Here is a 71,699-nt window from a genome sequence, read left to right on the forward strand (position 1 = left end):
TGCTTCTTTTCATCGGTATCTACGTGATGTGCAGCATATTGTGCAAGATGATTGAAAATATTGGCATATTCCATCACTGATTTGTTCTCTTGTTTCAGGTTTAGAAACTCCTCCACTTTCACTTTTATGAATCCTTCTGGAATATAATGTGCCTTAAAAATCTCTCCAAACTCTAACCAGGGAATCTGTCTCTCTGTTGGTTGCATAGCTAAATGACTAGCCCACCATATCTTTGCCGGGCCTCTCAGCTGTTGCGCTGCAAAGGCAGTCTTGTCCACTTCTGTGCAATTTAGAATGCCAAACTTGTCCTCCATGGTGCGAATCCAAGCATCTGCCTCAAGAGGATCTTCGGCCTTGTGGAACAGAGGTGGTTGAGTAGCAAGAAAACCGACGTAGTCAGTTTCTGCTGGTGGTGCTTGTCGACCTCTGCCAGCATTGCTTTACACCAGTTGCCTCAACAATTCGGTCTGCTCATTGCGGTCAGCGATAAGAGTCGCAATAGCCTGAGTCAAGGATGGAGACGGTGGTGGCTGTGCTCCTTGACCCTCATTTCCACGATTAACAGTGTTGTTATTGCCCATCTGCAAAAGCACCATCCCTTGGTTAGCCATTCCGCTATCGGGACTAATCCATGCAAATAAAGAATGTGCATAATTAATATGAACAAACAGCAGGAATCGTTCCCTTCGCGATATGGTTCACCAAGAGAACAAAATGGTTTGCTTCAGTTGAAACCACATCTAATTGGGTTGAACAGCAGGTTGGTAACTCGTCTAGCTGTAACGTTGCAGTCTTAAGGTGGCACAACTATTTACTACGAAGCGACCAACCAACTCGAAAATGCAAGATGCATGCTCGTTCTATCGTTCTCACCCAAACAATTACCAATTATGGTATACGAAGACGACTAGTGGCACAATTACGTACTCTCCCTATATATACTAGTCGTTCCTACGATCAAGGATTCATAACGTGCTTACGTAGTTAGTGTTCCTGCAAACAAACCAAGACAACAAGAGATAGATATAAATATCCATTTCTGGACCCTTCGTGCCAGCACACACGAACGGCCCCCATGTGTCCTACGCCACACGGGTAACGCATATGCAGTTTCCCACATATTCACACATACATTACCATCCACTATAGAGATGGCACCCAAACGTTTGACGCTGAATGGGCAGCGCTGCATACATTACCGAAGCAACGTATTCACTTCCCGTACAAATCGCCTTACGGGACACCCAAGGGTACACGTGTCCCAAGGTACACGGTTATGACCAACTGCATAACGAGTCTTCACCTCGTAACATTGCCTTACGAGATGGCCGTGATCACAATCACACGGTAAGAAATCCGCACTCCATATCAGGCGGCAGATAGCGATAGACTCGTTTGAATTGAGCCTTATCACCTCCTCGTATGCTCAACATACGGGACCCGCGCACGTATGAAACACGTGGGCTATTCTAAGGACTATCAGAATACTCACCTTGCTTACCTCAGCGTAGGTGTGTCGTTACAGAATAGTAGTTGTGCATAAAAATAAGGTTTAACGAGAAGTAACTGCTGGAAGTGCTGGAATAAAAATAGATACTTAGATGCCACCTAACTTATAGAACATAATTAGGGCATACGAACTATCTACTCTATTCCTTAGCGCATCAAGCGTCAACTTTTCGAAAACCCGAAATTTTTGCAAACAAAGTTTACTTAACATAGTTAAGTACACCAGTAATCACCCCCCAGTGCAATTAGCTCTGATGCCAGCTGTCACAGGACAGTCCAAATAATACCGATCAAGTGCACTATTAACCATTTAACTTAAACCTCCGCTACTGCACTTCACCAGTACACTCAGACTGCCTGCTTTAACCAGGATCGATTACACAGGAACTCTCGCCAAAAGACGAACACAGATGATTACCGGCAACAAAAACATTTAAAGCCATTTACAAATCGAGTTTAACAGAAGCACCAACTTAAACTACAACAAGTGTTTACAAGTCAGTTTTACAATTCAAATCTCAGAGTTCAAAAGCAGCGAAAAGCAATTTAGAGTTAAAAACAAGCTTTAAAACAAAACGATAGATAACGTCGACGACAGAAGACGAGCTTCACATCTTGCCCACTGATGTGAGGCTCACCTGCCTTCACTTCACGGAGAAGACGGGACCCACTCGACCATCCAACCTGGAGGAAGAGGCTGACCACTCCAGGACACACTAATTTCCTCGAAGACTTCCGGAATACAACCTGCTCAAAAGATATGGCAACAACAAGCCTGAGTATTCTAATACTCAGCAAGACTTACCCGACCATGGGTATACTTAGCCCATTAACTAGACATGAAAGGCTTTTTGGCTCTGGAGTTATTTTACTGAAAAGCAGCTAGCACTGAATCCTTACTTTCAATATTTTAGCGCCAATTGAGTTGACCCCTATAACTTAGGTTTGCCTAGTACTCTAGAGCATACATGGTTGATCACATTATCTTTTCAGCTTACCACAACCAACATTCTCAGTTCAGACTCATTCCACTTCTTTACTACGATGTGACAGAGAGATCAAGGTTCTCATATCCGCGAGTCACGGCGAATCGATTCGATTTAACCTTGCAAGGTGGACCTAACCAACACGGCACGTATATGCCCCGTCGGGCTATACACACCAACCCTTCACATATGCACACCGAATAGGCGAACTGCCCTGCGACCCGGGACTGCTAGCCCCACCGATACCAACGAAGGGTCAGCCATGAGTTTGAATACTAGCTCCACTGGTGAAGACAGTATCAAGTCCGCCTACCGGGGCACATATGGTACTGAGCTTACCGGTTTCGACTACCTCCTACTCCCAGCATGCGGTTAGTACTGTTCAATCCTCGATCAGTAGTGCCAACAACGGTACGGTCCTCAATCGACACAGGCGGAGACTCACTTTTCATAACTTCCATATCCATAGCCAAATCCATCTCCGCCCGGTCTCCATTTTTTCCTTTCTTTTTCTCAAATATTCCTTCTCCAACAACTTTTCCAAAAGCAAGACCTATCTCTCGCGAGTGACAGGAATCACTCGACTTCTACCGGATTTACTTAAGCATAGCAGTACTAGCGATACCTGAACTAGTAGAGACACTGGGTAGCCAAGATTATGCATCTATGGTTCCAATCAATTCCTTGAACGTAAATGCACAATACTTGAATAGATCATGGAGTAATTAAAAATAAGGGTTATGCACCGGGGCTTGCCTTGCCAGTCAGCGGGGTTAGCGACTTCTGGATCTGGCTCGACAACTGCTTCGGCTTGCGGTTCCCCTGCTTGCGGCTCCTGGATCGGCTCGGCAATCAGCTTGTATGCGACTTCGGTTTCTGCGTCTATACGATTAAAATATGCCAAGCATGAGACTCAAGTAATGATGCAACGCAAAACAATGCAAAACTCACAAAAGGCTGCATGGACAAAAATTTACCAACAGCCGCTACAACTAGGGTTTAACGGGATGGTGGAAAGCGGCGACAGGGTTTGGTTCTAAGTTTCTTTTTAGCCTGAAGTGTCTCCATCACAGAAGACGAGAGGGTGCATTGATCAGATCCAGTTCAACTTTAGGTCCGGAAGGAGGTGCTCTCGGTCTCAATTACCATTAAACAAGTGCAATCAAAATCATCTATCAAAAGGGATGAAACTATCCATTTCATGGTTCTATCAAATAGAGCATGAAATTACGAAGCTAATGCAACAGGTTTTGCCTTTTTAGCATTTTTCTACGAATTTCTACAATTATTGGAAGATTTCAGCCAAAAAAGAAAAACATTAGGGGGGGCCTGACAGCTGGGTCCCACATGTAAGTGGGAGCCCAGCTCCCAGTTCCCCCCCCCCCCCCCGCCTCCCCTGCTTCACCTGCTCGGTCCGCCGGGGCCATGGCCGGCGTGCGGCTAAGTGGGCTCGCGGCGGCGGCTCCTGCCGGCGGTGGCCGGCCGGCGCCACGGCCCGGCTGGACCGCGGCCAGGGCGGCTGGGGAGCAGGGGCGCGCACTTGGGGTGGCGCAGAGGCGCGCGCATGGCCTGGCGGCGGCGGACCCAGGGCGGAGGCGGTGGCGGCGCGTTCCCCGCCGGCGAGGGCTAGCCGGCGGTGCTGCGGCGCTGGCTCGCGGCCAGGACGGCCTACCGGCCCCGGGGCGCGCGGCTACGGCCCGCGGCGCCGCGCAGGGCGGCCCCGCAGCGGCGCGCGCGGCGGCGCGACGGTGAGCCGGCGGCGGTGGCGGGCGATTCAGCCGGGGAAGGGGGTCGGGAAGCTTGAGAAGGTCACCGGGATGCTCACCGTGCTCATGGATTGGATGGAGGAAGGCCGGAAGATGGACATCGACGAAGGGGGCGGAGCTCGGTGGAGCTTCAATGGCGGCCGGGTTCGACGGGTTCGATTCCCGCCAGGCTTGGGCACGGCCGAGCTGCGGAACGGGTGGATGAGGCAAAGAGCGAGGCGAAGAAGGCTCTGGCGCGAAGGATCGAAGCGGGGTGGCGAGCTATGGCCGGAGGGCGAGCGATGGCGCGGCTCGGCTGCTCTGCTAGCTCGAGGAGGAAGAAAGGGATAGGAACGAGAAGCCTCCAGGGCCCGCGACCGGATAAGCCACGCGCACGGAGGGCGAGGATCGCCGACGCGCGCGACGCGTGGAGTCGCCGGTGATCGGTCGCGGCGAGCACAGTAACGAACAGCGCAACACAGTGATCGTTTTAACTGATTTTTTACTGGACTTTGACCAATTGAAACTCAAAATTCCATATAGGAACTTGAATTTTGACCAAAACAAAAGTTGTAGAGGACAAAAAGGTCTACAACTTTGCTTTTGGGCGAAAATTGATTCGAAGCCCGGATTAAGGACAAAAACAAGATCAAACGCGGCTAACTCGAAAGTTACTCTGGAAACTGATTAGCGCTAATGACGGCGATCAACCCTGATTAGCGACTAACCACACGATTAGCACCAAAAATTAACAACGGGGTGTTACACCCCCCCCCCTCGGGTGACCACTGGGCCCCGCCCACGGGCGCGGCAGGGGGGCCTGTCCCCCCCCCCCCCGGGCGACAGGGGGGCCTGCCCCCCCCCCTTGGGCGACCGGGGTACCCCCTTTTATAAGGATCCGACCCCCATTCCCTCCTCATTTGAGCCCGAAAATTCCACCAAAAATCCAGAAAAAAAGAGAGGGCTGCAGGACGTGGCCTACCTCCTCGGCCTCCCTATCGTTGGGGAGGCTGTAGGTCCGCGTGTGGTGGCGGCCTCGTGGAAGGATGACCTGGAGGCTCGTTTTGCCCTGGTTGACCGCGTGGAAGAAGCAGGTCCGATCAACCCGCACCCGCGAGCAGCAAGTCCTTCGAAGACCTGATTCCTACAGTTTACAGTACGTATTCATTCCATATATAAATTTAATTGTTACAATTCACATGTTCCATTGTCAGTTGAAACCATTAATCTTAATTGTTTATGCAGCCTGCCCTGTTGGCTGCGGATGCCGACGAGTACAGTGTGACCAGATCGCTGGAGGCGTACCTACTTTGGTTGTTTGATTACATCATGTTCAACAACACTCATGGCAACTCGGTCGATAGGATTCTCCTTCCGTATGCACGGGAGATTGCGGATGGGGACGAGGACGTACCGCCCTACAGCTGGGGTGAGGCGGTACTTGAAGCCACTTACCGTGGACTCTGCGACGGCTGCATGAAGACACATGGGAACGCTATCCTGGCAGGGTGCCCACTACTGCTACAGCTGTCCTGATCAGTTGCGACAGGTAGTGCACAATTTGGGAAGCCGTGTGCAGTACGAAGACAGCCATGGGTCGTCCCAGGCCTCATCGTCGTTCCCGTGTCCGTCGACCGTGCACGGGCCCACGTCGCAGTTCTTCCCAAGTGCAGGTAACGTACATATCTCTTTAAAATTAGATCAAGTGTTCCTACATATTTACTAATATCACATACAGGATACGATCCAGCTACTGCGTTCGGCCATACTGGAATGTTTAGAGGGATAGCACTAGTTGGTGGGCCGTATCCAAGGATGGTACTGGGGCCACAGATACCGGTCTACACAGGTTAGTTTATATTTCGTATTTCAGTTTCAACATGTCATGACGAAATACACGAGCGTACGCTAACATCCACATTTTATGCGTAGGATTCTACCCCGATGCGGGCGCCGGACCTTCTTCTTCCTCCTTTCGACCAGATAACGAGGCCTTCACCTTAGACGACCTCGACAGCTTGACTCCAGAAGAGCCTGCCGCGCAAGGTGACCCCGATGTCTTGGGGTATTCACAGCTAGGAGGAGCACCACTTGGGATCTCTCAGCAGCAGACACTGCAGCCCCTTGCGCGTCCTGAGCGACAGGTGAGGTCTCCGGATGTTCTCACCTACTCCGAGGGCCATGTCCGTGCCCAGCAGAGGGCTAAGAGGGTCCGACGCCCTAGGGGTGGTTAGATATATCTGATGTTTATTTGTAATGAGATAGCTGTGGACCGCTTATTTGTATCCGATGTTTATGATTGTGCTAGTTTACTTGTCATTTGTTTCTATAGATACTATTGATGTGAACTTATTATGTTTGTGGGTTCCATAATGCTTGTGAAATAAGGGAAGTTCTTGCGAATTTTTTCCGTGATTTAATGAAGGACAAGTTAGGTGCGGTAGGAATTAGCGGCCGAGATCCTGCCGACGATGATGACGACTACATGCTCGAATAGCTCAAAATAGGAACCATAGTGTATCTAGCTGCGAGTATGAGATCACAGGTTTCCACTGCTCAGCACGGCGATCACGGGTTTACCAAATGTCGCATTCTTTGCCCAGACATACGTGACCCAATAGCAGTGCCCTTCCACCATTTCAAAAAGATGTGACAACACGGCAACCACTCCAGCTCACCTTCAAAGCAGTCTCTCTGGCGAGGACGACGGACCTGTCATTCTACAGCGCAGGTCTGTGGCGTGTAGTGGGGAAGGCGGCATCTAGGCGCGATCGACCGAGCGGCAGCAATGCAGCGCTGTGAGTCTGCATGCACAGAGATGCATCGAGTAGTCATTTCAAGAATCGAATCTAGCCTTTTCAGTGTTAGATCAGCTAGCCTCTTCACTGTGTTGTCATGTAGGCTTTTTAGGTGCATTTACACTCCACACTCCGGATATCAGACCTTTGTGCGCCTATAAATACTCCGAAGTTTGTGAACTCCCAGCAGCACTTAAACACCAAAGCTCATTGTATACCCAATGTCTGGAGGTGGGTCTAGCGGGAAGAATTACTACGGTTTTGGGAAAGGAAAAGGGGGAAGAAAGGGATACCCCATAATATGGGAGGGGCCTCTTGGACCTGATTCCTTTCCGGAACCAGTGTTTGAGTTTCCGCCACAGCACAAGAGTGAATTTACCAATGAAACTCCTCTTCGACAATACGATAACCGTAGAGAACCGTGGCTAAAATGCAGACATGGTGAGGACTGCTTAGTGCAGATGTGCACCGACGGGATGGATGGCGGTCGGCGTTTCTTTAAATGTCCACACGCATGGGAAATATTCGGTTATCTCATTTCTTTATCTTTAATGAGACACCTTACATGAAATTTGTTTTGCAGTCTTTCGATGCTCCAGAAAACTGTGGTTTTACTAGGTGGGTCGATCCTGCACCAATTGATTCTGTTCAGGAGTTCATCGAGTACCTCCAGATAAAGATCTTTGATCTGGAATGCAAGGTGAACCATTATGAGGAAGTGAGCGAGGGTAACAAAGACGATGAAGTTGATGATACCAGCAATGCTGCCGGTTCACAGGATGAACCATGCACTATTCCTTACTGCAACTGCCCTTGTCACAAGAAGAAGGGCCCTGCGCCTCCGGCACCACCGCCTGCACCACCTGCAATGGGTGGATACTGCGGAGAAGGCTCAACGCAGTTTGCTACGTGGGGGTACGGCTACTAGGACTACACTAGTGCTAGTGACATGCTGCATCGTTGTGTTTGTTCTGTTTTTTTTTAAATTACCTAAGGCATGTTAGGTTAGTCCTGAATCTGTTTACCGTAGTTTGCAACGGGTTCTGCCATGCCACTGCATGTGTGATGTGTGTTTCATTATCGTTGTATTATGATGTAAAATTTGATGGTTCACATTATGTAATGCATTTCTTAGTTCTTATTTCTTATCATTATATTAATTAAATGTGTGCTTTTTAGTATTCTAGTGACATGAAAAGCTCCGAGTGCCATGTCCGTGCCCAGCAAAAAGCTAAGAGGGTCCGATGCCCTAGGGGTGGTTAGATATATCTGATGTTTGAATCTCTGATGTTTATTTGTAATGAGATAGCTGTGGACTGCTTATTTATACACTTCAACGTTCGCCTCTGACCACTCTCGTATTTTCCATTACATACAATAGATGGTATGTTTATACTTCGATGCTCCATTACAACTAAGGATGATTCAAACTCGACATTATGTACATGTCCGTGAATGCAAGTTAGGTACGAGACATACATACAAGCATAATACAACATTAACAATACTAAATGCGAATACATCTTAAACCGATGAACATCATATGTTATAGATCATGGCATGAAATCATCTAGGTCATCATCCCAGTTGACAGATGGTGGTGCTGCAGGTGGTGTAGTATGGCTCGACGAACCTCTTGGCTTTCCCTTTCTCTCTTTTCTGGATCTACGTTCATGTACAGGGGGAGGAACATCATGTGTTGGAGGCCATGGTTTGGGGGGCATGAAGTCATCCATGTCGTCATCCCAGTTAACACAAGTTTGTGCTGCAGGTGGTGCAACATGACTTGTCGAACCTCTTGTCTTTCCCTTTGTCTCTTTTCTGATTCTAGGTTCATGTACAGGGGGAGGAACATCATGTGTTGGAGGACATGGTTTGGGGGGCATGAAGTCATCCATGTCGTCATCCCAGTTAACACAAGTTGATGGTTGAGGTGCTGAAGCATGACTCGACGAACCTCCGGGCATCTGTTCTTGCGCAAGCCAAGTACTATCACCCGAAGATCTTATCCACCTCATTCGTCTAGTTTGTGGCATAAGTCCACCGAAGATACATACCAATTTACGGAAGTTTGGTATCGTTTTGTTAATCAACTCCGTGTCCTCGGGGTAATTCTAGCATATAATTAAAAAACATTGTTACTGTTTCATAAATATGGATTCGAAATGACGGACGGGATTACAACTGAATGAGAGTTACCTTAATGTGCATCTCATACACCTCTGGCCGCATCCATATCTTACAAGAACTTTGTAAGAATCCAATGATATTAGGATGATTCGCTAGTTCACATACTCTCATGTATATCTTCCGACGTTCTAGCAGGTGTCTCTTTACATCTTGCGTCGTAATACCTCGAAATAATGTGAAATCTTTAAACTCTACTACTTTGGACAACACCATCTCTATCGTACCATCCGCTAACGGATCCAACTTCTTACTGATAACAAGATGGGTCATGATATCAAGTATTATACTAGATTTTTCTTCGGTCCATGAAAATCCTCCATAATTGGAGGCAGTCATTGCCTTATGCTGCAATATCAATAAGGTACTTTCATAATTCTATTCTAATTCATAATTAATTTAAAAACAAGTCTGTAATAGTACTAAAATTGTAATACTAAACGAGTGTTCTAAAGCACCAAATCTAATTCAGTTAATCCGCTAATTAAATTAAATTATTATACAATATCAATGTATTCATACGGAAGTTACCAGTAGATCACAAGTACGCAATTCGGCAGAGCTTCGCCGCTTTTCTTCTCCTCACCCCTCTCTTTTTTCCTGAATTTTTAGGCTCAAATGACAAAGGGGATGTCGGCATATGGCGGCCAGGGCTTATATAGGGGGAGGGACCCTGTCCCCCCCCCCACGGGCGACAGGCCCCCTTTTTTTCCCAGGGACCTCGTTGCGAATTTGAAGAAAAAAAATTACACTTAGGGTATGTCGCCCTATGGGAGCGACCGGGGGTATTTTTGAAATATTTCAAAACGGACATATATTTTTAAAATTTTTATTTTTTAAAAATATAAAAAAGAAAAAAGCGCCTGATCTTGCACGTGCTCCTAGGCCGGCCTGCACACGAAGCTTGTCCTGCCTGCGCGGTGCAGCACAAACTTGGCCACGCACGGCTCCTGGGCTGGCTTGGGCCGCTTGCACCCCTCGGGCTGCCTGCCCCCGATGGCTTTTTCATTTTTATATTTTTTAAAAATTAAAATTTCAAAAATATATGTTCGTTTTGAAATATTTCAAAAATACCCCCCGGTCGCCCCCCCATAGGGCGACAGGCCTTAAGTGAATTTTTTTTTTCAAATTCGCAATCAGGTCCCTAGAAATAAAAAAAAAACATGTCGCCCGTTGGGGGGCGACAGGGGCCTGTCGCCTAGCCCACGGGCGACCGCCGCTGGGCCCAGCCCACGGGCGCGGCAGGGGCCTGTCGCCCCCCCCCCCCCCCCCCCCCCCCCCCCCCCCCCCCCGCGGGCGACCGGGGGTACGCCCCCTATATAAGCTCAAGCCCTCCCCTTCCCTCCTCATTTGAGCCCGAAAATTCCACCAAAAATGATAGAGCATTTCAGTTTTGTCTTCCGGTGATCTGCATTGATGGCACATTTTTGACTGGAAGGTATAAAGGTCAGATACTCACCGCAATCGGTGTAGATTGCAACAACCAAATTGTTCCGCTCGCATTTGCATTTGTTGAGAATGAGAACATAGACAGTTGGTATTGGTTCCTTGAACGAGTGAAGAATCATGTTGTTGCTGCACGTCCAGATGTGTGCCTTATTAATGATAGGCATGCAGGTATCCTGCAATCAATACTGAAATTGCAACGTGGAACTGCGACAACGCCTCCATTATGGCCTGATGTCCAAAACAGGTGGTGCATTAGGCATATGGGTGCAAATTTCTATGAACACTTCAAGAACAAGGATCTTAAGAACCTGTTTAAGAGATTGTGCACCCAAAATCAACAGAGAAAATTCAATGCATTATGGCAGATGCTTGATCAGTTGACTGCAGAGCTAGTGAAGGTAAGGGCATCAGGAGCAGGCACGAGTCAGGCTGCAGAGGCTAGGGATTCAATTGAGAAGCCATTTTCACACTGGATTCGAGGTGCACCTAAGGAGAAATGGTCATTCCTTTATGATACCAACGGAATACGGTATGGTATTCAGACAACGAACCATGCAGAGTGTTTCAATATGGTTATGCGTTCTTGTCGTGCCTTTCCACTTGTGGGAATTGTTGAGTTCATCATGTATGGGTGCATGAAGTATTTCAGAGAGCGTTACACGGCTGCAAGCATAAACATCAGCAACCCCCAAATTCAGTTTTGCAAAAGAGTGACACAATATATGCAAGAGAAGATTGAAAAGGCCAAACTGCACCGCGTCATATCCACAGGTACAATGGAGCATAGATTTGAGGTTCTATGTAAGGATAGAAGTGGTCGTGGTATCCGTAGAGATAGAGTGGTACAGGAGAGTTTGATTACAGTTGATGGCAAAGCATTCTGCTCCTGCATGAAGCCTAAGTTATTGCATATGCCATGCTCCCATCTCATTGCGGCATGTGCAGAGTCTGCGTTACAGCCAGGACTATTTGTTTCACCGTACTTCAGCAAGGAAGCAGCTGTATCCACATGGGGACATGAGGTATACGGGATTGGAATTGTATGGCCTTTCACTCAGGATAATGAGAATAAGATGTTTATTCCTGATCCAGCCACTAAGAAAGGCAAAGGCCGCCGTCAGACACATCGTATTCGGAATGGTATGGACGAGTCGGAAGCAAGCAAGGCACAAAAGCGTTGCAGCCAATGTGGATCATTGAGTCACAACTACAAGAAGTGTCCTCAGAATGCACTTCACGATGCTGCTGACGTCGGTCCTTCCGGAAATCCCAGAGATGGAGCACCTCCTACGTTCAGACGAGCATCGGCGAGAATTGCTCGTGGAAGGCATTCAGTGTCATGATCCACAATTGTATTTCATTATTTGTAATATGTAGTAATGAAATATGGCAGGTATGTAATGAAGTATTATTGTATTTATGTGTCCAGTTTGTATGAAATATATATTTACCTATGTGTTCTCATATATTTTTGAATGCAGGTATGGAGATGGACTCCTTGCTAGACCCAGTGATCGACTCGAGCCACAGGTCTTACTTTGCAGCTGTTGAGCACCGAGCCCTAGAGGTGCTACGTCCTCGTCCACCCGGCGAGGCGATCTCTATACACCACGATTGGTGTGACCGGTATGTAATGAAATATTATTGTTTATCACTTTTGTATTCGCCGGTATTCCTTTGTTTCGACATTTTTTGTTTTTTTGCAGGTTATGTGAGGCCGGCCTACTGACTCTGAGCCGTCTTGTCGAGGTTGGGCCTATTCAGCTCGACCGATCCCTCCTGACGGCGCTCGTTGATAGATGGAGGCCGGAGACACACACGTTCCACCTCCCGTGTGGGGAGATGACTCCTACGCTGCAGGACGTGGCCTACCTCCTCGGCCTCCCTATCGTCGGGGAGGCTGTAGGTCCGCGTGTGGTGGCGGCCTCGTGGAAGGATGAGCTGGAGGCCCGTTTTGCCCTGGTTGACCGCGTGGACGAAGCAGGTCCGATCAACCCGCACCCGCGAGCAGCAGGTCCTTCGAAGACCTGGTTCCTACAGTTTACAGTACGTATTCATTGCATATATAAATTTAATTGTTACAATTCACATGTTCCATTGCCAGTTGAAACCATTAATCTTAATTGTTTATGCAGCCTGCCTTGTTGGCTGCGAATGTCGACGAGTACAGTGTGACCAGATCGCTGGAGGCGTACCTACTTTGGTTGTTTGGTTACATCATGTTCAACAACACTCATGGCAACTCGGTCGATAGGATTCTCCTTCCGTATGCACGGGAGATTGCGGATGGGGACGAGGACGTACCGCTCTACAGCTGGGGTGAGGCGGTACTTGCAGCCACTTACCGTGGACTCTGCGATGGGTGCATGAAGACACATGGGAACGCTATCCTGTCAGGGTGCCCACTACTGCTACAGCTTTGGTCGTACGAGAGGCTAGCCGTTGGTCGCCCCTTGGTCAGCCACGAGCCTTACCACGGGGGCATGTACGGCGACGAGGTGGACGAGAGGCCCACTATTGGAACTATCTGGATCTGGCGTCAGGTATGTTCGCAACAAACCTAATTTTGTTATTCATTGTTACATGATGTATTAGCGCACTTTTAATTTTACTTATTCGGAATGCAGAGGTCCTGGGCACATGCGCGGGTTAAACGCGCATATCCTGAGTTTGTTTCGGAGCTCGACATGCTGACGCCCGAGGACGTTGTCTGGGAGCCTTACAGCCCAGAGGCTGTGGCTACCCGTGCACCAGCAGGCCTGTCTTCGCACTGCTCCGCGAATGCGAGCCTGTGGCTTACTTCCGCCGTCCTGGTTTATGACATCGCGGTTGAGGCATATTGCCCCTGGAGAGTCAGGAGACAGTTTGGGCAGCGCCAGGAGTTTCCGGTGCCCACCGCGTTGGAGCGTGTCAGTCGCCAGGACCACAGGTAATTATGAATGAACTTGGCTCATACATTCGTGTCGAATCTAACGATTATTCGTGGTCCACTTTGTAGGTTGTCAAGGATTGGCTTGCCGTGCTCTGATGATTGGCTCACCAAGATCCAGCCGTGGGTGGACCAATGGGAACAGGCAGACGAGCACTTGGTCCATCCAACAGGACCACACACAGATAGCTCCTTTAGGGCTTACCTCACCTGGTACTTACCCCGGACTCGGGCTCGTCTGGTTTTTGTTGACACTCACCCGCAGCCACACCAGGCGAGGCCTCAGGATGGCTATACCCGGCACCACGTGGAGGCACTAGCTGGCGCGGTGAGTCTCTTGATCATATTTGCATATATATATATAATCATATTCATAAGATAATTCATGTGTTTGTAACTTTACTAAATTGATGCAGCTTCGCCTTTGCAACATGATGGAGACGGACTGCTCGACTTACCTGACGAGGGTACGTGCCGGATCCCCAATGACCCAGTTTGAGCAGACAGAGGCATGGTCGAGGCAGCGTGATCAGTTGCGTCAGGTAGCGCACAACTTCGGAAGCCGTGTGCAGTACGAAGACAGCCACGGGTCGTCTCAGGCCTCGTCGTCGTTCCCGTGTCCGTCGACCATGCACGGGCCGACGTCGCAGTTCTTCCCAAGTGACGGTAACGTACATATCTCTTTAAAATTACATCAAGTATTCCTACATATTTACTAATATCACATACAGGATACGATCCAGCTACTGCGTTCGGTCATACTGGAATGTTTAGAGGGACAGCACCAGTTGGCGGACCGTATCCAGGGATGGTACCGGGGCCACAGATACCGGCCTATACAGGTTAATTTATGTTTCGTATTTCGGTTTCTACATGTCATTACGAAATATACAAGCGTACGCTAACATCAACATTTTTTGCGTAGGATTCTACCCCGATGCGGGCGCCGGACCTTCTTCTTCCTCCTTTCGACCAGATAACGAGACATTCACCTTAGACGACTTCAACAGCTTGAGTCCAGAAGAGCCTGCCGCGCAAGGTGACCCCGATGTCTTGGGGTATTCACAGTTAGGAGGAGCACCACTTGGGATCTCTCAGCAGCAGACACCGCAGCCCCTTGCGCGTCCTGAGCGACAGGTGAGGTCTCCGGATGTTCTCACCTACTCCGAGGGACATGTCCGTGCCCAGCAGAGGGTTAAGAGGGTCCGACGCCATAGGGGTGGTTAGATGTATATGATGTTTATTTGTAATGAGATAGCTGTGGACCGCTTATTTGTATCCGATGTTTATAATTGTGGTAGGTTATTTGTCATTTGTTTCTATAGATATTATTGATATGAACTTATTATGTTTGTGGGTTCCATAATGCTCGTGAAATAAGGGAAGTTCTTGCGATTTTTTCCCGTGATTTAATGAAGGACAAGTTACGTGCGGTAGGAGTTACCGGCCGAGATCTTGCCGACGATGATGACGAATACACGCTCGAATAGCTCAAAATAGGTCCCTGAAAAAATAAAAGTCCCTGGAAAAAAAAGGGGGGACCTGTCGCCCCCCCAACGGGCGACAGGGGCCTGTCGCCCGAGGGGTGGGCGACAGGCCCCTGTCGCCCTTTGGGGGGCGACAGGTCCCCTTTTTTTTCTCCAGGGACTTCGTTGCAAATTGGAAGAAAAAAATTACACTTTGGGCCTGTCGCCCTATGGGAGGGCGACCGGAGTATATTTTTGAAATATTTGAAAACGGACATATATTTTTGAAATTTTAATTTTTAAAAAATATAAAAATGAAAAAAGTTCTGCCCCCGCCCTCGCTTCTGGGCTGCAAGCCCCGCGTCTCTGGCCGCGACGAACGTCGGCTTGCTCGCGTGCGCCCAGCTGGCCGAGCAGGCACTCGAGCTCTACTCCCTCTGCCGCCGGCTGCTTGCGCCGCCGCTCGCCGCCGGTGGCGCCGCGCCACGCAGCTACCTGCCGCGCTGCACACGTGAGAAGCATGCCGCCCTGCGCACGCACAGAAACAAAGAAGCACCGAGCCCAAAGAACAGAGCCACGAACAGAGAAGGAACAAAACGGCAAGAACAAAGGGGATCCGAGATTTCAAACTCTAAGAACTCACACAGATCATAACGGATCGAAACGAAACTGGAGTCATAGATCCGCAACTCCAATGATCAATAGATTTAAAAAAAAAGTTTGCAAGAAAGTTTGAGGCCCTGTTTAGTTCTCAAAATTTTCCACACGCTAAAATAAATTCGAACGTTTGATCACTAATCACAAGTATTAAATGTAAATAATTGATAAAACACATCCACAACCCCCGGGCAAAATCACAAGACAAATCTAATGAACCAAATTATGCAATGACTAAACAATGTCATGCTATAGTAAACAATCTCTAATGACGGATTAATTAGGCTTAATAGATTCATCTCGCGATTTTCCGTTCATCCGTGTAATTAGTTTTATAATTAGTCTATGTTTAATACTCCTAATTAGTGTTGTAAAAATTTCCAAAAAATTTTGCAAACTAAACACGCCCTGAGTATAACTTGTGAATAAAAAATCGTACAAAAAAGATCCGAAAATAGTGAGAAAGAAAAACGCTCGGAAGCACAACATTGAACACGAATTTGATCTTTCTATTGTTCCACGAGATCCGGTTACAAACCACTCATAGCAACAATCAAAGCTAAAATGACAAATACTTGAATCAAAGAGTCACACACTCTCTCAAACTCTCAAAATAAATGAGAGGACCTCCAAATGTGAGAAACGAAATAGGTTTTTTTCCCTCAACCATCCACTCTCTATATAGATGCTCTAGCAAATGATCAAAACGCCCTTCCATTAAACGTACAACCCAAATACCCCTCGGGGGTAAAACCGCCCAACTTTTTCTGGAGTTCTGGACAGACACGCCGCCTTCACGACTTCACTTCGTCTCAACGCAAACTCGCGATGACGTCACGTGCCCTCTGCATCCGCCATCAAGCTGAACCGGCCGTGCCCCCGGTTTTGAGGCCCAAACCAGCAAACCTGCCACCCGCCCAGTTTTGAGGCCCAAACTGGTAAACCTACCACCGTCCAATGTCGACGCATGTCCGACCTTCCACCAAGTGCCATGACGTCTTAAAGATCTTTTGCGCTCCCGCTGCACGGGCAGCCTACTCGAACTCGCCATGACCTTCCTACTTGACTTGGCCGATGCCATCTTCATCACGTTCTTGTACTATTGCTCTTCTGTGCACCACGTGGACCATCTGTGACTCCGTCCAGACTCCTCGGGTCCCTCAATCCAAGCCTACTCACGTTATCCTTCACCGTCCTTGATCCATAGGCATGAACCTTTCGCTTGACCTTCACTGCATTCGTCGACCGTCACGTCGCAGCCTATATATGCCTGCACTTCACGAGTCAAGAAACAGATCAAATCTACACAACATTGTCAATCACTCATCATTCAAGGGTGGCCACCATTGGCCTCACCATTGAAATGTTCTATTTAGTTATTAGTTTATTTATCATCTATAGAAATGGTAGATATGAGCCTAACATTGAAAACGGATCGAAACATCCAGCATGAATAAGAGAGAACCGACTACCCACTACCACTAGGTGTCAAAGTAACCGGTGAGTCAGGATGTGACTGATTTGTCCCACGCCTTGTCGTCTCATAGTTAGAGAAGTAAGTTTGACTTGGGACAGAGACATTTCGACCTGTTCTTCGGAAGTCAAAGGTAGAAATTGAACAACCTTACCCTCTTTTAGAAATCATTGCTGAGATCAGAACAAGACTTTCTTTCTCGCTCATGTCATTCTAGCTCCTTCCGACATTATAGAATCTTTTCACAACTAACATAGCTTGAACAAGTCCACCGTTTGGAGTTTTGCTTGCCTGCTGTTTTCTTCATCTTCAAGCAACAGAGAGCTGATGATGCAGCGTCGTCACATACATCTATTTAAAGATCCTTAGCTCCACCACACAGCTGCATAGGGATTCAACTTCAAGCAAGTGAATCGTGAGTTAGGGTGCCTCCTCCACCATGAGAGATGTTCGGTTCCACCTTGACATACAAGTAGTCCTTGTGTTGTGCCTTCTTGCGCCAGTGTTGTTTCTGCAGGACTCTGTCGCCGGCTATGGCGGTGGTGAACCATTCATGTGCAGTCACGGTAAGGTTTACAAAAGTATCTTTATATTTCATTCATCCATATTTTTCTGATTTAGGTCCCATTCGAAATGTGCAAAATTCTTCTTGACCAAGACAAGACTGAAAAAAATTCTGATAAATTTCTGTGTTAGTGAATGGGTCATTGGTCTCTCTGCATAGTGTGTAGCCTGCAAAGTATGTCTGGCTCGCAACCACAGAATGAAGAGGCACATGTGTTTGTGTTTTTGTGCTCTCGTTTCAAATGATATTGCCATTATATGTACATGCCAGTGAACTGCGAGGAGTCAGCAATGGCTGTGCCCAGCACAGTGAAGCGAGAGAGCTACCGATCGAGCCCAAGAAAATTGACCAGACCTCTTCCAATTCCGACCATGTCAATTGCTGTGCGGAGAAAATTAGCACCTGCGCGTGATACACGTAAGTTTAACTACTGTAAGTAGGATGAAATTGGGTTCTCCTTTTACTTTCTCCAAGGGTAGAATTATTTGCTAGTCTTCTTATTAATTTCGTTAGTTGTGCTATATATTTCAGTGTTCATCGTAAATGTTCATTTTAAGTAGAGCTTTAGTTGGTTGAATACTAAACGTGAACTTGGCAGATATGCCATTTTTCTTTCTTTGGCCATTCATCACTTTTAAGTTTAAGATTTTTCGTTTTCAGCTAATTGGGATGGAACACACCCGATTCCTGTCAGTCCGGGAGCACATAACTAAGCAAGACAGAGACCAGGCAACTGATTAGGTCATCGTAGTTGAAGGTGGTGTACTGTAATCAGACATGTACTACATTAGTTTAGTGTGTGTGCAATAATATAAGAAATTTGTGCAATATGTCATGCTTATATATGGCAATGCAGCGAAAGCCATACATTGTTCTCATTCTCACTAAATCTGCCCTCAGGAATTTGGTAAACTTGAATGTTGTTGGGGCTTAATGTCTTCAGCGAACATTGGAAACAGCCAAACAGGTGGGAGGCAGCTGAGCAAGATCACCCGGGCGACAATCGCTCTGTTCGGCTAGCTTTGGCGGGTAGCTGGTGTCGATTTGTTATAAGAGAAAAGTACTGCTGACTGGTTGCTGGCTAGTGACTGATGCTGATTTGTTGTGAGAGAAAAATACTGTTGGATGGCTGGCTGACAATTCAGCTGAACAGAGCGAATAATGGAATTGAATTTGTGTCATACTTTCCACAGAGTAGTAGAGCGATGACTGGTGATTGATAAGAAGAACACGGTTGCTGAAATGTTGGTATATATTTAGACCAGGTCTTATGCAATTAAAAAGAAAATAGAAAAAAGATTTATCTAATTACGAGAAAAATAAACATATCCTCTGTAAGAACTGATAGGAAGAAATACTGGCAACCAATCAACTGCACCCATTTGTAATGCTAGGGAAAAGTTTGACCTCATTTCGGAGATCAACAATAGATGAGCCCTCCCACCCACCCTCTTAAAAGAAAACGTCAATGAGCTCGTAACATATGTTTTTTATTTCTCTCCTTTCTCTAATTTAAATATTAGACACGTAGAGTTACGTCATTCCTTGGATGATTCGTCCATGGTCCATGGGTTGGCCGGACTTCTATTCCTCATCCTATAAACCATCACGGTCAAAGTCCATGTCGATCTGACACATGCTTATTGTTTAGAATTTTGTTTTTTTTAAGAACAATTTTTAATCTCATGCTTGCATGCGCTTCACGCGACGTACCGTTGTGGATTTTAGGATCAAAGACGGCAATCAGTTGCACAATTTTCTACGTGCTGCTAATGGCTGTATCAGCATAGGTGAACGAGTTTAATGACCATGATTTACGGTTTTCTGAACATATTGTTTTGTCCAAGTAAGATACTCCATATGGCAGAGTATTCTTCGATTTTTATATGAAAGACTTATCTTATATTTTTTTATTCTACTCCATTTAGATCTAAGAAAGAACCAATACAGTGAAAATAGTCAAGCTAGAACACGTACATAAAAAAAAAGAAATACGCAGACAAGTGCAATGGTCATTATTATTTTGTACTCTAGAAATTTGATTTGTCAATGGAAAGTTCAAAAAATCTGTACAGAAACTTTCTGAAAATCGGGCATGAGAGCCTGTAACATAGATGGGGGTAGGCCATGGCCACTGTTCGGCAGATTATCCCGTCGCCCGTCGGCCACGCCGATTCTGCCAGCCCTCCCTTCTTTAGACTATGGTCCGGTGTAGACCTGATCACGGGCTATCCGACCCGATAAACCCAATCCAACTCGTCCAAAAAAATCCGATCCGACCGAGTGACGGGTTAGATATGGGCCGAAATGTTTGACATGAAACTCAAAAAAATCTGATCCTATCCGAAAATTACATGTAAAATTGTGAGCCAATCCAACCCGACCCGATTATGTCATAGGCCAGCTATGGGTCAATATTTTTTTACCTCAAATCCGAAGTGACCCGACAGATGAATAGGTATAGTCCGGTGGAATCAAGAGACTGTCGTCACCATCAGGATCACGGAAGGGCTGAGTACGGGCGCTCACGCAACCGCGGCAAGGCAGTGTATCAGCGCCGCCTCGCCGGTGATGGACCGGTGGTGGCGCCGGGAGCGAACACGCAGTGGAAGGCGCACGGCCGCCTTGCCTTACGCGACCGCGGCATTCAGAGGTCCGTTTTCTCTTCCCTCCCTGGATCCAGTGTCCAAATATAGCATTATTCGTGTTCCTAGCTCAGGATGCAGTTGCTGTGTTCGTGGAAATGCCGCAGAGTAATCTTGCTGCCCGTTATGCTTGTATATACGCTGTACCCCGCCTACCACTGTGGATTTGCATCCGTATCATGTTCCGATGCCAATCTATGTTGTGGTCTGAACATTGCAATTGCTGGGTTAAGGTTTAGTTCAAGGTTCTTCTTTACTTTTGGAGGGAACCAGGAGGAGAGTAAATCACGGATCAGTCTGCAATTCATTATGACATGAAAGGTAGCTTTACATAGTAGTGCCGAATTATAATAGTGTTCCACAGACATTACCAATTTAGGCACCAACAAGACGACTGACCTAAGTGCAGAACATTTATTTTTATTACATATGACATACGTCGACTATATTTACATATCACTCATGCTGATTCCCCCACTGTAAAGCTCAAGAAACACATGTTTGATGTCGAGTATTGCAGCAGAAACTTGTCCCATTCCTAATCGATCTCGTGGCGATGCCATGGAGCACAAGAGGCCCAACTTTAGCATTGGGTGGACACAGCTCTGTATCATTTCCGAATTTCCACCATCTATGTCATTTTGTAGCATAGTAGGGTCTAAAATCTCAGCTATGGCATGAGGAAAGTTGGTTGCCACATGTTTGTGGAGGCTCATGCCATCCTTGAATTTCTCATCAGTAGGGCATCTTCCGGTGAACATTTCTAGCAAAAGAACTCCATAGCTGTATACATCACCCTTCGATGAGATTGGTCCACCCATGCCATATTCTGCGTTTAATTTCAAAACATAAACAAGGGAAACCCCACTCTCCAAACATGCTATGCATAAATATAAATGAAACGAGTGGAACTTTTTTCCTCGAATATGCAGCAGAGCTACATATCGCTGTATTAAGAAGGGAAACGAGTGGAACTTGTGTCAAAAAAATAGTATAGGCTCATAACTTGGATTACCTGGTGGAATATATCCGATGGATCCTTTGAGATTGGCCAAACTTGTAGAATTAGCAGGCACTGCAGTTGAAGTAGTACACATGAATCTCGCCAACCCAAAGTCACTGACATATGCAGTCATTTCAAGATCTAAAAGAACATTGCTCGGCTTCAGGTCACAATGTATTATTGGAGTTGGACATTGGTTATGGAGATAATCTAAAGCATATGCAATGTCCAGAGCTATGTTAATCCTTTCCCCTAAACTCAGGAATCTTTCCTTGTCATAACTACGGTCCTTGGGGTGTAGCCACCTTTCAAGGCTCCCATTAGGCATATACTGAAAGATAAGTGCTTTAAAATCTGAGCCAGTAGGATCAACTGTAGAGCATAAAGTAATGACTTTGACAAGATTCCGGTGGCGAGTAGTTCGTAATGCTTCACACTCCGAAACAAAGCTTTTGGGTGCTCCATACTGGTTAAGGTTAAAAACCTTAATAGCGACCGGATCATCCTCAGAAAGTAAAATGCCCTTGTAAACAGCACTGAAGGATCCCAAGCCAACCAAGTTTACTTGAGAGAACCCATTTGTAGCCTTGGCAATGTCTTCATATGTTATTTTCTCTATGTGCACACTGGAGTGCTGCAAACTTGGTTCCTCTTTTCTTCTCCTGACAAGAATGACAACTGAACATAACAATAAAATTACAACAGCTGACACTGCAATTGGGATCACTATCTTCAAAATAACAGATTTGTTTTCCCCCTTTGATTCCAATTCTGGGCAAAGGGGCAGGCTTGATCCTGGAGTATTTGCACATAACCTGTGGTTTCCTTTCAGGAACACTCTGCTGGAATTGCTGAAGATACCGCTTGATGGTACTGGTCCTTCAAAATCATTTAGTGACAGATTGAGTGCCTGCAAAGAACTCAACAAGGCGAGGAACTCTGGAATTTTCCCTGACAATTTGTTTCTAGAGAGATCCATTTCCTTGATGCTTTTCAAGTTCATGAGAGATTCTGGAATATTTCCTGTAAGAAAATTCCCTTCCATGTGAAGAAATTCCAAAAGCACACACTTACCTAGAGTAGATGGAATATCACCAGTCAAGCGGTTATTGGAAATACTAATGCTTCCAAGATTGATGAGTCTACCGATCTCCATCAGTATGGGCCCTGTAAAGAAATTGTTTGACAAATCCAAGCTTTGTGAAAGTGATGAGATATTGAAGATCTCACTTGGGATGCTTCCATCGAAGGAATTGTGAGAGACATTCAGCATCTGTAATTGTCTCCATTGGCCTAAACTTTTAGGTATATTCCCACTGAAGTTGTTCCCATCCAGATAAAACTCAGTTAGTTGGTCAAGGTTGCCAATAGAGTCCGGAACATATCCAGAAAGGTTATTTTGTGCAAAGCTTAGAACCAATAAATTTCTCAAATTTCCCATGGTAGGTGGTATACTACCACTGAACAGGTTCAGATCCATATACAACACTTTGAGGCTCCTAAGGTTTCCTATCTCCATTGGAATTCCTCCAGTAAATTTGTTTTGATTGAGCCATAGCCACTCCAGTTGCGAGGGAAGGTTACCAATAGAACTTGGCAAGCTTCCTCGCATACCATTCCCATCCAAGAATAGCCATTTTAGTTGAGTACAGTTTGCAAGGGATGAGAGGAAGCTCCAATCACCTGATTCAAGCTGGTTGTAGGAAAGATCAAGCTCCCGTAGGTTTGGTAAGGACCCAAAGGATGGCACTGTCCCACTGAGTCCAGTGCTGACAAGATAAATCATTTCTAGTTTGGATGCATTTACAAGAGAAGCCGGAATCCCCCCACTCAATTGTGTTTTTGACAGAATCAAGCTCTGCAGGTTTGGAAGCCTGTAGCCAATGTCTTGTGGCAGCCGTGCGGTGAGTGAGTTATTGGCCATTTCTAGAAATTTCAAAGAAGACATGTTGAAAATAGACTGAGGCACTGGTCCAGACAAGTTGTTGAATGTCAGAATCAGCCTCTCAAGGGAAGGGATGTTACTTAAGCTTTCTGGAATGCTTCCAACCAAGTTATTTACTGCAAGAGACAAACGAATCAGGGAGGAAAGGTTGCCCAGTGAGGCTGGTATCTCACCTGTAAGACTATTCTGGGCTAGAATTAGCATTTTAATAGGTGCAGCAGCTGCTGTGACAGTTGGTATTGGGCCAACTAATTTGTTACTCTGGAGGTAAATGCTAGTCAGAGTGGAAGTATTGAAGAGCGACGGGGGTATCTCCCCAGTAAGGCTATTTTGCATGAGCCTAAGAACTTGAAGAGATGAGCTATTTGCCAAGAACTCTGGTATTCCTCCTGTTAGCTGATTAGCCCCAAGATCAAGATACACAAGAGATGAGCTGCTGCCCAGCAATGATGGTATATTGCCTGTGAGGGCATTGTTGGACAGGTCCAAAGTTTCCAGCTCACGAAGCAGCCCAAACCCAGTTGGGATGCTTCCTTGCAACTTATTGTTGTTTAGTGCAACTTGCTGGAGATGAATGCATTGGGTTAAGCTTGGTGGGATCTCACCTTGAAGGGAGTTTTTCCATAAGCTGAGGACCTGGAGATGGCTGCAGGAAGATAGCTCAGTTGGGATATGTCCATCAAGAGAGTTGATGCTTAGGTTGAGGTAGATGATTTGGCTCAGGCTCCCAAGTTCATTTGGGATGCTTCCATGGAATGTATTGTTTGACAAGTCAATGCTTCTAATGGCACTCAGGTTGCCTACACAAGGTGGTACTGGGCCACCAAGACCTTCAGAGCTCAAGTTTAGTGCCATGACTCGAAATGGGGTCTGTGCGCTGCATGTAACACCTTGCCAGTTGCAGAAGTTAAGGGATATGTTGCTCCAAGAGACTAAGGCTCCACTGGGATCAGAGATTTGAGACTTGAAGCAGAGGAGAGCTTGTCGATCAGTATCGGTGTCATCGCTAGTTGCTAATGGCATGGAGCATGAGAGGATGAGAAAAGCCAGTAGTGGTATGAGCTCTATATGGGATGCACCTAAGCTAATCATCTTGCAGCAGGTGCTGGGCAATGCTGAAGCTCCGTTGTGCTTATGAAAGTGTATACACATCCTTTTCTTATATACATTTTCGCTCACCCAATGACATGGTCTAATCTCACTAGTTTAAAAACAAATTCTCTTCCTAACTGAAAAATACTGATATTGACACATTGATTCTATTGTGTATGTCAAATCTTGTGAGTTGACTACAGTTTCTGAGGTCTGACTCATATAATCTATTTGACTGTTAATTGCTTTATTTTCTGTCTCACATTTGAAGATGGCAACAGCCCAATGTCATGTTCACCATGCAGTTCCTCCTCAGGAGATTAATAGAAAATAATGGAATTTAGATTGGAGAATATTTGTGCGTATACATACTTTTGTGGATCATAGATGTATTGCCATATTTGTTCCTTCTTGCGTACTTGTGCTTTCTTCTAAAAAACAATTTCACTGAGGTATGCTGCCATTTGACAGTGACATTTAACAACTAAATTTATGATAACTTAGTTGAATAACAGCATACTGACAAGGACTGAGAAGACAATGCTGATTACTGAATTGAATGGATGACAGACAGTAGTAAGAGTTTAAGACAATGATTTCCAGCGTTGGACAGAATCCTCTTTTTGTATTTACTGTTTACTCCCCTGTGACATTCCTTAGCAGTGCGCATAAACAGTAGAGTTTTAGCCTTTGTAGGCAAGACCAAATTTTGAGCCCCTGTACATTTTGAATGATAATAGTTAAAGTTTCATTTTATATGCAGGATTATCCCAGTCAGGATTTAAAGATATAAAATATTGTTCATATTCGAATTTCATCTCTTATATATATTATGTGCATTCTTTGAATATTTATATTGTATGTTGAGATTCTTTCGATGACTCAGTTTGCATTGGCCACCTATCTTCAGCGTAGGCGCCAAGGAAGATAATCCAAACATGGATGAGACTGACTCTGCCTGTAAATGGAATCAATGATCCCAGCTCAGTATTGTATAGCCAATGTGAGTGTCATAACTTGAAATAATATAAGTATTTTGAGCTTGATTTCTGGAAATGTTCCTTGACTTACTACGGTTTTTGAAACATAGCTTACTTATGTTGTGAGTGCAATTATCTCTTACTTCAATACTAGTATGTACTTGTGTACCTTAGACTTGAATATTGGTCAGTTTTCACAATCTTGTAATGGGGTGAAGGATGAAGCTTTGACATGGTCTTCTTCTGACTTCTGTACAGCAGGATTAGAAACAGATAACATGAAAAAGTGGGATATTAAGTTGGAGAGCGCTGACTTGTGACCGCTGACTCAGGGGCGGACCCAGTAGAGGTGCATGGGTGTACAGATGTACACCCAATAATTTTGGGAAGAAAAAAATCAGCTACGATACATATACATATCGGTATACTCGTAAGTGGGTCAGATTGCATATATTTGAGACCAAATAAGATGAATAGCTTCTCTGGACTTGATGAGGGGCATGAGGCATCAAAAAGATGGAAGGTTATTGATTTGAAGTCTTTGTGGTAGAGCTGCAATGAAACCAAATCAATTATAGCTAGTTAGTGCCTGCACACCAATACAGCAAACTACAGAACGCAAAATTGGTGTGATTGCGATACGCACCATGTACCTTTTATTTTCTTAAACCTATATGTGATGATTGTTCATTCGCTGATATTTATGTACACCCAATCTTGAATTCCTTGGTCCGCCACTGCGCTGACTGACTGATTTTGAGATGACTCGTCAATTTGGAAACCCACTCTAAATAAAAGAACAAGAAAATAAGGTCGATTGTGTTGAGATCAACATTGATAGATAAAACAAAACTGTACCTCCCTTTGTTGACCATGCAGTGCAGATATGTAGGGGCAACAGAATTTAGACTTCAAAATGTAACATGTGTCCTTTTGTGCAGAATGTCGTCCCCTGACTTTTTTGAAAAATAATATACAGTGTAAAGGGATAGATGTGGTGCTTAAGTTTACCTTAGTATGGGCATTACACAGAGTCCAAACTTGTCATACATGTAGGCTCTGTTCATCTTTGTAGGCCACTAGGCATACTGACTCCAGTTTACGCAAAAAGAAATTCTTACCCTGATAATAGAAAAAAGAATGGATGCCGATTTCTTTCGTTTTGTGAACTGTGATCACGCTGTTGAGTCAACCCTAACGACTTTTTATGTTTCTCTCACATAATGTTTATTGTCGCTTGCCTAGCAAGTTACTGTAAACTATATTAATGAAGATTCTGGTTTGCTAATAATGTGATAGCCTTGATGTCACCTTGACCAACAAAGTGGAACAACGCGTACTGCAACATTATGGTCTTAGACTGGAGAGTCGGATAGGCTGATAAACAAACGTACCTTGATCTCTGATTGAAACAAATCCAGATTTTTCAACGGACTTCGGAGACAACTCGATACCAAATAATTGGCATAGCATAAGATTGATAGAGAGACGATAAGACATCAATAGCCTCAATTGTTGACCAGAATTTTCTTCACATACTTCCCTTCATGCATTGAAATTTCAGCCTCGCATCATCGGTTAGACAAAGTTTGAGTTTGAGTCCTTCCACACTACTATAATCCCTACTTTCTACTCTAATTCCTTTATCCTTGTCTTCATCTACTCGATCTTCGTATTCATAATTTTTTGACATAAGTACAGCTGTACTGGTACTCGGCCAAACTTCGCAATTATCTGCTACTATTATTTCTCATGATAAGACACATCTATGAGCCTCAAATATATGCACCTTTTACAAGCTAGGAATTCTGGATTTTGATCTTTAAGTCTTTCAGTCTTTAATTTGTATCAGCTTTTGGAGTTGGGAATGGACATTGAGTTGTTACCCTAGGAGCTCTCAGTCTTGCATCTTGATACGAGCATTAGTAGTACTGCCAGTCTTGCTACTATATCTGTCCCCCATGTATGGCAATGCAAGCAGCGAGCATTTGATGCATGAGTTTGCTTTGAAACAACCATTTTATTTCGTATTGTACATGATATGGCTGTGGAATTTCATTTCCAGTTACTTTGTTCTCTTAGCAGTCATCACCATAGTTTTTTTCCTTCTTGATGCCAAATTGGTCAAATGAGTGCATGGCTTTCCCGTTAGTCAATTTATCATGTTTCAGTGCCTCAAAATTTTGTTAAAACATCATGTATGTGGCACCCATAAAGTTAAGGTAATTTTAAAAATTCAGTTTCGATTTCATCCTAGATTCAAAAACAAAATAGACAATCATTCAATCTGGCACTGTTCATCATGTGCCCGGTAACACTTGCGTTTTCTTGAACCTCAACGTCAAAGATAAATTTTAGATTGAATTTTTTGCACGTTTATTTAACTTTGTGGTGTACTACATACATGATTTTTTGAGATATTTAACACTACAACATGTAGGATTAGCCATATTCTGGTTAAAGAGGCCACTGAACCCAGGACACCTTGGTCGAATAATGTAATGATCCGTGAAATAATCTGCATGTGTACACTGTACAACAATGGTAAGATGATTTGGCATACTGATGCAGTTGCTTAATGCGCATGATGCTTCATTCTTTATTTTTTAGAACAATAACATCTTTAGTGTATAACCTCAAGTGATTGCTTCCATATGGCAGTTAGTGAGAAGCAACAAGGCGATATAGTGACCACTGACCAGATCGACACAGGAAGCAAGTGATCTGTGTGAATTGATTCAGTGTAAGCACGAAGGTCTTACACGAATAATCTCGTCCTCTGAATTTTATTCCACTGGATGTCATGCATTATAACACATACTATATATCATCTCGGAGACTTTGACTTTGACGTTTGACCTTGTATTAGCCCTTAAGGCCAGGAAAGCGCAACATCATTGAGACACGAAGGAATTCTGAATCACCATGGGAGCTGCAACGCTGCGAATGTCTCAGGTACATGCAGTGCTAGTCCTGTGCATCTTGCTGCCGTCATTTCTACCTGTTTCCCTCTCTGCCCGTCCAGGTAAACCACACCCTTTATTCTTGGTTTGTCATTTGTGTGACCATGTCACCAGTACTCTTCTTTCTAGTCCAAGTGATTGATTTGGTGCAACTTGGTAAGAGATGGCCTAGCTAGATACTTTGATTATGATCTTCTTCAGTATCAACTAATGGCAGTGATTGATGGCAAACTGGAGGGGATGACTGTGCCTTCCCGGCTGATGCTAGGAGGTCATCAGTTAATTCACGATGGCTCAATGAGACGGGATCGAACTTTGTGGGATGGCGGTGAGTAGTTCTAACAGAGAAAAATCACAGTGATTCTTTTCTTTGAGGGTAATACAATTTTCTTTGCAGAAATGAAACATTTGGAATTAAACATCTCTTAGAAACAAAGAAAATTCAAATCTACTAATTAACTTGGACGACACCATAGGTTTTCAAATTACACCATCACCTTGTGCGACACTGATGTAGATGCTGGTCGTGGGAGTCACTGAATCCCCCAAGTACTACAAATTGGCAGCAGCATGCATTTTCTTAACATGAATTTATACTTGTATTAATTTGCTCGCGCTTAGAAGGACGACATACTTACTGCTACGCAGTGGCGGATGCAGGATTGGAGGCAAGGGGGGGCTGAAACAATAGAGATGTTGATTTGTGTGAAAATTTAATGGTGATTTGGAGGTCTTGCTACATTGTTTTACGTGTAATTAGGGGAGCTTAGGGGGGGCTTGAGCCCCCCTAGCCCCCCTCCTGTATCCGCCCCTGCTGCTACGGCTTCTACCTGAATGCATCCATTACATTCCCTTTGCATGAAGTTGAAAATGAACTGAGCCCCCACTTCATTCCCAGCTGCATCTGATCAAAGTCGGCCCAGAAAAAAAAAGCACTGAAAATTGAGACTCTTTTCAGGTACTGGCTGGGGACACCCCGTTCCTATCAACTCGGCGCGGAAAACCATACGAGGAAAGCCTGGCAATTGATATTCTCTACTGGAAAAGAGTGAACGTACCGGTGGAATGAATTCTTGGTAGATGCTTTTCATGTCCTGGCCGATATAGTATGCCAGTTTCCTATCAATACTGCACCATGCAAATAATAATTGATGTGCTCCATGGAGAGGGTATAAACTGTTGGATGATGTACTGTAGTACTAGGAGGACATTACTTTGTCCCATGACTGCCATCATTTATCTGTTTTTGTACCGAGATGTTAGCAACTTATAAAAGCAAACTTTATTTATTTGACCTTTGAGGACTGATCTTAAATGCGAACATCTTTCTCTTCTCTTTCAAATGCATACACAAAATCCTTCAGTCGTAGCTCTGTCATTCCTTTTTAACACCATGAAACAAATGAAACAGTAAATTAAATCGCAATTCCAAGTTTTCAACCCTAAAGAACTTCTAGAATCAAATTTGCACCTGAACTGTGAATTTTGGACATTTCAGCCAGTACCTGTAGTTCATCCAGCCTGCCAACCGAACAGAAGTGTCAAACTTTGTTGCTAGGTGCATCTCAGGTGCAAATGCCATAAATAATGGAAAATGGCACAATTTTGTCAGTAAAACATACCTAGAAGTTTTCAGAAATTTGAAACTTTGTACATGTCTGGGTGATGTAATTTGCATCATTCCCACTATTTGTGCACTTTCACAGGAGTTCCTTGCTTGCTAGATAAGGGGTTATTTTTGAAGCAATTTCCTTCCTAGCTATCTCATCAACTATAACGAGAAATTTGGATTTTTGCCATCCCAAACAATTTGGATGGTGATTTTGCGAAACCCATGATTGGGATTATAATTATGCGATGCCCATCGTTTGGGATGGCGAAAATCCAAATTTCTCAACTATAACGGTGACGAACGAACGCATGCAGAAGTTTCTGTTACATCACGAGTTGAATACTGTTAGTTAGCTCATCTCTGCTCTTTTCGCTGCATCTTCCATGTAAAATTATGGTCGAACAGTAGTGTTTGAAGGGATAATGGCATGGATAAGAGCTCGGAGAGGTGTTATTTGATCGATTCAATGCCCCTGTTTGCCGGCTGAAAGTCCAAAGCCTGCAATCATTTCTGCAAGGAGATAGAATAAGCCGATGCAAACTGAAGAAGTGGTCTCTATTGCGACGTTTGATACAGAAAGATCACGGAAGTCTTTCATAGCTGTCTTTTCTTCGATGGTTCCGTGCTCCTCCCAACATGGTCCTGTGGGGACACGTTTAACGAACTTTGATTTTGTTGTCACCAAGTATGCTAATGACTAACATCATTATTTAAAAGGAACTTTGAATTGGATGAACTCAATATCCAAATACCAACATATTTGAACGGAGAGAAAAATTGTATGATAGATGTCACGGACTAGATGACCAGATCAAGTTAGTTAGCCGCGTGATACTAGAATCCGGTTTTTTCCGCGCCTGTCTTCTTCCTTCTGACTCTGTCTTTTTCACTTATTTTTGGTACTTCAACATGGATGCAAGGACTAGTAAAGTCATCAATCTGGTTCTTAAGATTAAACATGTCTTCCGAGTTTTGTTCCACTCAATCACGTCATCCATGATCATATCATGACTTAAGCACCATTAATAATGCTTTGTATAGCCCATAAGACCAGCCCTGGGCAACTAAGAACGTCATAACCTTGTGTCCTTGTGCATCTTGCTTGCATCATAAGTTCATAACCATATGGCTTGGATTGGAGGGTCTCCCTAGAAAACCTTGTGGTAAATTCGGCATTCACAGTATTTCTCACATATAAAAAGTGCCAAGAAAATGAATCCATATATCTATGTGCTCTTCTTTTTGTTTTTTTTTAACCGACTCTGACACTCTTCTTTTGAAAAGGTCTTGCACTCTTTGCGTTAACTTTTACACATAGCTTCTACCTTCTGACCAACGTCGTATTTCTCATACTTACCTTGAATGTTTCCAATACTTTCTATACTTAATTAGTGGTTTTTCTCCACTCCATCTCTGTGAGGTTTGATGCTTTATATAGTAGTATCAAAGGCCAAGAGCTAGGGTAATAAGAGGACGCCTCATACAAGCCAGTTCATCTTTCCGAATCGCCATGGCAGCTGATGCATGTGCTTATAGGTTTCGCAAGGCGGTCCTAGTCCTATACATGTTGCTGCTCTTGTTTCTACTCAGCCCTCTCTCTTGTCGTCAAGGTAATAGTAACTAGTGTCTTATTAATTGTTCATCATGTTCGTTTCAAAAAAAAAAATTAATTGTTCATCATGTCATTAGTTTTATACTTTCATTTCTACAGCTCATAAGGGGTACCGATGCGCTGTTAATCTGATTTGGTTTTCATGCTTTTATTAATAAACAGCAGTGGTTGATGGCAAATCGGGTGGGGCTGAAGTACAAGGAGCCCATGGCTTAATCCTTGGCAGATCCACAAGGCGTGCTCTTAGTGTCAAGGTTCCAGAAGGTGGTGATTAATTAGCAGCTAATCACATTCTAAACATGAACTTATGCAATTGATACATAAAACTGATACATGAAACATTTTCAGGCCCTGGCTGCTGTCACCCCATTCCTATCAACTCTGGCCCCCACGGAAGGCCAGGCAATTGATCTCCAGCATCATTGAAGGTGTGAATAACCGTTGATTTGATGATGGATCAGGATTAGTTCTTAGTTTAATTATTTAATTATTGATCGTGTCGGATGGAGAGACAGAATTTGTGCAATTACTACATTAGATAGTCTCATGAACCAAAACCTATTCGTTTCCTTCTAGCTGTGTCTACCTTATACTATACTACAATAGAACCATGACTGAAGTCTTGAATTAATTGATTGTATCAAGGTCACTATAGTTTGTCCCATACATGTAGCCAAAAAAAAATTCCCTCTCCATGAATAACAACATGGTAGATATGTTGTATATGTTAGTGTTTCTGAATCATCATAAATGTGCTACACTACAGCAAAGCTTTGTATATGTTTCCTTTCAAAACAAGTTTTCTTTTGTTCAATCCATGAGGAAATAGAACAGAGAGGGGAAGAAAGAGGATCTGAATATGCGGAAGAGGTGAAAACAAAATCTTCCTTATTGGGGAATGCAGAGAACCGATTGAGCAAACATATATATATATATATATATATATATATATATATATATATATATATATATATATATATATGAATATATATTCATAGCTGCAGAAAACATATTTGTTCACAAGAACTCGTTTCATATTAAGTTAGGGTCCGTCTCCCCAACAGGTGACTTTATGCTTATACGTAAGTCACCCAATAATTTATTTTTCTGTTGGGTGACTGATATTTAGTTTACATATAAGTCACCAAAACTGATTATTGGGTTGTAATCAAAGTGCTTGGAAAAAATGGCCCAGTCTAAATACCGGGTCTGCTGAGTTTTTTTTAACCCGTTAACATATGTTGGCCCAATATGTTGACCCGTTAACATGTCTATTTTGTCTGTTGGGCTTTCTAATGTTGGGCTGTTAATTCTAACAGGTCTATTGGGCTTATACATGCTGGGCTGTAATTCTAATGGGACTGTTGGGCTTCTTCGTGTTAGGTTGTTTCCCGGTGCTACAGTAAATTTCGGCTTCCTAATATTGGGCTGTAATCCTAATGGGTCTGTTGGTCTTCTACATGTTAGGTTGTTTCCTGTGTATTTGTAACGATGCTACAGTAATTTTGGACTTTCTAATGTTGGGCTGTTAATCCTAACGGGTCTATTAGGCTTATATATGATGGGATGTTATCTACTTGATAACATGCCTCACGCCACAACAAACGAGGACATTCCTCTAAAAAAACAAACGAGGACATTGAAAACATGAAAAAAGAGAGCACAGAACTAATTATTTTTTTTCAACATTAGAGGAAAAAAAAGGCGGCAAAAAAGATTGTCTGTTGAATATTGATCCCAAAAACACCAACTGGAAATGATCAAGTCAATGAAACAAAATGATTTTGCCTCAAGATAAAAGGCCACTAAATGTTAGTGGATCTGGTCATATAAAAGGCTTCCAGATTTCAAAACAATTGATGACAAAGCAAGGGAAACCATTATAACATTGATTAACCAGATAAAGACTCATAACTTAGATTGAAAAAGTAAAATAACACAGATTTCATAATAATATTAATAAAGTAGCACTTGAATATTACACATGGGTTTGAAAATGATAACTTAGATAGTTCAAAACCAGTTTGGTACTGCAGTTCAAATGACAAAACAAAAACAAAAGAACTGCAGAGTCCTTGCTTCTGCCAGCTTCTGATCTTCAGATTTTGGATAACCAAAGATCAATTCATCTTAACAACTCTTGCATGCTGGTTTACATCTTCATGAAAAGGCAGATAGCCAACGTTGGAAACAACATCGAAGAATATCTTCTCGTTTCAAACTCTGACATAACGCCCTCGAAGCTTCTCAGCGTCGTCCTCGTCAGGGCATAGAATGAACCCATGGTTGCGTGAAGGGTCAGCAGCAACACGGTAATCTCGGACTTGCTTTGATCCAACAATACTCTCCAAAGCTCTAATAGTAAGCATGTGTCGATCTGACACCTTACTGTTGAACGACCAAGCTAACACAAGGCAAGTCTGGGGGCCCTCCTCAATGCCTAGATACGTGAAATTTTCACGAGGCAAGAGGACCAATTCCCTCCGAAAAGATTTTAACTTCTGTTAAGGCAATTAAAAAGGATAAAAACAGAAATAAAAAACTGGAATAACAATGCTCTGACTGAAAGTAGTAACATGAAAGTACAATCATCAAATGAAAGAGAACTAAATTATATAAGATGTAATGAACTAACATGATAGTTTACTAACCTTGTATGGGCGCCTCATCGTGCAAACCCCTTTTGATTTCGAAACAGTGTCCTCCCTCTTTGATAATTTCTAAGAAAACTTGTAAAACTATCAACTAAAAAATTAAATAAGACCAATAATACAACCCTGTACACATTTAATTACTACATTTTAAGTAGAAACTACAACATAGATAAACACAGAATATCTGCAGACAGCAGAGTCATAAAATTTAAGACTGTAGTCATTGCAATGCTGATTTTAATTTCAGAGTTAACAACTAGGAACAATGAGCAACTTTACTAATAAAATTACAGTATAAAAATTTAGAAATTATAGTGCTCCATGAGATCATAAAAACCATATACTAATACTTTAAATATAGTAGTGACACAAGTCTGAAGCAAACTAAAACATCACATCTACAAACAGAAACCAGAAACATGACAACTAAAGTAGAATTTTTTTACCTGACTTCTCCTTGGCCTCAAGTGACGAACTCCACTCCTATAATCGAAGAAAGTAAGAAATCAGGGCAACAATAAAAAAAGAAATGCACAAAGAACACGATGAATTGAAGTTGGAAATCCAGAAAGAACAAGAACACGAGGAAGAGGAGAGGCAATCCAGAAACAACAAGAAGACGAGGAAGAGGAGATGAGATACAAAGTGTGAAGAGCAAATAACAACGGCACCCAAAAGAAAACACAAGGAGTGCAGTCACTCCTGGGAAGATCAACACCAACAGAAAGAAAAGAAAAACTAACAACATAGGAGAAGAGACAAACCTTTTGCAGACCTTCTACTCCAGTCGTCTGATGCACTCTACAGAGCTTCTCCCCTCTTTAAGAAGTCAGACCTTTTGAGTTCTCCTGGAACACTCAGAACAGCAGCAGAAAGGGAACATGCGGGGAGTCGTAAATAAAGACTGCGTGGAAGAAGATGAGAAGGCTCGAAAATCAAAGAGGCCAAAGCAAGGCATTAACAGCGCGCGAGACCCAAAAAAGGAGAAGACCAGGAGCCGTAAAAAACGATTTAGATACAAACTGTTTAATTGATGACATCAGTTTTTAGTGCATGGGCCGCCACATAAAAAACGAAAGGCCCACATAAAACTAAAATTGAGTAAAAGCCCATAAGAACAGAGATAGATGCAGCCAATTCCTACTGGACTTGTTGGGCTATTTCTACTAGACCTGTTGGGCTATTCCTATTGGAATCGGGACAAAAGACAGACATGAAAGAAGGAAAAAAATGAAACAATTTTGCCTCCAAATAAAAGACCAAGAATCACACTAACTATCCGTGGATCAGGTCATATATCCAAACACCAACCAACTAGTAAAATGGATGTGTCCAATGAAACACATAAAAATGTTGCCTCGAAAATAAAAGACCACGAACCACACGAATTGTTAGTGGACCTGGTCAGATAAAAAGGCTTGCAGAAACCAAAAGAAATGATGGTTGACCAAAGAAAAATATTGCATCATCAAAATTAACCACACTTAGTGGATCTGAACAGACTTGATTTCAATTCAAAATTAAAAAAAAATACACATAATGTTACTTGGCAAAAGTAGATAGTAGAAATAACAGTTTCCACCAACTACAGTAGGTCTTTTCCTCACCAACTCTGAGATAGTTCCAACCAAAATAACATACCAATGAAACTACTATCCAACTAAAACTAATCTCCAATCCAGTTGCAGGCCCTTAGGTGCTGGTTGGTGTCGTCGTAGAAAGGCATCTTGACAACACTTTTCACTAACTCGAAGAAAAACTTGGTGTCACCAACAGTGACATACCTACCCCTCAATTTCTCAGCATCAACATGATCAGGGCATAGGATGAATGCAAAGCTGCGATCTTGATCAATAGCAAGGCGGTAGTCTTGAACATTATGAGGCCCAACCAACCTCTCCAAAGCACGAACAGACGGCGCCCAAAAATTGCGTAGATCACCAGAAGGAGACCACGCAAGAATCAGATGAGTCTGAGGTCCTTCTACAATGCCAAGATAGGTGAAGTTGTCGCGGGTCATTGGTAAGTCATGACAGACAAAAGCATTGGGTTGAAACTTGCGAGGCGGCATCTCTAAAGAAAATGAAGTAAAGAGAAAATCAGATTACAGGTCAACAGAAAAAAAAGATTCAGACCAATAACAAACAATATTAGTATGACATGTGGGTAATAAATTACAACATAAACATAAAGATATTACAATGCCCAACTAAATACAATTACAGTATATATAGTGCATATAAATTCTAACTATGCATGTATAATGGAGTATTCAAATTAACAAGCATAAGGAATCTGAATCAGATTGGAGGGATAGCAGAGGAATTACATAAAGATAAGCATAGTAAAAAATTGTAGGATGTTCATTTGCAGCAAAAAAAGAGGAATTTGCTCACCTGACTTCTCTTTTGCTGAACTGAACAAGTCCACTCCTGCAATCCCAAAAAGTAAACAGATCAGGGTATATTCATCTATGAAAAATAAAATGCAGGGGACACAATAAGATTCAAATTTGTACATGCACAATACAAACAATGGTACATATAACTAAGAAATTAGAAAACAATCAGAGCACATCTTCTCCAAAAACAAGCTACTGGACCACAAGCCAAAAAGCTAAGAAATTACTTTATGGTGGCCAGGACATTGCTTTATCTTACAAGTAAGAAATTACTACTGACAAATTACTAAGAAATCACAGCCCACCATCTTACAAGTGAGAAAATACTACTGACAAATTACTATCAGGTCGATTGCTTTATTCTGCAACTGAGAAATTAGTACTAACAAATTACTAAGAAATCATAGCTTCTCCACCACAAATCGATTCGAAATCCGCCATGAAACAAAACACTAATACAAATGCACCTAACACTCATGCACAGATCAAAACACTAATACAAACAAAATATTAACATGTACTAACAGAATTACACCATAAACAAAAATAATTATTACAGTAAACTACACAAGCAACTCAGATATTACACTACACTGAACAAGCAACACAAATAGATATTACACTAAACTACCGATAAGCATACTAAAAAAAGAGCAAATTCTTTACCTGACTTTTCCTTACTGAAGTGATCAGTCTACTGCTGCAAATAATAAAAAGTTAACGTGTCAGGAAAGATGAAACAATAGTAAAGTAGATCAAAAAAACCCCAACAAGTGTAGACTGAATCTAGTGAACAAACAATAGTAAAAGTTTTTGCAAAGGATGGGAATGCATGCAGAAATGTAATCTACAGATTATATTTACAAAACAAAAAAGGAACACGAACAGACTACATAAAAATCAAAGCTTTTTCAGGGAGAAGAGAGAGAGAGAGAGAGAGAGAGAGAGAGATAGAGAGAGAGAGAGAGGCAAAAGGATTGCAGAAATGTAGTCTACAGATTATACTCAAAAACGAAAAGGAACATGAACAAAAATCAAACCTTTTTGCAAGAAGGATAGAAGAGAAGGAATTCATAAAGAACAAGAACAAGAGAGGAAACACAAGAGAGACGAGAACGAATGCAAGAAGAAGAGAGGAAAAGAACAAAAATCTTTTACATACCTCCTACTCGAATACGCTAATGGCTTCTTTAGAGCTTTTACCTCCTCCTCGAGTCCTCAGAACTTTGCCCTCCTCCTCGAGTATTCAGAACGATGTGTGTCAGAGGAAGTGGAAAAGACACAGGCGGCAAAATAAAGACTTTAGTGGAGGAAGTGGAGAAGGCTCGAAAATCAAGAAGCAAAATTAGAGAATTTACCTCGCGCGAGTATCAAAGCAGAAGTCAAAGAGGTGTCAAAAAGTCCATTGCCAGAAACGTTGGTAGAAAAAAACAGCACACAGAAAATCATAAAGTGAGTAAAAGCCCAGAGAAAATAATAGGGCAGAGTTAATGGGCCAAGTTAACTAAAAATCAAAAAATAACAACACCTTGGCCATCAAAGTAAAGGACAAAATCAGCCCATGAAAAGAAAATAAAAAGAACCAGGACATAAAATGAACTGGGTTCAAACTACAGAAAATCACAAAATTTTGTGTTACCTGGAAAGGGCAGTGGATCCCATATGGACAACAAATTGATAAAAACATTTGTAATATAAAAAGATTCAGATCAATACTTACAACAGAATACTTCATAATTTATACCAAGACAATAACTGAAACTTCTGAATATTAACACTGTAATATATGTCTCAAAAAGCAGACAGAAGCAAAACAAAACAGAAACAATTTCGCCTCACCATAGATGACCATGAACCACACTTAAGTAAAAGTGGATTAGGACATATTAAAAGGCTTCCAAAAATTTTTGATGATTAAGCAAAACAAAGACATTCCAACACTAAAAATAACCAAAATAAATATCCATATGGTTCACTGAAAACTAAAGTAGCACAGAGTTCATTACATCTTTACTACAGTGGAACTTAAACATTACACATGGTTGTCTGACAACATATTTTTATACAAGAACATTTTGGTGCTACACTTGAAATAATATTAGACTACACATCTAGTCCAGCAATCCTGACTTTCTGTGAGCTTCTTCTGCAGTGGTGAAATCTTTGTAGCTTTCCAGAAGCATGATTAATACTTCTTCACAACATTAGGATGCTGGTTGACATCTTCACCAAAGGGCAGATACCCAGCATTGGCGATAAGATCAAAGAAGATACTCACGTCTCCAACTTTGACAAAACGCCCTCGAAGATTCTCAGCCTTGATGTCATCAGGGCACAAAATGAAAGCAAAGTTCCGTGAAGCATCAGTAGAAATGCGGTAATCTGCAACCTCCTTTGAACCAACAAGACACTCCAAAGCCCGAACAGTGAGCATCTGCCAATCAGACACCTCACTTTTGAATGACCAAGCCAAAGCAAGGCAAGTATGCGGCCCCTCTTGAATTCCTAGATAGGTAAAGTTGTCACGACGCAAGAGCACAAGTTCCCTTAAGCAAGGGAGTGGTTTAGGTGTTGTCTACAAACATAAGTGCAGTCATATCAACAAAATAATATTGACAGTAAGAAATACAAGTACATGAAAATAAAATAAATAACAAAACATTAATTACATAATTACTGGATAAATACAAATAATTTATAGTATGCAAAAGAGGTGTCAATACAGTGTATTATGCCCATAAAAATATTTGCCCACAAAGAATTTAGAGATGGGCTAAAACCAAATTGAAATAGAAACATGAAACTATGATGAAGAATATTATTTGCAATAAGTAAAAACAACTATCAAGTGTAGTAGCAAAATATACTAGTGGACAGACTAACTGATATGACTGCAGGCAGTGAATTGAAATATGAAATATAAAATAAATTCTTAAAAAGATAATGAATAATAGAGAATACATTAATCCAGTTCATCATCTTTGAACCACCCTTTTGATTTGCTCACAGCTTCCAGTCTCCTTGAGAGTTTCTATCAAAACATGTAATAGTATCAATTCATAATAAACAATTAACAAATGACTATTCCAACTAAGCAACAAAGAGTACCAAATGATCTGTCACAATAGCAAAAAGCAGTTTAGTACAAACAGTAACCCAAAATAATTTCATACAGAATAACTAGTAGAAACAGTAACTCTCAGATGCCTCGATCAAAAGACAATGCAGGAAGAACATATTCAACAGAAATGATCCTTGAACAAAAATGATGCAGCAGAAACACAGAGCAGAAGGGATGGAGAAATAACAAGAGCAGGAGAAAACCGCGTGAGGATGACAAAGCAGGAGTGCAGTAAGAAGAAGAACAGGCACTGGAAAAGATAAACAAGAGAAGAAAAGTACAAAAACTTTTCTTCGAGTACTCAGAATAAAGAACTGGAAAAGTGTACACTGGAAATTATAAAAGAAACACATCAATAACAAAAGAAGCATTGAGAAGTAGAGCAAAGAACAAAAATTTGTTGCAGACCTCTTACTCGAATACTTAACCTTGAGTGCTCAGGCCTTTCAATTTCTCTTCGAGTACTCACAAGACAAGAAAGAAAAGAGACAGAGGAAGCGAAAGGAGGTTGGGTAAATAAAGTTGACAGGACGGTTCCTAAAAGTTGGGAAGTGTCGAAAACTAACAGGCCAAAATAGAGCAGTTACAGTGCGCGAGACAGAGAATCAGAAGGCCGAGAGGAATGGAAACCGCCTGGCCAGGCAGTTTCCTGCGACAAGTTTTTTGGGCTGTAACAGCAAAAAAGAAAAAGGCCCACACAAAACTAAAAAGGCCTAGAGTAACATGGGTCTCAAAAATGGGCCAGGGAAATGCAATGAAAACATAAAGACCCATCGAAAGGGAGAAAAAATCAGCCCATGATAGACAAAGAGAACCAGCCCATGAAAACCAAATAGAAGCAAAGGAAGGTCCATTAACCGTAGCCGGCAACAAAAAGCAAGACTTGTATCTCAAGAAAAGAAAGAATTGGATCTCCCTGCGATGGAGGATCCTGTCCCGAAAAGCAAGAGGAGACAGAGGATAGAGAAGAAATTGGAAGATTCAAAGAAACAGGATTAGCACTGCAAAGGACAAGTCGGTGGAATAGTACCTCAGGTAAGATCCAACACCTCAGTTCATCTTCTCCATTGCATCTGGTATGATCTTTAAGTACTGCTTGTACTCTAAGTGCTCAGTTTCCAATCTGAGTTGTTGTGGTCAACAAATATGACAGATTGGACACAGGAAATCCATATCTTGTTCTCTGATCTTGAAGATTTGTTCTCTGTTAACTGCATGAATAGAAAAGAATGACAACTAGATATGTTACTTCGAATCGGATAGATCTGTGTTAATGATGTACATTCTGCATTTGTACAGGCCAGTATTTTATAAAATCCATTTAGCTTGAGCATTAGTTATGATAATTGTACTATGGACAATTGGAACAAAATACAGACTATACAACACATTCATAGTCAACAGCAAGTAGAGATGGTGCACAATTTATCAACAAGTTCAAGTCACAATGAAGAAGCAGAATTCAGGAAATCAGCTGCTCAAATCATGCAAGTATGATTACATTGCTGTGTAAATATCAATGATTATGCATGTGAAAAAATTACAGATATGTAATTGTAAACTGCATTCTTACTTTTTACAGCAACAGTTACTAACACAAAATTCACATGCTGGCCAAACTGGAGGAAATGAAACATGTTATACAGTCTTGACAGAAAAAGAAAGTGAGGTACATGAAAGTGAGGTAATATTCTTTTTCAGATTGCCAGTTTTTAAATTTTCATTCAATTTTAAAGTTGCTTCAGGTATAAATTATATCATTGGAATAAGGTATAACAGATTTAACACAGGGTATAATTTTGCTTGGAATGCATGTTAACCCAACTGTTTTACAGAGACAAAGAACTATGCGGACAGATGAAAACAATGCAGTGAAGGGGCATGTGGCACAGACAAGGAACAAGTAGAAGACAAACAAGATAAATGTATCTGGTATACCATTCAACAAATCATTTATGGAAGATTGGAATAAGAATCAGTTATCACAGGTGACAATTTTAAAAAAGAACATGACATGATACAATATAATATGTCCTTAACATATTATAAATTGTTGACACCTCAAAAAATTGACTGTCTCAGATAATAGCGAATGACAAAAAGGCATGGGAAGAAAAACTTTCTCAAGAGATACCTGGACAATCATACATGCTGAACACTTCATCAACTACCTGGACCATTGAAGATGGAGTGCTTATTCAGTCACAAGAGGAGAGCAATACTAACATTGCAGATACAAGAGTATCATATGAGGTATATTCTTAACCTCCATAAAACTTTCATGTATGCCATGTGAAAATTTGAGAATACATGTTGCCATAAACATATTTTATTTGAAACAGGCTCCAATGGGTTACTTCACTAATATGCTAAATGCTCCAGATTATTTTGATGACATGCTAGACACTGCATTCGAGGTAAACGACATTGCATTCTATCTGCATTTTGATGACATGCTCCAGATTATTTTGATGACACTTCACTAATGCTTGCACTACAGTTGAAAACCAATAAAAAGTATTTTTTTCTGCAATTAAACTAAAACTGTTTTGGTCATAATTTATTTTGCAGCATCAAATGCACGTCTCAACTAGCAGATTAGAAGACAATGATGTGCCAGCAAATGTGGAATGTGAAGAACTTACAGTGCAACAGAATCAGCAAGCTAGTTCAGGGGCCTCATTTGAGAATCCAGGTAATTCAGAGAATGAAGATCCTAGCAATGAAACAATGGCAGTGGTAAATGATTTGGACCAAGAACCTTGCATATCAATTGAAGGAGAAAATTTGCAAGATTATGAAAACAATGCAACTACAGATAAAAATACAAATGGATTTGGAAACATTGAAATTACGGCTACAGATAATTATGCCCCTAAAAGCAATGCTCCAACAGCACAAATTGAACATGAACTCGCAGACAATGCTATTACAGAGGAAGATATTGAAATATTCAGGCAGAATCAAAACTTGGAGGAGGCAATATCTTTAAGCCAGGAGGGCGAAACTCAGCATGTTCCAACTATAGACATGCAATTCAAATCAGATGATGAGGCTTACAAGTTCTACAATCAGTATGCCTTGATTGTGGGTTTTTCTATTGTCAGATGTGGAAATTATCACTCAAGAGACAAACAGAAAATGGGCATGGTTACAAGAATTACTTTCAAGTGCAACAAGAGAGGCAAATGTTTGGAGGAATGTCCTGAAGCAGAGAAGGAAAATCTTTCTGGTGTACAAGTAAGCAAGTTAGTTAGGAGAAGAAAGAAGTTCCCAGACATTACAGATGAAGGTGCTCCAGTTCCAGCAGCTAGAAAGAGGAAAACTGAAGTCATAAACAAAACAAATTGCCAAGCTGAGATGGTCATAAGCTTAGTCAAAGATGTTTGGACAGTGACTAGATTGAATCTTGACCACAACCACAAGCTGCTAAGCCCAGACCTATCAAAGTTGCTGCGATCACATCGGTTCTTCTCGGAACATGAAAAGGCAATGATAAGGACTTTCATAAATATCAATGTTCCAAACAGGAAGATACTGGCTTTCTTATCATTCCTAAGAGGAGGCATGTAATTCACAAACATTGTCAAAACAGACATAAGTAATTACATAACAAGAGTAATGAGGGAAGCTGGGCAAAATGACATCACACAAGTCATTCAGTTCCTAAAGAAAAAGCAAACTGAAGACCCACTATTCTTCTTTAGTTTTGATGCAGATGAAGAAAACAAAGTCAGAAATATTTTTTGGTCATATGGGAAAAGTAGGATTGCATATGAACACTATGGCGATGTTATCAGCTTTGATACAACATATGAAACAAACAGATACAATCTCAAGTTTGCACCGTTTGTGGGGATAAATGGGCATGGAGACAACTTACTATTCGCTAGAGCTGTGCTCAATGATGAAACAACTGACACCTTCAGATGGTTGTTTAACATTTTTCGCATCTGCATGGGAGGGAAAGCACCAAAAGCAATTATAACAGATCAAGATGCAGCCATGAAAGCAGCAATAGAACTGGAGTATCCAGAAACTATACACAGAAACTATATGTTCCATATTGTTTCAAAGGCAGAAATCTATTGTGGGCCAGCATTCAACAAAATCAAAGGATTTGCAATGGATTTCTATGACATAGTTTACAATTCATTGACAATAGTGGAGTTTGAGTCTTCGTGGAAGTACATGATTGAGAAACATAAGGTTGAAAGGCTGAGGTATTTGCAAATCATGTATGAAAACAGACATAGGTTTGTGCCTGTATATTTCAAGGAAAATTTCTTCCCATTCATATGCTCGACATCAAGAAGTGAGGGGACAAATGCAATTTTCAAAGACAATGTTGGTCCTACAACAAGCCTTATATTATTTGTGCAAGAATTTCATAGGCAAATGAAGAACATTGATGAGAAGGGAAACCTCAGAGACAAAAACAAGGCACAGGATGTTGCTTTGCTGCATTCTAGATACAATTTTGAAAGACAAGCAAGAGATTTCTACAATACACATATATTTTATAGATTTTAGCAGATTGTTAAAGCAACAGGAATATATATGGTTGATGAGATTGACAAGAACAAGGTATATATTGTCTACAAATCAGAAACCTATACTGAGAAGGAAATTAGACCAAGGAAATACCTAGTGCTTGTTGATCTGGAGCAAGAAAACTACACATGTATATGTGCGCGCTTCCAAAAGGACGGGATCCTTTGCTCACACATTCTGAGGACCATCATACAAATCAACCGATATACATTGCCTGAGAAAAATTTCATTGATAGATGGAGACCAATTGAGAAAAAGCAGATCAGAAATGCAGCAACAAATATACCAACTGAATTGAGAGCGGGATCTACAAATACACTGAGATACAACTTAATTTCAAGAAAATTTGTTGAGGTTGTTTCTGATGGTTGCATGAGCTTGGAGAGGTGTAACCAAATGTTGCAAGGGCTTGAAAAAAATACATGATGAGATTAAGAAGATTCCTGTCAGAAATCAGATGACAAGTGCTGATAATGGAGATGAACAACTATTTTTGAACAATGGCAGCAACAACAATGAACAGAATGATTCAAACCAACATAATAGTTCAAACACTATGAATACAAATGAATCAACAAGGAAAGTTCCACAGAGCTCAAACACTATGAATACAAATGAATCAACAAGGCAAGTTCCACAGGGGTCAGCAAGACAAATTACAGAACAAAGAAGCGTTGTAGAGCAATCTTTGGAAAGTCTGAAAAATCCAGATGTTGTGCCACGCAAAGGAAGACCAAAGAAGAATATTCCAAAAAGCAAAAGATGGATACCAACTTCAGAACTGGTTAGAACAAAACAAAAGATCACTTGCAGTCGCTGTGGTTCAAATACACACAACAGAGCAACTTGCACTGCTGATGTAGATGATGCAGCATTGTCAGCAAAGAAAACTGCAGCATCAAAAAAGAGAACATGTACAAATTTGAAAAATACTTAAGAAACTACAATTTTCATTTTGTAAAGGTTGCAAAAAAAGTTGTGATTATTTTTTGAGTGAAACTGCAGGTCAGGAAACAAAGAAGAGTCAAACAAAGAAGCAGAAAAGAAGTCAACAAGATAAAAATGAAGATCAAGTTATCATGAGCAATGCAATCTGATTATTATTCCAATTAGTTGAATGTAATAGAATGTCATCATTCATAAATTTGTAATTTAATTAGACTTATATTCATCAGTGGACTATGTATATGCACTATAATACATAATTAGACTTATGTTGATCAGTGGAGTATGTATATGCACTATAATACATAATTACACTTATACATTACAATACCTGCTACATATATGCAAGTATATCACTATATCATTATTATACTAGCGAATATTACAGACCATTAAAAAACAACAAAAAAGGCCCATTTGAGCAAAAGTTTTAAATTGTTACCTGGAAATGAATAAATGATTGGGCTATAAGAAATGAATAAATGATTGGGCCATCAGAATTAGATCCATCAGAACATGAAACACAACGAACAACAATTAAAATTGGCCCAATTTACAATCCATAAATAAATGATTGGGCCAGCTTAAAAGGCCCATGAAAACTTCCAGAACAATAAAACGTGAATCTTCAGAAAAACTAAAGCAGCAGGGTGAAGGCCCAATTAAAACGCAAAATAGCACATAATTCAGGTAAAATGCAAATTATAGAACCTAACGAACTAGCAGAAAAGCAGGAACCACAATATCAGTTACAGAGTTGATGCCACCATATGTAAAACTAAACATAGTACACAAAGCTGTCATGTCACCATATCATACTACAATACCATAACATTCACTACTGGTATTTACAGAAGCAGTAATCATGACTGCACGACATCCTACACAGAACTAAAAGTTGAGGGAGCTTGCAGGCTGAAAGTTGGCGGACATCATGATGTTATTCTGTACAAAATATAAAACAAATAAAATATATATTAGCACAGACAAAATAGATACAGTTTTAAAAACAAACTATTGGATGCTTGCACTAACCATAGCTTCAAAGTTTGAAATTAGCTCCTTTGCAGAATTCATCTCATTGTGCTTGCTGAAGATCATTTCAGAAACATACTTAACTCTTATATCATTAATACTGGACGGCTGGAATTGAACCATCATATTCATATAAGGATCCCACAATTCAAGGTATTTCATTACAAAAATACCATCATCATGTTTCGACCAATATTCTATATCTTGTTTTGGCACTGGCGCATAGTGAATAACAAAATCTTCAAACTCATAATTATAACCGATGAATTCATCCCAAGCCTTGACAAAATTTGGTATCTACAGAAATGAATGACAACAGATCAACAAAGTTACACATGCAGTTCATAAATAAGGATGATGTTTTGTTTATCACTCACAATGACTGATCTTGCTTTCTCCTGAAAGTAATGATTCTCCCCAAAGCCGGAATCGAAGAATACAAAATAACCATCTCGAATTGCAACGATGAAAACAAACCAATGGTTCTCATGACATATAGGAAAAAACAACTGTAAAAAAAAATGGTCTCACGACAAGAAACTGAAACACTAGTCTGAGTATAGTAAATATTAAGAAATTTTAAAATACATACATACTAGGTCTGAGGACATGAAACTGAAACACTGGTTCGCAAACCTGAAGCACCTCTCACAATTGTTTTTGTGGTAGTTTAAATTTCCTTCATTTCGGATCAAATAGTCCTAGAAAAAAATAAGTAATTTATTATCATCAACACTAAATTAATTAAACAAGAGTAGAGAAGGCACAGAGCAACAGTATAATTGAATCTTACTCCAGCAGTAGAGAAGAAGTAATGCCGGCGTGAAACACTGGGATGTCTATCTTTGAAAAGCTTACGGCATAGAGCATTAATCACATGACTGTGAACAGGAACCTTGTCAGTGCGACTTAACGATGACCCAAGCTCATGAAATGTCACACAGACTTTCCCATAATTAATTACAACCTCTCTAGGAAAAAAGTGAAAGTACAAACCGTTAGAAACAACATCAATGTAATGCACAAAAAAACAAAACTTCATCAATTACAAAATAATTAAACATGATCATATACTCACTTGGAGTGCTCGGGAGACACAGAGTAGAACATCAAACACTCATATGCTAACTTCTCGTTAACAGAAAAGTGTATCCTAGCAGTGCATTTATTCACCTCAAAATCCCTAAAATACGAATTAGGTACCAGTATACGTCTCTTCCGACGTGGAACATCTCCTTTAGAAGAAGATCCAAGCATGAAACCTATGACCTCCAATCTCTTGAAACATGAAACCTGGTCATCATTGTACATTTGATTAGCCTTTTTCGCCTGTGCTTCACAACTTGCCTTGAAAAATGTAGTTTTGGTAACAAAAACATCTGGAGACTTTGGAGTCCAGTGTGGGTATCCATATTTTTGACCAGTGACAACAACATCTGGAGACTTTGGAGAGCTCTGAGAACAAAAACAGTACACTTTACAAATTACACAGGACCAAAAATCAAATGGCACAGGTAAAAACTTTGTGAAGCAAAAAAGGAAATTACAAAACAACAAAACCAAACTTATAGTAATTACATTAGCTATAAAATGAAGAACAACATGTTATAAATACAATTACCTGTGAATCATCAACATCAATGGGGGTGGGCTCAATGGGACCTGGGAAACAGGGCAAGGCCATTGAGGAGCACTCCGGTTCAGAGATGCCTTGCTTAACTTGATGTGCTCCTGAATCTTCGGAGCTAACGAAGGGAACTTTACTACTCCCAGATTGGTTGCTTTGCCCTAATTTGGATTCCTCCAAATACATGAAACTCTACAAAAGAAACAACAACAAAATAAGATGCCTCAATAATTGAGAATGAAAAATAAAGAAGACATTGAAATATTGTAGCAAACACAAATAATATAATACAAGCACAATCTTAACTGAAGAAGACTTGTATCCAGAAGATGAAGAACGATTACCAGCACATCCTGTCGCATTAGTTTGCTAGATTACAAAAATGAAAAAAAAACATCAGTTCAATAATGGTACGAGACTGAGTATATACAAAATTCAGTAACAAAAAAACTAACCTCTTGTCTATTTGAATGCTCGATACGATCTCTGCCATGAGTATTACCAACATCACATTGGGCATCAGCATGTGCATTCTCAGCTTGCTTGGACTCACCATTGCCGCTGGGATCAAACTCATCACTGAGACAAAAAGAAGGTACACCGACAACCCATAATGCAATTTTGTCTGCTATACTAATTTTGATGTGGTACTTTGCAGCAACATCCTGCACATATAAAGAATACAAAATAAATAAACAAATTTAATCCTTTTAATATACTTTGGAGAGCTGCATGATTACTCCATAGCTTAACAAAAATTATAGTAGTAAACTGACTTAATAAATTACATAGCCACGACACTAAAGTTACACAGCATAAGTACAATGTGACTTCAAAATTTGGAAGTTGTAACTTCATCAGATGTCTTAGTTATGGTCATACTTCTATCCTATATTAGCATTATCAGAAAAAATGAAGCAGCAACATTAATTGATATCAGGTGTCAATGAAAATATAAATATATTTGCTTATAGATTGTTGTTGTACATCTCTGGAGCTATGAGCAGAAATATCTTTGCTTAGAAGATGATCAAAACTTGCACTTTTAAGGGGACTTGATGCAGAACGCAAATCAGCATCACCTTTAACAGAATTTTATACGAAGGAGAAACATAACAAATTCAAAATAAAGAGCATAAATACATTTAATAACAAATGAATACAAAATGAATTTTTTTTACTAACATTGCCAGCAGCTTCTGATAATACATCCGCTACTTTGGTACCAAAGCTATCACTGGATTTTCCAGATGAACCTTTCAGACCACTAGCATGAGTAACAGGTGCATGAACCTAATACAAAAAATATGAATTAACAAAGCAAATAAAACAAGCTTAAACAAGAAAAAAGAAAGAAAGAAATTTTGAAATAATAAAATCATACATCATCAATCCTTGAAGCTGACTCAACAGTATTCTTAGGTGGGACATCCTTAAGTTTATTGTTGACAACATCCTGTCTCATAAAATATAAATATCACAAAAATGAAACGAACAATGAATATTCATACTAACTTAGAAATACTTGTGAAAAAATAGTTTCCACCTTAGCTAAGTGTGCCCTATCATCTAATCCTGATGCTTGTACTCCATGATTAGGCTGAGTACTATCGCTTGTAGGAACTGAACAACTACTAGTATCATTTTCAATTCTCCGGCCTAATGGTAACTTCTGACCTCGTATTGCCAATCTTTTGACCCTCTGCTTCCTGATTATAGATTCAGGATTATCTGTGATGCCAACTGCTGGCATTGCAACATTTGGTGAAAGGGAATTCCGACGTGAACGAGTACGGGTGGCAACATTATCACCAGAGGCATCGGGCGAAGAATTACATGCACTCCTCTTCTTTCCTTTGCTACAACCTGTATACATACAACAAACTCACTTTTAAAATGGAATGAAATACACATGAACAAAACAAAAATCAGATAAATTTTCCAATAGAAATACACTAACAATTTAATTTTACCTTGGGACACTTTAAATTGGTTTGAGACATCTGGGGAGCTTGTTGCAACTTTAACGGTGTCACCAGTATACACTTGATCAGATTGAGTTTGACCACCAGAACGTGGTACAATAACTGTCTCGCCACTCATACAATGAGCAATATCAACTGATGGTGTACAAACATGCACATCAGATAAATTTTGTTGAGCTACTTGCACAGGAGAATGACCAACCACATTATCAGTCTGCTCATCAAAATGTTCACTATTGTCATCTGCTCCTTGATCAGGAAAATCCCCAACCACAATATCATCATGGTCATCAGAATGTTGCACATTAACATCTGCTGCTTCAACAGGACGAATGCCCACCACGTTATCATGATGATCATCAGTATGATGCCCATTGTCTTCTGGTGTTTGCACAGGAGAATCCCCTGCCACATTGTCATAATGGTAATCAAAATGGAGGCCATTATCATCTCCAGTATTATTACCAACAGCAAAAATATTTGAACAAGGAGTAGAACAGGTAGCTTCCGCACTGTTCGTTGACCGTCTATTGTCATTGGACTTGTCTTTTTGCGCTCGCTGATAAAAGTAGTCAATGATATCAATAATAATACTTTGAGCATACACAGGTGACACCTCATTTGGAGCAGCAGCAACATGCTTCTTATACAAATCGGTGATATCTTCCAATGACTGCATGGGGAACAATTAATAACTGAAAGGAAAAAATATAATCCATTAACAAACAAGACATGGAAAAATAACAATACCTGTGGAGAGAAAGTTCCTGGAACTCTTTGCAGTAGCTCATTCTTGAAGTTCATAACGCTGGCATCACAAACAGGAGGAGTTCTAACTCCAGGGCGGCGAGCATAACAAGTAGATTTGAAAGGCAAAATCTGCACATAAATAAATAACAAATAAGAATACGACAAACAAATTTCAAAAAATAATAATTACAAAAACAAACAATACTTACAGGACGTTTGCCAAAAGTATGGCCGCGAACACAGTCCAACTCAGAAAATTCTTTAATCATGTCTTGCTTCCAAACACATATCCGAGGTAGCGTAGCTGGCAACAGATCTTGGGGGCCAAAAACCAAGTGGTCCAGATAAAGAACCTAATTCAATCAACAACAATAGATCGCATAAAGTACAAGCAGGATGAAGAAACAAAAAAATCAACCAAAAAAACTATGACAGGAACACTCACACAAAGCACGTACAAGCAGCCACCAAGAGTGATAGAATCGTGAGTCGATGACATCATGTTACGCTGATACTTCCGAATATCTTCCATGAGCCAGAAGTGCACATACTTTGACCAATCCCAGTCCTTAGCATTCTTAATATCAACCAAGGGTAGGAGGTGCTTGGTGCTCAGATAAGTGTTGGAGTTAAGACAAAGAAATGTAGCCAAGGCAACAATCAAAAAACTGCGGACAAGATCATCATCAGAAATATCTTTTTTCTTCAATTTATCACCAAAATACTTGAAATTTGGCAGTCTGCTCAACCTCAAGACCGCAAAAAATTCTTTCTTCCCTCTCTCTGCATCACATTTTCTAACTGAAGATCCTCCAATAGGAATACCAAGAATATCATGGACAGCTCTAATCGTAATGGGTATTGACTTATTCCTGACAACAATGTCACTACTCCTAACTTGAACTTGGTCAGCAATCCAACGAGAGAAAGCCAAAGAGATGGCACACTTGTCAAAGTGCAGCAATGACCCAAATCCGTAAGTCTCAATAACTTTACGTTTCGGCCCATCCAAAGCTTCAAGAATTTCAGAAAAGTAGGTCACATTTAATCTTGTGACTACCTTTCGAACACGAGCATCACTAACACCACAGCCACTATTACGTCTTCTGTTTCTTGCAATATTGGAGGGTCTAGCTTGAGAACCATTTCCAGATCTCATCATTTGCCTCAGTGAATTGCAGAATAGTGTGACATAAAAAAAATAAAAAAAGTGAACCAAAATAATTCAGTTATCCAAAATGCAAGCAACTTTGGTATCATAATTATACCAAATATATTATAAAAGGCTTAAATATTTGATTTCAGTACATACTAAAAGAAATAATCAGTGTCCAAAATGGATATCATATCCATTACACATTTAACGCTGAAGAAAAAGGAGCTTGGAAGACAATAAAATTGAAGACACTTGGAACAAATGGCACAAGGATTGTGTGCTTATATGCGACACATGGTATGAAACCAAAATATAAAGCACCTTACGAGTAGGTACAGCAGCATTATATATTATAGAATCATGAATTCAATACTCATAGAGAATAATGCAGAACTCATTAGACAGAAAGAATTGGAGGCACATACATGCTTTTAAACAGTCCAAAACAGCATCATCATCAAGCATTTCCTCGTCCCTTTGACTTTCTGGTTCATCTTTAGCAAATTCTTATGCATCTTCATCATCAGACATATTATCGGCATCATCTTCAAATTCGTCATACTCTTCATCAACCTCAACGTGACGCTTCCGACGTAGAGGAGGCATCGTAGCTCAAATAACATATAAGATGAACCAAAAAAAAATTATTAGTAAGCCTAAAATTACAGCTCAAACTGTCAAAGACTCTACTAATACTGAAATTCTGCAGCATGAAACATGGCTTGCATCATGTATAATGACCAGCACATTAATGCAGCAATGAATAATTAATTTGACATATAATCAGCTGTAGTCATTACTTATTGTAACATGAAAATGACATTTCACATACCCTGTGAGCAAAGAACACACTGTTATTGTATTGGTTACTTACATGAAGCCAAAAAAAAGAAGAACATGAACCATACGAGGAAACATAATAACAGACAAACAAATGCTGAGTTGCACAGAATAAATTGCTATGGGGCCAACAGTGAGAAATCTAAGCAATGGGTAATTTATCAAGCAATGGGTTGTTCAACATCTATCCGCAACCCAATGACACACCTATTCTCGCTGCAGAGGAAGGCCAAAATCTCTTAGCAACACTAATAGATGAAAACCAAATCTCTTAGCAACAACAACACAAACAGTCATTTCGAGCATCCCGTATAACGAACACCACTATACTTGCCGATCAAACACAACGCGTGCTCTGGCGAAACCCTAACAAGCCAGATCGAAACCCTAACAAGTCGCACGCAGAATAGAAGCGAAAAAAGGAAGAGCAAATCCAATGAACTCACCGGTCTTCACATGCTCTGACGAAGCCCCCACGAGAAGGGCGGCCCCTCGGCGCCGATCTCGCAGCCCCGACGAGCCGCCGCGCCCTAGTCGCCGGAATCTCCGCCACGATGACATTTATGCTGTTGGATTTATTGGATTTATGCTGTTGGGTGAACACGAGGTGTAGAGAGCGGCGACCAAGGCGCACTGTCTTAAACCCAACACGGTCTTAAACCCAATAACATGTACAAACGGGTCAACAATAACAGAAGCGGGCCCGTTAAGCAAAATGACGGGTCACAGCAACACAACAGGCGGGTCTGACACCATAGATGCCACATCCAACGGTCCACGTGAGTGACTTACACCAAAACAAGAAATCAATTACCTTAAAAGGAGTAAATCTTACTCCCTCCTTCCCTGTTTATAAGGCATACACGTATATCAAGATTCAAACCTTCTCATCTTTGACCAATAATTTGACTATTAAATTTTTGTTTTTATAATGCAAATTTCATATGATTGGATTCATAATCAAATATAGTTTACAATGATTATAAGCTTATAATCAAAAGTGATATAATATATGATAAATAAATGGTCAAAGTGTTGTTTAGAAGACCGTGTCATGTTCCACCATGCCTTATAAACGGGGAAGGAGGGAGTATTAAGTTAAGTCAAACTCATTTAATAGTAAAATAGTCTTTTCAAAAGACTCACTTTATCTTATCTTGACTAAAGTGTTTGAGAGTTAACACAGCTAGGACTTTCATCAGCACTCCTGTGACCAGTCGGTACAACAGCACACACGTTTCCAGTTCATAATTAGGGAAGGTAGTTATACTTTCTTTATGTGGTGGTAATTTTTAGGAACAGTGATAGTAAATTTTTTTTGGGAGCCAAAGTAAGGAAGGTCTCTTAGGAGTAAACAGAACAGTGATAGTAATTTTTTTTGGGTAGCGCCCTGACGGAGGTAGATCGTCGGTGGCGGCGCCGGCGAGCGAACTTGCAGTAGCAGGCGCATCTCCACCAGCGGCTCACGCGACCTCGGCACTCGGAGGTCCGTGCGCCCTTCCTCTGTGAATTTGGTTCCCGGTCGTCGTTTCCATGGGCCTGGGTCCTGGGTGCTCGTGCTGTGTTCGCCCAAATGCCTCTGAGCAATCTTGTTATCCTTTCGCTTGGATGCGGTCCTCCACAACTGCAGACTTGGATGCTTGTCTTTTTTCTATGTGTGTGATTTAATTCATGAATGCCGGCCTAGCTCTAAAGGTGGGTGCATGGTTCTGTATTGTGGAATCATGCAAGGAAGAATGAATCTAAAGTGTCTCTCCAAACTATAGTATATTTTCTTGCTCTAGCAGCCGATGCCACCCAGCTGTCCTCCCAGTCGTGTTTACCCTTAAATCTTAATCCCAGGGTCATAACAACAAAGTGGAGAAGTCACCATATTTGCATTGAACGGACTGAATTACAATGTCTCATAGTCGTTAGTGAACATCGTCTATTTCCACTAGCGGTGGAATAACCGCCTTTCCACTCCTCAACTATTTGCTCAGTTTGAGTAATCACTCCATCCTGAACAGAACGCCATCATGGGGGCATTCCATGAATGAGGTTTAGCTGTATATATTCTGAAAATAAAATAGATGGGTATTCTATCACCGTACAGTTCTCGAGCCGATCATCAGGTGAGCCAGAAAAGCGGAACAGAGACAGTATGCGAAGACTTGACACACTCGCCAGGGACTACAAGGCAAATGCCGAGAAATGGGGGTTTCTTTCTATAATGACTAACATATATTAGCTTATCATAAATTCATAAGCACGCATTTGACTTTGACTACCAACCGTGCCGGCAATGACTACTGAGCTAGTCAGATCAAGAAAGTGTTTGGCATTGGTAAAAAAAAAAAAGGTCAAATGTACGGTCGGTCCACAAATGCACAGTTTCTCATCTTAACTAGTACTTTTCAAGATGAGAATATATGCAGGAATAAGTTAGAGACCTACGGTACAAATACTTGACTAGTCACGTCATGTGTAGCCGTGCATCCATGTAAGAGCGAATTTCTGGACTTCTTAGCTTTCTGCCTATCTGCCATCGCTTGACGCACCTGTGTCCTGTATATATAAGCACCTTTAGTTTCCTGTCGGTGAACTGTGAGTGCACGATTGATGATGACCTGGCATATATGATGAGGACATCACCACGCTGGACATCACGCTGGACATGCACGAACCGGTCTCATCTCCAAGTTACAAGTCGACTCCAATTCGGTCTTCACGTTCATCTCGGATTCAGCCAACATCCATGCACGGTTTCGGCGATATCTCCCTCATACGGAGTCGGAATGAGGTGATCTTGGATGCGTTGGAATCGTGACGACGAGACGCTTCTTTTGGTTCTGGTCCCAGCTCTATAAGCCTCGTGGATCATTCTGTGTGATCACGGAAAGATGTTGCGACACCTGTTTTGGGCCTTTTCAGGCTTTGTATCGTGTCGGGCCTTAAGCCCAAGTTGTGGGCGCCCCACCCCTGGTCGCCCAAACCCTAGGTCACCCCTAGATTCATAAACTCAGTAGCCGCTGCTGTTTGACTTGGGTTTTGTTTAGTTCTTGTGTTTTCCTTCGAGAAACAGAGATTGATTCGTTGTAACTGTGGCGACAAGTCCTTTTACAGTGATCCAAGGCCCCCGTTCTTGATCTCCTCCACTGTGTCAATTAGTCCTTTGGAATCGAGTTCTCGAACCCCTCTTTGATTCGCTTCACTCATATTTGCAATATCAGATTGCGTGTTTATATCTTCTTGCTTGTATTCTTCGATTCGCTTGCAGGAAAAGCCTTCTCGGCGAGGTCAATCAAGTTGTGCTTGGTTGATAACCAACGGAGCAGTAGTGTAACGATTGCTTGACTTCGAATCGTGCTGATTAGAAGCCGGATCGCCAACGTCACACACTCCACCAATCGAATTTACCTCTACCTCTCGGATGATCGGGCCTAGTTCACATCAATATATCTTCTTGGACTCACTATTCGGCAACCTTCACTTCACTGCAACCCTATACTAGAAATTGTGACAACTTTTTATTAAAAAAAGAAATTGTGACAACTAATTATGGATGTGTGCGGTTGCAGAGACCAGAAATAAATTCCTTTCTCAAAAAGAAAATACAAAAGCATGCATCTTTTGGGTACAAATTGTGGTTTGCTTAATCTAGTGCATGCGCATGATGAAGGCAATTACCGAAACGCCAGGTGGCATGTGCATGGAAACTAACACTAATAATGGCCATAAGGGTGCACCTAAGTTATTTTCCTTCAACATTAGTACATCTGAAATTTCTTATAAATGCACTCTTTGCGAGATAAAAGAGAGTAAGTACTGATAATAATTTTCATATTTTGGCAGGTGGTAGCCCTATCGGCTCACTCCGGCCACTCCAGGCGGCTGATGCAATCTAATGCACGCGGCATCTTCAGGCACAAGAGTCATCAATAAAATTGATCATCAGCATCAACCATGTAATAGTGACACGTATTTAATAGGACGTGATTATATCACGACCTGCAGTTGGACAAAAGCTTGCGCAATTCCAAGTTTGATCTCGTGGGGGCAGTCTGCATCTATCATTTCTGTATTTCCTCAATCCAGGTCACATTCTGTAGCATAGTAGGGGTGTAAAATCTCATCTACCCCATGGGCAAATTCTGTAGCGCAGCGTGTTTGTGGAGGCTCGTCCCATCCTTGAGTTTCTCATTAGTAGAACACTTGCTTTCCAGTATAATAAACATGTCTAACAAAAGCACTTCATAGTTGTAAACATCACCCTTCCTTGATATCCACTACTACAAAAAGAGCTATAGTCACTGGGTAAAATGAGCCTTAGGTACCGGTTCTATAACCGGTACCTGGTAACCGAGACCAATGAAGCCTGTCTTTGGCACTGGCTAAATCACCCGGTGCCTATGACCTCTTTTAGTACCGGTTGGAATACCAACCGGTACCAAGGGCCGCTACGCCGTTCGCTTGCATCCTCCCCCGTTCCCCGCATCCTCTCCCCGTTCCCTACTGAATTATTCATAGATCCACAAATTATTGAATTGACGAACACAGAATATTCACAATACTCATAGATCCCACAAATTATTCAAAAAATTGTTCACAAAATAGATGCAATCCATTCAACATACATCTCTATTTCACTTCAGTACCTCACGCTGACTCGACCCGACATCGCCTACGCTGTTCAGTAGGTGTGTCTCTTCATGCATGATCCCCGCGAGCCTCATCTTGCACTGCTCAAGCTGATCTTGCGCTATGTGAAGGGCACACTGTCTACTGGTCTTCACATTGTCACTGGACAAGTGGATCGCCTCACAGCCTACTCTGATGCGGATTGGGCCGGCTGTCCTGATTCCCGACGGTCTACTTCCGGCTACTGTGTCTTCCTCGGCGACAATCTGGTGTCTTGGTCTTCCAAACGCCAGACCACAGTCTCCCGCTCGAGTGTAGACACTACAAAAAATCTGGTGATCCATGACGATTGAATTTCGTCACAGATCACTGAAAAACCGTCATAAAACAGTATCTATGACGATCTCAAATAACGTCATGTATTGAGCGTCACAGATCACACCTCGTGACGTTCCTTAAATTTTCGTCATAGATTGCTTGATCCATGACGTTTTAAAACTGTCATGGAATGTCTCTAGGCCCCCTGAAGCCCAACCCAAACCCGTTTTCTATGACGAAAATTAACGTCACGAATAGTATAATTTTCGTCACAGATTCTATTGCTATGTCACACATTGATGACATGGAGGATGATGTGGCTGCTGACATGGTGATGATGTGGCTGCTGACATAGAAAGTGAGGCTGACATGGCAAGTGACGTGGCAGGTGACGTGGCTGCTGACATCAGCAACACAACCCATGAATTGAATGGGCCCAATTCAAAGTGGGCCTGATTTCAGCCCAACAATTATTATTAGCTAACCAGAATCGGCTTTGTACACAGCCCATTTAACAAAAGTAAAGTTGCAGCACAGAAGTCACAATAAGCAATTACATCCAAAATTATAATGTCATATCAATAATGTTTACACCCCAACATCATGACATCAGAATAATGGATGACATAAAGTTTTTTTCCATGTATCAAAACTAGCAGCCTAACATTACAGGAAAAAAGACAAAACAAAATAGAGCAGAGACAACAAAAGATAGGTTTCATCAGGAGTATGAACCAGCAGCAGCAATTAAGGAAGCAAAGAATTCTTTTTCATCGCCACATCAGTTTTGATGAGTGTTGTGGCAGCACATTTGGCTAGCAATGATTTCTTCTCTGTGAGGCTTCTCTTCTATTCTAACTGCCAGTTCTTTAACTTTTTAAATCACCTGCAAAAATTAATGTCAATGCATAGTTAACTTTAGAAAATTGTAAGGAATAAAAATGATTGGCTGCTCAAAAGAAAGATGGTAGTTAGACATACATGTCTCTTCAAAGTAAATTGAAGACAAACATTTTTATTTGAAGCACACATGCTAACATGCATATAATAATAATGAAAGGCAAGAAGAATCGAAGCATACCAGATGCACACTACCAAACTAGAGACCTGATCATTCTTACTCCTAAATCTGACAAGATCTAATTACAGGGATTTGATATGCATCTGTACTTGATCGATTGTTCCCAAATGCTATTATAATATGGAGTACTAATCAAAATAGACAAAGCATGCAGCAGTAGAACATAATATAGCAGAAACTGAAGAATTTGTCATCAACGTGTACTACCCATACAAGGAACCAATGTAAAAGAAATTGCATCTTTAAGTTTCAATGGTCATAAAGGCTTCCATGATACATATATATAGTTCATTTAAGTTGACATGAACAGCGGTGATATTTTTGCACAATCATGAAGGCTGAAGTAATGCTAGAACACTTCATGTGTCTTCAAAGTTCTGAGCCTGTTAGCTGTTAGCTGTTAGCTATAGCTGCAGGTGCTATATCACTGAGTAGTACTACAGCTCGTGTATGCTACGAACAAAAATATCACTGAGTAGTACTACACCTTGCCTTGGATTACCGAATTAGCCAATCAAATAGTGGAAAGATAAAGAAATCAGGATTCATTTAAACTAGAACTCTCAAACTAGCAAATCAAATCTTGGGGGAAAATAAAGAAACCATGATTCAGATCTAAACTAGGACTCATACTACAAAAGAATCCACTTTACAGATTGTACTTCAAAAGGGGAGATCTAATCTGTAATCAAATCTGCGACAGATAAACTCATTTTAGTTATCATCAAAGTGAGCTAAGGATTTGTGGGAAAAAATAGCTCTGTCAAAATGAGGCGCTGGAGCACCTGCTGCTGTAGTGGAAGAAGAGCAAGGAGCAAGTCCCCGGGCCTCGCGTCCCCAATGAGGCGCTGGAGCTCCCGCCGGATGGATCTGTGGAAGGGAGCAGTGGTGGATCTGAGAGAGAGAGAGAGACCTACACACGGTGGAACATGAACAGCACACACGAGAGAAGAGATCGAGTTGGAGTTGTAGGCGGGACAGAGCACCGGGCTTATAGCATCTTGTAGTTGACGACGGCGACGAGCACATCCCAGGTGATGGCGGGCTTAGCGAGGTCTCCGGCGACAGGGTTCACGGCGCCACACCCCTGCGCGCACGCCAAGGCACCCACGCCCGCCGAGCATTCCTCCCACTCCTCATCCTCCTACTGCCGCCGGCCGGAGCCCCTGCCAGGCCCAGATCTGGTGCAAACGCCCGACCTGCAGCAGTGCCCGGATCTGTGTTGGGGCGGGAGAGAGACTGGGGAGTGCTGCAAGATTTCGACGCAGTGGAGACGAGGAGAGCAACACCGGCGCCGGATCTAAGCGTGTGGGAGAGAGAGGGAGAGAGAGAGAGAGGTGAAGCATCGGCGCCGCCGCACTGACCACAGGTGGAGGTGGAGCTAGGGTACGGGGACTCGGCTGATAGGTGTTTATACCACTCGAGAGGCAACCCCGATCGTCGGATCGGGAATCGACGATGAGAAATAACTGGGCCGTGGCAAGCCGAGCGGAAAGAAAAGGCCCAGACCAGCTCTTTGGGTCCGTTTAACCAAATGTAATATTTATTCATAAACTAGAAAGGAACAACGAAAACAAAAGGCAAATTATACAAAAATTTATCTTATATGGCCTAATACCTTTTTTACATGTTGTAGAATATATATATGTTGTGTCCTAGAAATTTCAAGAATTTTCAAACAGATTTATTATTTTCTACCATTTAAATGAATTTCTGCATTCTTGTTGAATGTAATTACTATTTCAACTACAAGTATCTTTAATAATATCTAAAAACATCCTAAAAATATATTTTAGGTGTATCCTTTCTATTATAGCTCATATCCTAAAAATAGAAGAAAATTTTAAATGTTTGTTAGGGATAATTCAAACTTCAATGCACAAATTTATTGAAAATAAAAATAAAAATATCCAAATTCAGTCAAACAATTCTACAAATTGAAATGACACTGCATTTTAGGCCTATAAGCTTGTCAAAAAAATTTCATATGATTTTAATAAAGTGACACTATACATTGTTCACAAATTGATATATCTCTCATATAGTTCCCTATAACTCAATTCAAACTTTGAAGTTTTATACAACTTAAGTTATATATTTCTCATATACACCTCAGATTTGGACACAACCTTAATTTTACGTTCTTGTTAACATTTGTAGATTTATATGGCCACTTTTTGTGCAAAAAAAACAATTTTTTTCTATTTTTTAACTGACTAATTAATACACCCTTGTGAAGTAACTTGTAAAATAATTAATTTATATACACCTAATTATATTTTTACATGTAATAGACAACATCTAAGTTTCCATGTAGAAGTTTCAAGAATTTTTGAACAGATTTAGTATTTTGTACCATTTAAATGAATTTCTGCATGCTTATTGAAAGTAAATTACTATTTGAACTACAAGTATCTCAAATAATATCTAAAAAATCCTCAAAATTGAATTTGACGTGACATTGCACTTTATGCATTTTTATGGAAACTAAACATTATTAGGGGTGAAATAAAATTGTAATCACTATTTTTTGAGTTACACAAAAATTCATACAAAATAGACAATTTTCAGTATTTTAGTAAATAAAAGAAAATGGTCAAACCCGCTTCATACATTACATGGGCCGAAATCATCCCACACCTGCACAACATCAGGCAGTAGGGGCAATAATCGCACGGCTCACTAAGGCCCAGATAGCCTTCTCTTTTCTTTATTCAAAGCATGTATTCAGACTATTAAATATATATCAAGGAAGGAGAGCACAAAAAAGGAGGCGGCGCAGTGGTAGCAGCGCTCTCTGTTGAGCGGAAGGTGGCCGGTTCGAATCCATGTCTGCGCCATTTTTTCACTTTTTACCATTTCAACTCTATTGCACATCCTATAAGATTAGGCAATGCCAGCGAGTAGTGTAGTGGTGGGTAAAATATTTTCGTAGTGCAGGATCATGAGTTTGACCCCCTGCATGTGCAGCTCCGAAGGTGTTTTTTTTGTTTTTATTAACCGCAACCCTGGGGTGGTGATCTGGCTTGCATTGAATCAAGAGAAAGCTTGTATAAATATGGTGAGTACCAATAGATATTTGTATAAATAAGAGAAGTAAAAACTTAAATTAAAAATGAAGAATGTCAAAAATAACTATGACAATTTCTATGACATTAATATTAAAACATCATGTTTTGTGGGCTCAATTATGACGAATTCAATAAAACATCATATTTTGTGGGCTCAATTATGACGAATTCAATAAAACGTCACAAAGTTCTGGGCCTAGGGTCCATACATTCAAATTCGTCATAAATTGTGTGCAATTGTGACGCTCAACTAAAATGTCATGAAATTTTCGTCATAGATCACCACATTTCTTGTAGTGAGAGGCTGAGTATCGAGCAGTCGCACATGCTGTGGCTGAGTCTTGCTGGCTTCGTCAGCTTCTTCAGAAGCTTCATATGCCCTTGTCTTCGGCGACTCTGGTCTACTGTGACAACGTCAGTACTGTATATATGACGGCTAACCCTGTTCATCATCGTCGCACGAAGCATATAGAGATTGACATCCACTTTGTCCGCGACAAGGTGTCTTTGGGACAGGTTCGAGTGCTTCATGTTCCATCCTCTCATCAGTTCGTGGATATCATGACCAAAAGCTTACCTGTACAGTTATTTACTGATTTTCGGTCCAGTCTTTGCGTTCGGGATCCTCCCGCTTCGACTGCGGGAGGGTATTAGAGATATGTATAGTTGACTTGCCTTGTACTCTAAGTCTTGTAGACTCTTACTTGTACATCAAGCCGTCTCGGCTATATATATAAAAGGTCACCCCCCATTCAGGGTGTGTGGTGTTTCCCCAATCTCTATCTCTCTACAAAACTGAGTGTGCTGTTGCGACAAAACTGAGTGTGCTGTTGCGGTTTTCATGTGGTGGCCCCTGGATGCTCGTGCTGTGTTCGTGCAAATGCCTCTTAGTAATCTTGTCATACTTTTTCTATGCGGTTCCACTGTGGATTTGCATGATTACCTTATTTCTGTGCCTGTGCTTTGGACATTCCAGTAGCTGAGTCAAGGGTTAGTACAAAAGCATTGCGCATTTTTTTTGAAGTTCGAAGGGAAGGCCCTTAGGTTAGCAATTTAGCATATAGTGCTGTACATGCTAGGATCAAGAGGACAATCAGTTCTGCACATTATGGCACGAAAGGCAAGTTTACAGTAGTCCCTAATCAAACCAGTGTTTCTACAGATCTTTACCAATTTAGTCATGAAAACGGAGACACAGTGATAGACTTCAGTGCTGAGCTTTGGTTCTGTGATGTACATATGGCTTTACTAATCTATCACACTTGACTCTCCGCACTGCGAAGCTCGAGGAATGCGTGCTTGATGTCAAGTATTGCAGCACAAACTTGCGTCATTCCTAGTCGATCTTGCGGTGATGTCATGGAGCATAAGAGGCCCAACTTTAGCATTGGGAGAGCGCAGCTCTGCACCATTTCTGAATTTCCTCTGTCCAGGTCATTCTGTAGCATAATGGGGTCTAAAATCTCAGCTACCCCATGGGGAAATTCTGTAGCGACGTGTTTGTGTAGGCTCATGCCATCTATGAATTTCTCATCAGTAGGGCACTTTCCAGTAAACATCTCTAACAGAATAACCCCATAGCTGTACACATCACCCTTCATTGATATCTGTCCGCCCATGCCATACTCTGTGTTTGAATTTGAATAAGGAAAAAATAATATAAATAACTAACAACAAGCAAATGAAATGGGTGGAACATATATGCCAATAAGATTGTATAGTTTCTTACCTGGTGCAATATATCCAATTGATCCTTTTAGCTTCGAAAAACTTGTAGAGTTAGCTGGTGCTGCAGTTGAAGTAGCACACATAAATCTTGCTAACCCAAAGTCGCTGACATTTGCAGTCATGTCAAGATCTAAAAGGACATTCAGCCCGTTCGGATGCACTGCTTTTCGCTGGCTGGCTGAACAGTGCAATCTGATTTTTACTGTTTGTGCTGGTAACGGTTGGTTCGCTGGTTTAACGGTAGGTCTGCTGGTTTGAACGACACTGGCTGGCCCCAGCCGTTCGGCTGCACATGAGCTGCCGAACAGCTGGGCTGCCCAGCGGATAGATTCCCAGCCCAGCCAGCTCTTTTAAGAGCAACCGAACAGGGCCATTACTTGGCTTCAGGTCACAATGTACTACTGGAGTTGTACATTGGTTATGGAGATAGTCTAAAGCATATGCAATGTCCAGGGCTATGTTGATCCTTTCTCCCAAACTTAGGAATCTTTGGCTATCATACCCATGTTTGTCTGGGTGTACCCACCTTTCGAGGCTCCCATTAGGCATATACTGAAAAATAAGTGCCTTGAAATCGAAGCCAGTTTTATCAATCATGGAGCATGAAGTAATGATTTTGACAAGATTCCGATGGCGAGTATTTCTTAATGCTTGGCACTCTGCAATGAAACTTTTGGGTGCTCCATACTGGTTGAGGTTGAAAACCTTAATGGCAACTGGATCATTCCCGAACGGCAAAATTCCTTTGTAAACAGCTCCAAAGGATCCCAAGCCAACCATGTTAACTGGAGAGAACCCATTAGTGGCCTTGGCAATGTCTTCATATGTTATTTTCTCTAGGTGCACACTGGAATGTTGCAAATTATGCTCTTTCCTTCTCCTGACAAGAATAGCAACTAAACATAATAACGAAATTGTTACAGCAGACACTACAATTGGGATCACAATCTTCAAAAGAATAGACTTGTTTTTTCCCTTCATTCCCAATCCTGGACAAAGGGGCAGGCTTGACCCTAGAGCATTTGCACATAACCTGGGGTTTCCTTGCAGGGAAACCCTGCTAGAATTGCCAAGGATAACACTTGATGGTATTGGTCCTTCGAAATCATTGAATGAAAGGTTGAGTCCCTGCAAAGAAATTAACGAGGCCAGGAACTCCGGAATTTTCCCTGACAACTTGTTGCAAGAGAGATCCATGTCCCTGATGTTCTTCAAGTTCACGAAAGATTGTGGAATGCTTCCAGTAAGAATATTCCCTTCTAAGTGAAGAACTTCCAAAAGCACGCACATCCCTAGGGTGGATGGAATGCCACCAGTCAAGCGGTTGTTGGAAATACTAATGCTTCCAAGATTAATGAGGCTGCCAATCTTCACTGGTATCTGCCCAGTAAAGAAATTGTGTGACAAGTCTAAGTTTAGTGAAAGTGATGAAATATTGAAGAGTTCACTTGGTATGCTTCCATCAAACAAATTATGAGACAGATCCAGCTGCTCTAACTGTCTCCATTGTCCCAAACTTGCAGGTATGCCCCCAATGAAGTTGTTCCCATCTAGATAAAACTCATTTATTTGTGCAAGTTTTCCAATGGAGTCAGGAACATTTCCAGAGAGGTCATTTTGTGCAAAGCTTAGAACCAACAAATTGCTTAGATTTCCTATGGTAGGTGGGATACTGCCAGTGAACAGGTTCAAATCCATATGCAGCATTCTGAGGCTCCTAAGATTTCCTATCTCCAATGGAATTGTTCCAGAAAATTTGTTTTCATTGAGCCACAGCCACTCGAGATACGAGGGGAGATTGCCAATAGAACTCGGCAATCTTCCGTGCATACCATTCCCATCCAAGAACAATCTTTTCAATTGAGTGCAGTTTGAAAGGGATGAGAGAAAGCTCCAGTCACCTGCTTCAAGGTGGTTATATGAAAGGTCAAGCTCCCGCAGGTTTGACAAGGACCCAAAGGATGGCACTTCTCCCGTGAGTCCAGTACCTGAAAGATAAATCATTTCTAGCTTGGATGCATTGAGAAGAGAAGCCGGGATGTGTCCACTCATGCGTGTTGTTGATAAGATTAAGCTCTGAAGGTTTGGAAGCATGTAACCAATGTTTGGTGGAAGTTGTGCGGTGAGTGAGTTATTGGCCATTTCGAGAAATTTCAAAGATGAAATGTTGAAAATTGACTGGGGTACTGATCCAGAGAGGTGGTTGATCGAGAGAATCAGCCTCTCCAAAGAAGGAATGCTACTTAGGCTCTCTGGGATGCTTCCTACCAAATTGTTTACAGCAAGTGATAGACGAATCAGGGATGAAAGGTTGCCCAATGAGGCCGGTATCTCACCAGTAAGTCTATTTTGGGCTAGACTCAGTATTTTAATAGGTGCAGCAGTTGCTGTAACTGGTGGTATGGAACCAACTAAATTGTTACTCTGGAGGTAAATTGTAGTCAGAGTTGTGCTATTCAAGAATGATGGAGGGATCTTTCCAGTAAGGCTATTTTGCATGAGCCTAAGAACTTGAAGAGATGAGCTATTAGCCAAGAACTCTGGTATTCCTCCTGTTAGCTGATTGGCCCCAAGATCGACGTTGACAAGGGATGGGCTGCTGCCCAACAATGATGGTATGTTACCTGTGAGGAAGTTGTTGGAAAGACTCAAAGTTTCCAGCTCACGAAGCTGCCCAAACCCACTGGGAATGTTTCCTTGCAACTTATTGTTATTGAGTACCACTAACTGGAGATGAATGCATTGGGTTAAGTTTGGTGGGATCCCACCTTCGAGAGAGTTTCTCCATAAGTCCAGTACCTGAAGACGGCTGCAAGAAGACAGCTCGGCTGGGATGGGTCCGCCAATAGAGTTGATGCTCAGGTTGAGGTAGATGATTTGGCTCAGTCGTCCGAGCTCAGTCGGGATACTTCCGCGAAAGAAATTGCTCAACAAATCAAGGCTTGCAATGGAGCTCAGGTTGCCTATGCAAGGTGGTATTGAGCCACCAAGGCCTAGAGAGCTGAGGTTTAGTGCTGTTACTCGCAATGGAGTCCGTGTGCTGCATGAAACTCCGCTCCAATTGCAGAAGTTAAGGGATGTGTTGCTCCAAGAGCTTAAGGCTCCAGTAGGATCATAGATTTGATACTTGAAGCAGAGGAGGGCTTGCCGATCTGTATCAGTATCATCACTTGTTGCTAATGGCAATGAGCATGAGAACATGAAGAAGACAAGGACAGGAATGAATTTGGACAGGAAGCACCTAAGCGGGTCATCTTGTGCAATGCTAAAGCTCTTCTCTGTTGAAGAAAACTGAAACTGAAGCTTCTCTTATATTACTTGCGACCATTGCGACAATAGTACCATTTTGCTCATGCCACGATGTGGGAATAAATGGACGGTGAGAGACCGAAAAGGCGACCAGAGGGGGGGTGAATGAGAGCCGATTAAAATTTTCTTCAGGGAAAGTTTGGCCTATGATTCCAAGTGCGCACCCAACCCTGGATTCTTAGGTGAAGTGTGGAATAGCTATAGAGGAGCTACACCAACACAAAACAACCCTAGGAACAAACGAGAATAAACGCGGAAGCAAACGTGAAGAACAGCACAAGATTCAGCACGGTATATATCACCGGTTGATCCGACGTACATAGACTTGAGTACGTCGGTTTAACCGATGATACAGAGCCTGCAGCACGAGAAAAACAAGCACCGGTTGATCCGACGTATAGATTTGAACAGCGTCGGTTCAACCGGTGTAGTAACACCGGATGATCCGACAAAAATCTAAACCAACGTCGGTTCAGTTGTCCAGAGAGACACACAAACGAACTCAGAGAGCACCGGTTGATCCAACGAGGAAAAGCTCAAAGCTCAATGCACTGGTGAAAGCAAAATGACTACGCCGGTTGAACCGACATAGAAGTAACTGAGACTTTAACAACCACGCTGGTGCAATACACCAGAAACCCTAAAACGCGAATCTTAGCAAAACTCTGATCACCGGTTGATCCATTGGCAAGCGCCGGTTCAACCGGTGATAGGAAAAAGCTGCTCGTGCCCAGAAACAATTTTCCAGCCCGCGTTCTTGGAAAAACTCGATGATCGAAGAGCCAAATCAAGTCCTAATCTCATCAAATTTTGTAGGCATGATCACAAAGGACTTGTGAACATGTCCACGGAAGGAATCGATGAATCACTCCATGATTTGGAAGGAATCGAGGTATTACCGAGCAAGAACGGGGTTTTCGGGGTTTTCTAAAAACTCGGTTCTTGAGGGCTCACGACCTACAGGAGTTTTAGCACACGGCTATGATGATTCAAGTCGCACAAAAGAGCCTTAAGGACCACAGCAACAAGTGGATGAATCCCCAAAATGTAAAACTCAAGAAATCGGAAGATTCAAACACCGAAAGCTCCAAATAGACACGAAATTGAATTCGATTCAAAAACCCAGAGGGCACAAGGAGGGAAGGGCCTCCTTTCCCAATCACTCTCCGTACAAGAGTCTCAAAAACCCATGGCTAAAACCTCAATCCCCAGAGAGGAGAAGGGAGGAGGAAGGAAGAGGAGACAGAGGGGAGGGGCGCCGTCTGGCTCCAGGGCAAGGCAACCGTTCTCTACTGGCCTCCCTTTCCCTTTTATCCTCCTAACCTCCCTCTAAAGACTAAAATACCCCTAAGAGCTGAAATTAAACTAGAAGGCCCGTACGGGCGAAACCGAAAAAAGATACAAGGACTCATCCGACGGCCAAGGTTCTTTCTTCGAGTCGAAATCTTCTCCGCGATGCCGCCGTGTGGATGAAGATCCGGCCCGCGGTTTTGGACCCGCCATCCACCGGTTCTTGCGCCCTCGATCCAGGAGTGGACGCCACAGCTGCCGCCCGGCCCGAGCTCCGATCCCGGCTGTCCTTCACCGCTGTCCACCGCACGGTCCATCGGCCACAGCACCTCCACGGCAGCTCTCCGTCGACACTCAACGCCCGTGTACCTGCAACCAAAGACCAAGCACATGATCACGCCGCACGGTTGACAATTCACTCATCACAGCCAGGAGAATGTACTCAACATTCCTCAATCTCCCCCTTGACGAGTGCATTGTCAACACACCACAAACGAAATAAAAATGAACTAAGAGAGAAGCAAAAACCGAGAAAAAAAAGGAAGAAGGAGAACTCGAACAAGTGACAAAAGCTCGAAAGAGGCAAGAACAAGTCACTTGATCAAGCAAAGATCGATTCCCTAAGACAAGAGCAACGGCTCGACGCAATCGGTCAAACACAAGCATGACTCCTCAAGGACAGAGACAGGGCTCGACACAGTCATGCCAGAAGCGGAGGGAAAACCAGGAAAACTAGGAGCCAAACAAGGCCGAAACTCCCCTGAAACTCCCCCTGAAATGCATTCCCCCTCACCAGTGCAACTCTCACCACATGTATGCACTCTCAAAGCCCTGTGCACAACAAGTTTTTGGTTCTCTCAAAAATCAAACAATTCTCCCCCTTGTTCGATCACTAAACTTCTCTCCCTTGTTGGCATATGCACACATCAAGGCTAAACAGACCTAAAACTCCCCCTGAAACTGAGACTCCCCCTGAAAATATGCTATGCAATGAATGCAATGCAGGAGGTGTAAGTGAAAGCATTCAGGGATACAAGGATATGAGCAACATCTAGTCACAAGCATGTGTGCATCTATAAACAAGACCTGCATCTAGCTCAACAGGATCAAATCAGTCTAGAGCTAAGCAAGTTCAGTTTAGGAGAAATAAAAGTATCACCCATGATCTAGCACTAATAAGTAGGGAATGAACATCAGTGCTAATCAAACTCATACAGGTGAGCCAAAATCAGCCAAGGCATGTTGCAAACATCCAATATGCAATCTAATTATATCAAGCAATTATTAATGATAGGGGTTAACTAATGATGGTATCCCCATTGAGGTGTGGAGATGCCTAGGAGATAGAGCAATAGTATGGTTAACTAAGCTTTTTAATCTCATTTTTCGGTCAAACAAGATGCCGGAAGAATGGAGGAGAAGTATATTAGTACCTATCTTCAAAAACAAGGGCGATGTTCAAAGTTGTACTAACTACCATGGGATTAAGCTGATGAGCCATACGATGAAGCTTTGGGAGAGGGTTATCGAGCATCGCCTAAGAAGAGTGACAAGTGTGACCCAAAACCAATTTGGGTTCATGCCTGGAAGGTCAACCATGGAGGCGATTTTCTTAATACGACAATTGATGGAGAGATATAGAGAGCAGAAGAAGGACTTGCACATGGTCTTCATTGACCTTGAGAAGGCATATGACAAAGTACCGAGAAATGTCATGTGGTGGGCCTTGGAGAAGCACAAAGTCCCAACTAAGTACATTACCCTCATTAAGGATATGTACAAGGATGCGACGACGTTTGTCCGGACATGTGATGGCAACACCACTGACTTTTCTATTAACATAGGCCTACATCAGGGGTCAGCATTGAGCCCTTATTTATTTGCTTTAGTGATGGATGAGGTCACAAGGGATATACAAGGTGAGATCCCTTGGTGTATGCTCTTTGCTGATGATGTGGTGCTAGTTGACGAGAGTAGGGCAGGGGTTAATAGGAAGTTAGAGCTGTGGAGACGCACGTTAGAGTCGAAAGGATTCAGACTTAGTAGGACCAAGACCGAGTACATGATGTGCGATTTTTGCGCGACTAGGCATGAGGGGGGAGACGTTAGTCTAGATGGGCAAGTGGTGGTCCAGAAGGATACTTTTCGGTATTTAGGATCGGTACTACAAAAGGATGACGACATTGATGAAGATGTTAGGCATAGAATTTCAGCTGGCTGGTTGAAATGGCGGCAAGCCTCTGGCATACTTTGTGACAAGAGGGTGCCACAAAAGTTAAAAGGCAAATTCTATAGGACAGCAATTCGTCCGGCGATGTTATACGGTGTTGAATGTTGGCCTACAAAAAGCCGACATGTCCAGCAACTGAGTGTACCAGAGATGCGGATGTTGCGGTGATTTTGCGGGCACACAAGGAGGGATAGAGTCCGGAACGAAGTTATTCGGGATAGGGTCGGGGTGGCACCAATTGAGGAGAAACTTACCCAGCATCGGCTGAGATGGTTTGGACATGTCCAACGAAGGCCTCCTGAGGCGCCGGTGCGTAATGGGGTTCTTGAGTGGGTCGATAATGTAAAGAGGGGTAGAGGTAGACCTAAACTGACGTGGGATGAGTCGGTTAAGAGAGACCTTAAAGATTGGAATATTTCTAAAGAGATAGCTTTGGATAGGAGCGCTTGGAGACTACTCCCTCCTTCCCCGTTTATAAGGCATGGTGGAACATGACACGGTCTTCTAAACAACACTTTGACCATTTATTTATTATATATTATATCACTTTTGATTATAAACTTATAATCATTGTAAAATATATTTGATTATGAATCCAATCATATGAAATTTGCATTATAAAAATAAAAATTTAATAGTCAAATTATTGGTCAAAGATGACAAGGTTTGAATCTTGATATACGTGTATGCCTTATAAACAGGGAAGGAGGGAGTAGCTATCAATGTGCCTGAACCCTGAACTTATTTCTTTCGGGTTTCATCTCTAGCCTACCCCAACTTTCTTGGGAAAAAAAGGCTATGTTGTTGTTTGTTGTTGTTGTATTAATGACAGGGGTTGAAAGCTTGTCATGCTTTACTTAGCAACGAGACCAAGCCTATGCCAAAGGCAACCAGAAACTTAAGACACTCATTTCAGTCATGCACAGTCTTGCCCGGGTTCTCACAAGTGCAAAGTGAGTAGTCCCGAAAGCTCGGTCAGTGCGACAAACAATCCCACCTGGATCTTTCCATTCCATTTCAAGCACAATTCAAGCAATTTTATCAATTTTAGATCATGTCAATTATGAATTGCTGAACCAGGATGAATTGCAACAAGTTAAGTATCAAGAAGCTAGACTAGCATGAATAAGATAGCAAAGCATATCAACATGCCCTAACATGCTAGTAGCCAAGACAGGGTGACCATGTTTTCAGATTTTCAAAACAAAAGCAGCTATACTCAGAGGATGTAATATACATAGAAGAGCAAGCTGAACATGATCACGTTTATAAACTCACACTAGCAAGCACCAGGAGGTCATAGCAATGTATACAAGAATGCTAGTGCAAGTGATGCAATGCAAAATGCAGAAATGTACAATGCATAT

The 71,699-nt window shown here is 41.9% G+C and overlaps 4 protein-coding genes and 3 long non-coding RNA genes across 15 annotated transcripts; 2 read left to right on the forward strand and 5 right to left on the reverse strand.

Annotated features, from left to right (window-relative positions):
• The first annotated feature begins 17,919 nt into the window (after window positions 1–17,919).
• On the forward strand, window positions 17,920–18,649 carry LOC120653939. Its single transcript, XR_005666902.1, has 2 exons — window positions 17,920–18,182; window positions 18,426–18,649. It is a non-coding gene; the product is annotated as an uncharacterized LOC120653939 (long non-coding RNA).
• A 1,471-nt stretch (window positions 18,650–20,120) lies between these two features.
• LOC120655076 lies at window positions 20,121–29,699 on the forward strand. 9 transcript variants are annotated; one of them, XR_005667294.1, is made up of 6 exons: window positions 20,127–20,418; window positions 22,246–25,453; window positions 27,871–27,974; window positions 28,092–28,173; window positions 28,300–28,721; window positions 29,352–29,699. It is a non-coding gene; the product is annotated as an uncharacterized LOC120655076 (long non-coding RNA). The 9 variants fall into 9 exon arrangements; XR_005667298.1 differs by having other exon boundaries at window positions 20,121–20,418; window positions 22,246–24,498; window positions 25,361–25,453; window positions 27,871–28,721; XR_005667299.1 differs by having other exon boundaries at window positions 20,124–20,418; window positions 27,871–28,455; window positions 28,595–28,721.
• On the reverse strand, window positions 20,780–24,690 carry LOC120655074 (probable LRR receptor-like serine/threonine-protein kinase At3g47570). The gene is made up of 2 exons (XM_039932801.1): window positions 21,426–24,690; window positions 20,780–21,239 (listed from the first exon to the last, which is right to left on the reverse strand). The coding sequence occupies exons 1-2, from the start codon at window positions 24,508–24,510 to the stop codon at window positions 20,860–20,862; spliced, it is 3,465 nt and encodes a 1,154-aa protein (XP_039788735.1). The 5' UTR covers window positions 24,511–24,690; the 3' UTR covers window positions 20,780–20,859.
• Window positions 29,700–35,813: 6,114 nt separating the features above from the next.
• Window positions 35,814–37,900, reverse strand: LOC120653940. Its single transcript, XR_005666903.1, has 4 exons — window positions 37,835–37,900; window positions 37,339–37,372; window positions 36,668–36,703; window positions 35,814–36,344 (listed from the first exon to the last, which is right to left on the reverse strand). It is a non-coding gene; the product is annotated as an uncharacterized LOC120653940 (long non-coding RNA).
• An 8,077-nt stretch (window positions 37,901–45,977) lies between these two features.
• LOC120653279 lies at window positions 45,978–49,419 on the reverse strand. The gene is made up of 10 exons (XM_039931049.1): window positions 49,339–49,419; window positions 49,140–49,247; window positions 48,410–48,619; window positions 48,255–48,323; window positions 47,949–48,146; window positions 47,406–47,782; window positions 47,121–47,298; window positions 46,705–47,028; window positions 46,328–46,624; window positions 45,978–46,237 (listed from the first exon to the last, which is right to left on the reverse strand). Exons 1-8 carry the CDS (start codon window positions 49,417–49,419, stop codon window positions 46,897–46,899), a joined length of 1,353 nt encoding a protein of 450 aa, XP_039786983.1. The 3' UTR covers window positions 45,978–46,237; window positions 46,328–46,624; window positions 46,705–46,896.
• Window positions 49,420–49,441: 22 nt separating this feature from the next.
• On the reverse strand, window positions 49,442–51,866 carry LOC120655077. The gene is made up of 4 exons (XM_039932803.1): window positions 50,899–51,866; window positions 50,690–50,818; window positions 49,928–50,612; window positions 49,442–49,820 (listed from the first exon to the last, which is right to left on the reverse strand). The coding sequence occupies exons 1-4, from the start codon at window positions 50,956–50,958 to the stop codon at window positions 49,465–49,467; spliced, it is 1,230 nt and encodes a 409-aa protein (XP_039788737.1). The 5' UTR covers window positions 50,959–51,866; the 3' UTR covers window positions 49,442–49,464.
• An 11,110-nt stretch (window positions 51,867–62,976) lies between these two features.
• On the reverse strand, window positions 62,977–66,805 carry LOC120653941 (probable LRR receptor-like serine/threonine-protein kinase At3g47570). The gene is made up of 5 exons (XM_039931600.1): window positions 66,347–66,805; window positions 64,776–66,127; window positions 63,881–64,712; window positions 63,505–63,666; window positions 62,977–63,402 (listed from the first exon to the last, which is right to left on the reverse strand). The coding sequence occupies exons 1-5, from the start codon at window positions 66,702–66,704 to the stop codon at window positions 63,032–63,034; spliced, it is 3,075 nt and encodes a 1,024-aa protein (XP_039787534.1). The 5' UTR covers window positions 66,705–66,805; the 3' UTR covers window positions 62,977–63,031.
• Window positions 66,806–71,699: the final 4,894 nt, after the last annotated feature.

This window comes from Panicum virgatum, chromosome 1N (assembly GCF_016808335.1).
Source record: "Panicum virgatum strain AP13 chromosome 1N, P.virgatum_v5, whole genome shotgun sequence".
Taxonomy (NCBI): domain Eukaryota; kingdom Viridiplantae; phylum Streptophyta; class Magnoliopsida; order Poales; family Poaceae; genus Panicum; species Panicum virgatum.

What these genes read in the sequence shown, in the direction of transcription:
- LOC120653941 (XM_039931600.1), bottom strand. Translation starts at nt 66,704, where the DNA reads ATGTTCTCATGCTCATTGCCATTAGCAACAAGTGATGATACTGATACA. An exon ending in CCTGAGCATCAACTCTATTG is followed by an intron (nt 66,128 to 66,346) that starts GCGGACCCATCC and finishes ACTTCCTCACAG; the next exon opens with GTAACATACCATCATTGTTG. An exon ending in GGATGTGCGTGCTTTTGGAA is followed by an intron (nt 64,713 to 64,775) that starts GTTCTTCACTTA and finishes GTGAACTTGAAG; the next exon opens with AACATCAGGGACATGGATCT.
- LOC120655077 (XM_039932803.1), bottom strand. Translation starts at nt 50,958, where the DNA reads ATGATTAAAGAATTTTCTGAGTTGGACTGTGTTCGCGGCCATACTTTT. An exon ending in ATACTTTTGGCAAACGTCCT is followed by an intron (nt 50,819 to 50,898) that starts GTAAGTATTGTT and finishes ATTTATGTGCAG; the next exon opens with ATTTTGCCTTTCAAATCTAC. An exon ending in CAGGAACTTTCTCTCCACAG is followed by an intron (nt 50,613 to 50,689) that starts GTATTGTTATTT and finishes TTCCCCATGCAG; the next exon opens with TCATTGGAAGATATCACCGA.
- LOC120655074 (XM_039932801.1), bottom strand. Translation starts at nt 24,510, where the DNA reads ATGTGTATACACTTTCATAAGCACAACGGAGCTTCAGCATTGCCCAGC. An exon ending in CATCGGATATATTCCACCAG is followed by an intron (nt 21,240 to 21,425) that starts GTAATCCAAGTT and finishes AATTAAACGCAG; the next exon opens with AATATGGCATGGGTGGACCA.
- LOC120653279 (XM_039931049.1), bottom strand. Translation starts at nt 49,419, where the DNA reads ATGAGACAGGATGTTGTCAACAATAAACTTAAGGATGTCCCACCTAAG. An exon ending in CAGCTTCAAGGATTGATGAT is followed by an intron (nt 49,248 to 49,338) that starts GTATGATTTTAT and finishes TTTTTGTATTAG; the next exon opens with GTTCATGCACCTGTTACTCA. An exon ending in ACAAGTCTTCTTCAGTTAAG is followed by an intron (nt 48,147 to 48,254) that starts ATTGTGCTTGTA and finishes TTTCTTTTGTAG; the next exon opens with AGTTTCATGTATTTGGAGGA.